The sequence below is a fragment of the Lycium barbarum genome, chromosome 2, assembly GCF_019175385.1.
Source record: "Lycium barbarum isolate Lr01 chromosome 2, ASM1917538v2, whole genome shotgun sequence".
Lineage (NCBI taxonomy): Eukaryota > Viridiplantae > Streptophyta > Magnoliopsida > Solanales > Solanaceae > Lycium > Lycium barbarum.
This window is the reverse complement of record NC_083338.1, coordinates 50,976,981-51,049,069: the sequence shown is the minus strand read 5'-3', so window position 1 is coordinate 51,049,069 and position 72,089 is coordinate 50,976,981. Positions and strand designations below refer to the sequence as shown.

At 39.6% G+C, this 72,089-nt stretch overlaps 2 protein-coding genes across 2 annotated transcripts; both read right to left on the bottom strand.

The window, feature by feature from the left end:
• Positions 1-25,357: 25,357 nt before the first annotated feature.
• Positions 25,358-48,735, bottom strand: LOC132628558 (uncharacterized mitochondrial protein AtMg00860-like). The gene is made up of 2 exons (XM_060344334.1): positions 48,143-48,735; positions 25,358-25,439 (listed from the first exon to the last, which is right to left on the bottom strand). Exons 1-2 carry the CDS (start codon positions 48,733-48,735, stop codon positions 25,358-25,360), a joined length of 675 nt encoding a protein of 224 aa, XP_060200317.1.
• A 982-nt stretch (positions 48,736-49,717) lies between these two features.
• LOC132628557 (uncharacterized) lies at positions 49,718-50,605 on the bottom strand. Its single transcript, XM_060344333.1, has one exon. It carries the CDS (start codon positions 50,603-50,605, stop codon positions 49,718-49,720), a length of 888 nt encoding a protein of 295 aa, XP_060200316.1.
• Between the last annotated feature and the right edge of the window lie 21,484 nt (positions 50,606-72,089).

Below are 72,089 nucleotides of genomic sequence, written 5' to 3'. Positions count from 1 at the left end.
ATTTGTTTTATCATGTGGCTCACCTAGATGTAAGACTATGTGTATGGTAAAGGGTGCCTAGGTGGGATAGCAACGGGTGCTCGTCGTGGCCCCTAGTCAGGTCGTGACACAGCGGATCAGTTTTGAGGGGCTAGAGATCTTACCCAGGGCCAGGGAGCTCATTTGCCACTATCAGTTAGAGTTCATGCGAGAGCCGCCTGGGGAGTATTGCCCGGTCTTGGTTCGCGAGATATATGACGCATATGGGGCTTTGATTAGAAAAGTTAGAAAGCAGCGCAAGAAACTGAGGGAGATACCGCAACTGAGTGAGGTTGAGATTAGAGGGGTGAGTGTTGATAGATCTGCCCAGGCTATCAATAGATTATATTTCGGTAATAACTACACCTTCCCAAGGCAGACGATTGAACTTGAAGACAAGTTGCGGAGGTGCAAGGAACGGTCCGTCAAGGACTGGGTATCTACAATGATTGGTCGCCCGACCAAGAGAGCCGAGTGTACTAATTTAAAGTATCCAATAAATAAAAAGTGGTTGACTCTAGAGGAAAAGTTTTGGTGGAGCGTGGTACTGTTGCGACTTCTCCCCACTCAGGCCGATAATGCTCTTACGGTTGACAGGCAGGTTGTTGTAGCCGCATTGATATCAAGATACCCGATTGATTTCGGGGCATTAGCTAGTACGGAGATACAGTTGAGGGCTTCCCAGCGCAACACTTCCCTTATATTTCCATGCCTGATTACAGAGCTTGTTCGGAGGTCACAGGTGCGGTTTATAGATGATATCAACCACCGGATTACAACTTTGTCAGTTTATTTCGTAGAAAAAAGAAAGAATGAGGCCGTTGATTAGAGCCAAGGGGAAGCGGATGGGTTCCCAGTGGCACTTGGAGGGGTACCCCTACCGCAGGAGCCTGTTCATCCTAGGGCCGCGGGTGACTCTACACTAGAGTTACCGCCACTACTGCCCTATTATTGAGACTGTCTAGGCTACAGATTCTGAGACTCCAGCTGCTGATGTTGGTGATGATTCCGTTAAGACTGATACTGCTATTCCTGACCCACAGACTTCGGCTCCACCGCCTCCGAGTTCAGTCCCACAGCAAGCGGGTCCAGCTGCACAGCCCCAAGGTACTGCTAGAGTTGATCCATATTCCTTCTCAATAGACAACTTTAGAAAATTTGCAAAGTAGGCGGCTACAGAGGACAACAGTCAAAGATCATAGTAAGCCAGCTGGATGATAATATGAGGATGAGAGTGGAGGAGGCATTAGATCCTGTGAGGACGACACTGTCCGCTCGGTTGGATGGATTTGGGCTGAGATTGACTGCATTGGAGATGGCTCGCCCGACCATTTCCACAAATACTTTGAGGGCAGAGTTAAAGCAGCTTAAGGCTGATGTTGCATTATTGAAGGCCTGTGATCCGAGCCTAGTAGCAGTGCCACCGTCTGTTGTGGAGGATATTGAGGAGGATCTTCCAGTGGTGCAATTAGTTGCGCCTGCAGCAGTCGGTGGTCAAGGGAAGAGAAAGAGAGTGGCCCGTGATGAGGAGGAGGTGCGAGAGAGCACTCGCACTAGGGGCCTGAGTATAGAGGAGTAGCAGGTGGCAGAGGCCATTAAGAGATCGCTCATGTAGAATATCCAGTTTGGGACTAAGGAAGCCACCTCGAGCAGTGCTCCCAGTGGTGAGACATTGTCACCACCCCTTCTTACACAAGTTCCAGTGCCTATGGGCACCACTACTGATGTTGCTACTGATGCTGCTATAGAGACTGTTGTTGGTGCAGTTGTACAACTTGATGCCTCGCAGACCGATGACTCGCGAGATGAGCAGATTCCTACTCCATCGTATTACTTTTTCTGCATTGGGGACATTGCAGAGTTTTTCAGTTGGGGGTGGGAGTATTTGATGTATCATATATGTGTTTAGGACCCTCTCGGTTTATTTTGCCATGGTTCTTTTCCCCAGGGGTTTATTTCTGGTTCAACCTGGAATGTTTAGGTCGTGTGTAGATAAAGTAGAGTATTGTTGACTTATGTGGTGGTGGTTTGATTAACTTAGGGCTGTCTTATTTTGATTTTGAGAAAAAGTACTCCCCTTCGAAATGTTTTGAAAAAATGGACTTGGTTTTTTAATTGACATACATGCTTATTTGTGTGACATTTAGATTATTGAGTTACTTTGTGTGCGGAATTATAACGGAGAGACTAGTGTGTTGACAATTTTGATGCCATGTGTTGTCATAATGTGAAATTTTGTTCCTACTATAGAAAATTAGGCATCCAAGATAAGTGAATAAAAAAAGGCCTTGCCTAATTCCTGTGATTTGTTTCAGCCTTGAAACCAAGCTACTCTGCACCTTTTCATGAACATAGAAGGCACTCTTATTCAAATTTACCAACTGGCCTGATACTTTCTCATATCTATTTAACACTCTCACCATCAGTTTTCTTGAATATTGGTCAGCAGAGACAAAGAGAATTGTGTCATCAGCATATGATAAATGATTAAGGTTTTGTCGATATATTCTCTAGTGGTGTATGTAATCTCGAACTTGCCTGGTTAGTCATGCCTGCATTCTGAAGATAAGTGAAGCTGTGAAATGATCTTAGGCTTTGTTTGTGTTAGGAACCCCTGTTTAGCCTAAATATAAGCCTACCCATAGATTAATATCCCTTGTCAGCCATTTTGAGCCTGAAAACTTGTTTGTTTGACTAGCCGTAACAAGCCAATACCCGTTCTAAATATCCATCTCTTTTTTCACCCGGTCCCTCCTTGGCATTAAAATAATAAGATTGAGGCTAAAATCCTAAGTTGGGGGTGATAGGTGGAATAAGGGGAATATGAGGCATAAGCCTAAAGTGGGGTGAAGTAAAGTGCCTAATTAAAAGACAGTGGTGTGGTAAGTGAAAAAAAAATGTGTAGAGAAGTAGAATCACAATAAAACCACACCGAGGCAATAAAAAGAAAGAAGGGAAGAAAACAAAAGGCAAAAAAAGATAGAACAGAAGAATAAGATGTAGTGTTCAAGGAGGGTGAGTCAGTGTTATCCAAATATCTATCCTACCCGTCCCCAATCATACATTACAACCTTGAAAAAGTCCTAGTGTGATCAAGGCGAACTATCCAAAGTCGAGGGCGCTGAAAATAAGGGCAAGCTTATGGTATTTGCATGTATAGCTAGAGAATTTCTTTGTGAGTGTGAGTGTTTCTCTTCTCTTTTGTCTTCTGTCCCATTCTGTGTGTACATATATGTTGGGACATTCTTTGGTCTTTGTGAGGGCATTAGAATTTGTTAATTGACTGGTTTCCCGCGAGTCATGATTCGTGTGCACGATGATTTCTGTGATAACTAGATGTCAGAAATTGAAGCCCCATGGTTAGTTACAACGAGTCCTTGATTGGTTTTGTCTTTATTGGGGGGAGAGTCATTGTGATACACTTGATATGCCGGAAGTTAATTGCCACAACCACTGTTGAAAGTTTTGCTTTGTGATATCGAGGCATTTGTAGATTGAGTCTGTTAGTTGACTTGCTTGAGGCCAAGCAAAGACTTTAAGTTGGGAGTGTTGATGTGCTGGGAATTTTGGCACATCTAATGCTTTTTAACTCTCAGTTTTACTTGTTTTCGAGCAAGTTTGTGTTAGTTTGATGTGTTTTGTGTGTTGTGCAGGTATTTTGAAGTTGGAATGCTCGGAAAGCGAAAAAATGAGGAAAAAAAACAATCTATTCTGATAATCATAAGAACGGACCGTACACATGCTCGACGGCCCGTCGAGTTGCCTCGTCGATAAGTTCCTGCGAAGTGAAAATTCATCAGATCATCATCAGATCTTCGACTTGCACCGTCGACATGATCGACGGTCTGTCGAAGTGCTTCGACGGTGGAGTTCCTGCAGAGTGATAGAAGTATACTCAGATCATCGAGTTGGTCATCGAGCATGTCGAGGACCGTCGAAGTGAAAAGACGACCAGTCAGAGTGCAAGCCGAGATAGAACAGGACTAGGATTGATTATTCCAAGTTTTGACTTGTATAAATACCTGTTTAGGTTTTATTTTTCAGACATCTGGAGTTTTAGACTTGTAGTAATTACTTTTGAGTTGTTATTGCTTTTGAAGATTTTCAGACAATTACATTCATTACTTTCAAGTTTTATTCGTAAGTTGAAGACAATAATTCAATTATGCAATCTTCAATCTTTTATTGTTTTCTTGTTTCCTGGAGTAGCTAAACACCGTTACTAAGGTTGTGAACCCAAGGATGGGTGTGTTGTGATTGGGGATCATGAAATATATACGCATAATGGATTGTTAGGGTTTATTTGTTCTTCATTTTCATAATATAGTTAGTAGTTGCAAACATTAGCTAACACCTTAAAACTTTAGTTTATTTGGGAAAATAGCTAGGGTTAGGTAAGAACAAATAACAAAAACTCAGGGCTTTAAACCTTGTTTAATAAATTCACTTAGAAATAAGAGGAATTTACTTGGCATAATTAACTGTTCTTCATGCATACTTCCTTATCTTTGGAAAAAGCATAGAAAGAAATAATCTTTTCTTATTGGGAAATAGTTCAGATTCACATAGAGGTTGAGTGCATCCATACAAACTGTCCATTAGAAGTATATCAAGATCGATACCCATGATCATACACTTTATCTGACGGGGACACAACCTTTGTCATTTTTACCCATATATTTACAATTTTAAATTTCTAGTCACTATAAATTAGTCCACAAACCAAATCAACTATAAAACTGTTATATCTCGTATTTTATACATTCAGATATTTCAAGGTGGTCGTGGTAGGTTAAGGGCAAGATTATGTTCCAACATTATTTTAATATACAAGTTGGTTATTAGTATGGAAATATTTAAAAAGGCTAAAGGGTAAAAAGGGAAATTCACAAAGTGGTTCATGGTAATATCATGGAAGGCTAGGGGCAAAATGGAAATTTCACAAAATATTCAAGAAAGTTCATGAAAGGCCAAGTTGGCTGTGTGGTTGGTGTGAGTGTGGGAGTATGTGTCCACATTTCTATTTAATGGGGGGCTAATTATAATTATAAAGAGATATGGACCAAAGCTTGCATAGGAAGACAAAGTATCATCTTTGTTTATTTTTAAGAAAGTTCAAGAAAATTGGAGAAGAGGGACATGTGTCCACTTATTATTTGAAGGAACTATGTATATATATGTGTTATCAAGAGAAAATCATCTAGAGGTTTCATTATCTTATAACATAAGAAGACTTGAAAAAAAAACAGGGAGAGAGAGAGGTTCGGCCATGGTGGCCGAACATGGGGCCATGGAAAGTTGATCCAAAAAAAAATTATTTCTTCTAGCCTTTCTAACTTGAAGGCCCTAAGTAACATGGAGTAGTTGTTGGAACAAGCAAACCATTCTTTGTGCAATTTTAACCCTTAGCCGAGAAAGAAGATGAGTGGAAAGGAAGGTATGTGTTCAATCCTCTTTCACATGTGTTAGGAGTGATTTGTGCATGTTATAGTATTGAGAAATGGATGAAATTCATGAAATATTTCCATGTTGGTTGTAGCCGTGTGGGTGGTTGTCTTGTGTAGAAGTGATGAATTAATTTTACTTGGTATTTTAGTTGTGATTGTTTGTGGATTCTATGATGCAAAATGAAGGTTTAATGGTTTAAGTTGGCATTGCAATTGTTTGTAGGTTGTGGCCGAATATAGGGCTATGTTGGTAAGGTGTGATGAATTGATTCTATTTAGTATTTTGATTGTTGTTATTGTGGATTTCATAATAAAAAAATGAAGGTTTGGTGGCTTGAAATGAAGTTGGAATCATTGTGGAATTGTTGGAGAAGCGAATGTGATACTAGCATGAATTCTTCTATTTGTAAGAATAAAGTTGCTAATGTGTAGGTTGTAAATATAATTCATGAATTTGAAAGTGAGACATGTGTTTGGAAGATTGGAAGTTGGGTTGTTGTAATTGAATATTGAAAGAAGAAAATGTGTTGTTATGGTTCTTGTTGAATTTGGAAGGTGTCGGGTGAAGTAGTGTGTTGATTGAGTCGTTTTGAAGGTTCTGTGAATTGAATTGAATATAAATGAAATGTCGCTAAATTGTATGACAAAGGTTGTTAATGTTAGACTGTGTCTCGAATTGATTGTTGATGTTGTTGGTATGATTGATGGTATTGTTGTTGATAGTTTGGCCGAGTTGAATTCTCGGATTGTTGATTGATGATTTGGGCTGAGTTAGATTCTCGGGGATGGTGTATTTACAGGGGAGATGCTGCCGAAATTTCGGCAGATCATAAGTGAATTTATTTGAAAGACTAAGACAAATGTGTATGGTAATGAATCTAATGATTGCGTCAATCTTCTTGAATGTAGACTAGCGATAACGAGCTTGGACAATTAAGCGTAGCTAATAGGACGTGGAACAGGTATGTTAAGGCTCATCCCTTTTCTTTCAAGGCATGATCCCGATGTTATGATCTTATAATTGTTTCCATATCTTCCTTGTTTTTAAAAGTTAAATGTTTATAATTCCAAGGCATGATTCTCTTCCCGATAACTCGTAAATGCTTTTCCAAAGTGTCCGTATTCTACCAAAACAGAGGTTTATGATTTTGTAAGCTCTTATGACAATAACGATGGATATGTTTCACAATGACAATAATGATATCAAGGATGAGAATATCTCTATGATGACTACGATAAGAATGATTTTCCAAAAATAGCTTCTGAAACGTTCGTAGAAGTTTATGTACTTGAAACGCTCATAACTTTCTTATACTAAGTCGGATTGACCCGAAACTTGTTCCTGAGCCTTCAGGTGTCGGTTTATGTACGCTGTTATTCATTGCTAGTCTCATCTTATAATAATTGTTCCTTCAAGGTGAGACAGAGTCGTGATGATTATTCCATAATGTAATCGGAGGTTACCGACCTTACGTCACTCCGATAGATACATGACTTTCTTTGGGCTCTCCTGCATGCTGCTATATGATTTCTGTATATGTATATGTATATGGGGAAGATGGGAAAAAGGGCCAGAGCGTTATATACGCGTATCCACCGGATCAGTTGGTATTATATGACATGATATCGTCCCGGACGCGGGATATGTGGTTAAATGGATCGGAGCCGACGCCTCGGCAATATGATATGTTCTATTTTCTATATATATGAAAAAGAAATGTTTTCAAAGAAATTAAAGTACGAAATATATATGGATCGGGCTGCACGTTCCGCAACAACATATATGGATCAAGTTGCACGTTCCGCAGCAATATGACATATATATATATATATATATATATATATGGATCGGGCTGCACGTTCCGCAGCACTTAGCATCCATTGTACCCGCCTAAAAGGCGCTCATATGTACAGGTTGCTCTGTTATCTCATGATATGCTCTATGTTTCCTTCTTGTCATTATTCTGCTATGTATCCCTCGTATGTTACTATTCATGCCTTACATACTCGGTACATTACTCGTACTGAACCCTCTTTCTTCGGGGGCTGCGTTTCATGCCACGCAGGTACACCCAGATGAGTAAAAGACATTGCTAGAAGATGCTTCAGCTGGGTTGGAAAATCCATTTGCTCCTGGAGTGTTGCCGAGTCAGAGTATGTGTGCTATGAAGTTTTGTTCGAAGTTAGAGACTTTGCAGACAGAGTCGTGGGTATTGGTTGTCAGTTCTATAAGCGGCTCCATCAGCCGATGTGTCATTTGTGTTATGCTATAAGTTTTATATGATTACAGATTTTGTTTATTTGAGAACAAGGAAAAAGAAAGTTTCTGAAAGCTTTATTATGTATTTCATTTTAATTTTATTTGAGAAGTTCTAAGCGGTTATGTGTGTAATAAGAGTCAGTGGGTTCGCTCGGCTTCGGATATGGGGTCGGGTGCCCATCACACCCTAGTAAGGTTAGGGTGTGAAAAAAACCCTTTTCTGGAATACACTAGGACCGCAAGATTAGTACAATACTTGTTTAGTAAACTTTTCACACCATATTCTCTGTGGGATTCGACCCCAACCTCGTTGGGTTACTATATTTGACCACGTCCGCGTTATACCATTAATAAGAGTAATTTGACCGTATCAGTGGACACTCATCCTTAAATTCTTCTGCGAATGGTTGATCTATGACGTGTGGTGGTTTTGTGTGAGATGTGTTATTCTGATTAGGGAAAGTGATCAAGTTCAGTCCCTAGTTATGGCATGAGGTTTTCGATTGTGTAGAGTCGCAATTGGATTCGGTTGCTATATGGAGTCACGATTGGACTCGTTTATTGTGAAAGTTTGCGATAAGTGGAAAGATAGTTCAGAGGGTTACAGGGTCTCCACGTTTCAGCGTTGGGTTGCTTGGAAGTGACAAAGTGCATTTATGGGTTAACGATAGTAGGTTGCTCAATGATATAATCGGTTGACTTTAGCTTTGTCAAGGATTTATGATGGTGCGCGTGACAATGGCGGGTTGATAATTTAGCAATAGTAAAGTATTAAACTTCGGTTTGTGAGCACAAGTGTAAGTTCGGTGATGACATCGAATGTGGACAATGTATTGTGATCGCGGGTAATAAAGAAAGAAAGTTGACCATAAGGACATGAAAGAAGACTTTGGTGGAAAGCGCGTAGCGAAGCAAGAATTCTTAGAATATCTTGGACATGAGTACTTTTCAAGAGATTGGGAAGAGAAAAATTGGTATCTGGCATGGTTGTCGAGATAAGGTTGCGACTAGTGCAAAAAGGTTATTCTTGATATAAGCTCGTTGATGTTAAAGGACAGCTCGGTTATTAAGTGAATGCTATGGGAACATCGTTTGATTGGTAAAATGTCTGTGTATGTGGTTTGTGAGCAGATGGCCTCGGGTATTAGTTGGGATTTCAGGATTGAGTTGGATTATTTGGGAAATCTGGTGCCGGTGCCCGCCATGGCGGCACTAGTGTCACACCACCATCACCGTATAGCGGTTGCCATGCCACTGGGGACGCCATGTGTTCTTGGTGATGACCGTCATGGCAGTCTGATTGACCGCCCTGAAGGGACCGCCGTCGTAACGGTATTGTGCCTGGTTATTTTATTAAGTGTGTATTAAAAGCCGTTAGTCTCTCATCTGAAGGAACATGGAGGAGTTCTACTCCATCCTGGACGCCTGAATATGTATTCATTTTGACTTTGAACCATAACACCTGGTGAGAGCTTGCAGGTGTTTGAGATGGTATCAAGGCAAGGCCAGAGGATCTGCAGTAGATTAGCTTCCATACAGTCTTTGGATGTGGTTTACATTTCAGTCCTTTTTTTTTTTTTTAGGATTGTTTTCATTTGGCTTTTCTTTTCTTTTTCTTTCTTTACACTATTGTACAGAAAACTTACTATTCTTTTAATAAAACACTGCCAAACTTGGTTTGGTGGTTTTCATGCAAAAATAAAAAATAAAAAATTCTATTTCGAAAATTGAGCTTTTGGGAGCAAATCTAGGCTATTCTTAGTGGTCAATCCTTCTAATCTCTTTGCTATTTTGTTAGCCCTAGTCTTATTAGAATCCCTTTACCTTGTTAGTTCATTAAGTGATGGAAAGTTAAAAGTGGGTATAATGAATATTCGTTCTAGGCTTCTAAATTATGATTTTTTGGTTGGGTTAACTGAGTTATGTTCGGTATACATTTCATAAATTGAGTAAGGCAATTCGGGTAAGGACTATTTAGTGGGATACCTAAGGATATTAGTGATACTGTTGTGAGATACGCTGAATTTAGAGAGCGTTCAGTTCAGAGTGGTAAGCGTTAAGGAAGCGCTAATGTGCAGAGTGTGTGGTACGATCCTATCTCAAAGATTAATTCGGCTAGTTTGCAAGATATATGATGTTGTGGTATTCGATGGAGTGGATTCGAGAATTGATTATGGTATTGATGATCGTGAAGCGAATAGAATATTAGGAATTGACGAGTCAAAAAAAGGTATAGATGATTGTGAATCAATAAGAAAAAGGTACATCTTGGGGATTTCTTCGGTCAGTATGGATTGTGTGTCGTCTTCTTGTCTTTTCCAGTTGAGATGTGTTTATTGCGAGAGCTTAAGAAGGAAATCTACAAGAATCGACTATGTGATATGACGGAGTTCCATGGGGTTCGTGATCCGCGACTACTGAGAAGCATATTTTAGTGAACCAACTTGTTAAGGTTTAGAAAAGTAGCTTGGTGGTACACGGTCAGATAAGTTTCGTGACATTCTACAGTGGACGAGTTAGCATGCCTTAAGAGAGAAGATTGTGGAATCCCTATCATGTGAGAACTATATTTATATTTTCGAGGTGAGACCCTACTCATGATGATATTTTATGTTGCAAGTAGTATTGACTATACAGTTTGGGTAAGCGCTTTTGGTTATTAAAGACTTGGGGGTGATTGCGTGAGATTTAGAGCGACAGTGTATGACTAGATATTTCGAAGAATTTTTTAGCATATCGAGGTGACACTATGAGAGGTTCGATGGTTATATAATTACTATATGAGCTTCAGGTTTGCGTTGAAAAGTTCGGGTTGTATCGGAATTGCGTATCGGTAAAGGTTGATAAACATGAAGATTGAAATCGTAAGGTATAGCTTTTCGGTACTAAGTTGATAACTCGGATAGGACTCAACCTGTGGAGTCGAAGGTGATAGACATGATTTGTTATGCATGAGTAAAAGATGAGAATTGACCGCCACAGAGGTTCGATAGGACTGTGATTGGTATAGGGAATTCGGAGTTAGTTCAAATGACTATTGGTGATATTCAAGAATTGTGCATTCATTCCAGGTCAGCATGGTTCGAATTAGCCTTTATATGGTAAGAGGCGTCGTTCTCACGTGGGATTGGATTGATTCATTTGAGGTTCTTCGTAGAGTTGGCGATGTTGGGTGTTCCTCCGATTTTCCAGTAGCTTATGCTGAGGAAGTACCATTCCGATGGGTCTTACATTATTCTTTAGGATTCAGCATTGCGTGATAAGAACTTATCTTGTGAGGAGGAGCCTATTTCCATCTTGGATAGAAAGGTTTGAAAATTGAGATCTAAAGAGATTGCGTCAGTGGAAGCATCGTCCTATTGAGGAGGCTACTTAGGAGACTGAGTCTCAGATACATGACAGATATCCCCAGTTATTTGCCGAGTTAGGTACTCTTACCTCATTTCATTCCCTTGTCGCTCCAGGACCAGTGCTTATTTAATTGGTATCTGATGTAACGACCCGTTTGGTCATTATTGCATTTTTACCTTTTTTCTCAATCATAGACTCGTCCCCCAGTCTTGTTAGTACTATTTTGACCCGCGGGACCAGTGGCACAGCTCTTTAGGCATCGTTTTGGGTTTTGGAATGACTTTTAGAAAATTTGGTCTTAAAGCAAAAACTATTTGACTCGAAGTTGACTTTTGGGTAAACATACCCCTAATCGAATTCCGACAGTTCCATTAGCTCCGGAGGGTGGTTTATGACTTAGTGGTGTCATTGGTTTGGTTTTCGAAGGGTTCGGGTATGATTTGGGTCGTTGGTTGAGAAACTAGTTATGTTAGAATTGGAGTTGACCACAGTCAACGTCGGATCAAGATGATCTCGTGTCGATGTTTTGAAAGTTCCAATAAGCTTGCATGATGATTTTGGACATGTCCACAAAGTTTGGTTAGATTTCGATGAGTTTTGGATAAGTTTGGGTTATTTGATGATTGTTTTTTGTTTTGACGTCGATTTGAGCATAAAGGGTACCATATTGAGAAAACGGCCTTTGATTCATGTTCTATAGAGCCATTATATCCGTATTGTAATTTTGGAACCATAGACACTGAAATCATCAAGTTTCGACATCGTATGAGGGATTTATGGTCAGTTTACTAAGAATTGAGTTGCCAATTTTTCTGATTAATTACGAAATTGCCACTAAATTCGTACTTAAAAATCTGCACTATTCCAAATATTGAAACCAACATATCTCCTTCATTATACGGTCAAATGGAGTGATTCAAAGGCCTAACTTGGCTGGAATTTCACAAGGAATCCATTCGACGCATCAAAAACGAGTTTCGGGATCGTTTACACAATAAATGAGGCAGAACAGATGGGCGTTTTTGGCTATTAATGTTGTTGGAGTTTTTCATCTTGAAAGTTTGGGTTTGGGAGAATTCAATGATGTTCTTCAAGTTCCTTCCATGAGATAAGGTCTAAACCATAATCTAAGTATTTCCCTTTGATTCATTCCCTTGGTTTAAGCTTTAATCCATGATTTCTAAAGTAGGAAATTGGGTTTTTTCATGAATAAAGTTTAATGGGTCTTTCTTGAGAAGTTCATAAAATTTGTTAGACTTCCTAAGTTGCTTTAAATGATGATATTTATTGGGTTTATGCTAGATTATGATGTATCTAAGGTTGTTAATCATATACCTTTCATTATTATTGATGAATTCTTGAATTTAAGAGTTAGGGTTTATACCCAAACTTGGGGATTTTTCTTGGATTTCAAAATTGGATGAATCCTTGAGTTAATTTTGCAATTAGTTGATGGGTTTTGATCACTGGTGTTTAATTGAATAATTTAACCCCGAATTTTTCGTTTTGCCCTTGTAGGCCCCGTTTTCCCAAATTCTGGGATTGGTTTTGACCTAATTCGAATGATAGTAATATAGGTATCGATCTCCATGGTTTCTAATCTAGAATTCGAATATGCCTAGACTTTCTTGATCTTGGTGAGACTTCATGTAGCCAAGCATATATTTAGATGATATTGTCGAAGACAGTATGTAAACCTTCAAGTATGAAGTTGGGTTGGATATTGTCTTAGGATGGGCCTGTTGTGTGATATGGTTAGCCACCCCATTGTGTTATGACTTGATTGTTCTATCGTTGTTGGATTGATGTCATGTGTTGATTGTAGATATTGGGGACTATTGTTTCGTCGTGTTTGTGATATTTTAGTACCTTGTTGATGTTGATACGAGGATATGGTTCTATATGACTGTGTAGTCTTCCATGATATTGTTGGCGTACCCATGTTTGGTACTTGTGATATTGATTGATTATTGATGTTGACACATATATTGCATGCATTCTCATCCTTCATGATATACTGTTGATGCATTGTTGATACTTGATGAAACACTGTGATAAGCTGGGCTCGATTTGGATGAGAGTGATGTGAGAGTCCGATATCCGATGTTTATCTCGAAATCGTAGATTGAGTGAGTGCATGGATTCTGCGTGTCCCGCAGGGTGATGCTGATGAAAATCCTCCATGGGCAAAGATCCGGAGTCTCGTCTGTCTGTTGGGCAAAGATCCGGGACGAGTAGGACTTAGACTTGGCGAGTCACCTTGGGTTGTGCGACCGAGACATGGAGGTATTCCGTCCAGAGTACATGTGTACACAGTATTGCATTTGCATTCATACATTATTACATTGCATTGCATCATGGCTATATTATGATGATCTGGTGATTTACTTATGATGTTGGTGTCGGATTGGACAAATTGAGATTTGGCACATTTAGGTTTAGAGGCTCTACCTAGGTGATGATGTGTACTTGGTTTTATTTGTGATTGACTTATAGTTGTTGATTTATCTACTTATCTTACTTTATTGTCTGAATTATGTTAGCTATACTTAATCAGCCGATGATACCTACCAGTATTGTGGTTTTGTACTGACCTACACTTGCTGCATTCTTTTATGAATGCAAAATTCCAGGTTGGATCTATTTCTATTTCTCGTGGCTGATAGTCGCCCCGAGAGTTGCTTAGAGTCTACGGGGTGAGCACGAGTCGCTCGCCGCCTTGAAGATTTTTCTTATTTATGTCTTAGTTCCTATTCTGAGACATATTCGGACTTGATGTATTATTGATATTCCTGTCTTGTAGATTTTAGTTAGATGCTCTTGTATGACCAGACCAGATACTGGGGCAGATTTAATTTACTGTGCATTTTCTTATTTATGTTATAACTGTGAGACTTCTGCTATTTTACTTCTTCCGCTATTTTTTATTATTTATGAATGTTGAGTTAAGGGTTCGCCTACCGAGATGGGAAAGGTGGGTGCCCGCATGACTTAGCCAAATTGGGTCATGACATAAGAAAAATCAAGGATCAAAAGAGAAGATTAAGTGTTTAAAGGTTCTAAAGTATCATGTAAGCTTGTTTCTCCTGTTGATAGTCATTTTGGAGGATACCTTAAGGTAAAGCACTCTTGGAATGGATGTATTCTTGAGTTTTAAGGTAATATTCTATCTTAACTCCATGTTTATGAGTTTATCTGATGATTATGTTAGGTTTGGAAGGAAAGGGGTTGGATGAAAGGTTCAAATATGAATTTGAGTTTATGATTGAGATGTAATATAACTTGAGTTATGTTGTGAATTTGTTTTTAAGCTAAAACCTTGTTGTAAGGATAGTAGTTTGTGTTGAGATTGTATAAAGGATATTATTCTTGGTCTAATTAGATGAAGAAAGTGTATAAGTGTTGTATGCAAAGCGTATATTGGGCTGTTTTGATGTAAATCTTGGGGTGAGTAGTGGTATGGAACTAAAGTGACTTATATGAGGTTGTTGTTATGTTGTTGACTGTCAAGTGTGAAATAGTTACTAAGGAGATTGGAATACTAGCCACTGTTTCATTGTGGGATTGTGTTGACGACTTGAGGTATATTAAGGCTAGCTTTCCTTCTTGTGGCATGATCCTTATGAACGGAACGTAAAAGTAACGCTACTCCATAATGATTCTATTCTTATTAACTATGGATGTTCCATGTTGATTCATGTTCTATGATGTTGTTTTCAGTAAGTCCTTTTTTAGATTCAGTATGATTCATAGAGTTGCTTGTTGAAGAAAATGCTATGTCATAACGATGTTCAGAGGTACAACGACCTAACGTCACTCCGATAGGTTCAGGAGGTACTCTTATCATATAAAGTCCACTAGGCTTTTGACCTAGAGCTGATTTTATAAATTTTCTCAAAGCAAAACAAACAAAGAGTCTTTACAATGTATCCAAAAATCTGATAAAACTTGCATAATTAAATTAAAGATCAACTTAAAAACTTCTAATCTACAAATCTAATAAAGAACTACAAATTGAAAAAATGACTTGATGATAAACTCTTGAATGCACTTTTGTATCTACCCATTCTTCATGTTAATCATATTGTGTCCCAATTTTAGTCCCTTGATGCACAAGTTGATTAACAATCCATGTATATCAGTGGTATATTTGTGTATATCAATCTCTGCATGCTTGTAAAAAATCATAAATGCTCATGTGAATCCAAATTGTACGACAATCACCCATTCTGTATTGCAAATTCCAGGTTGTTTCCATCCTTGAATCTCCCTCTCAAAACTAGTTTTACACCAGATATAGGCACAACGTTTTCCATTTACTGTCCCTCCCTCAAGGGATTGAGCACAAAGTGCTAATTCCACCCATTGAGAAAGATCCAATAAATGAATCATGTAAGTCCCTCCCCGTATAATCCTGCTCTCCAAGCCTGCCTCTATGTCTAAGTTAAAAGCTTGCATGTGTTTTGATGATCTTGAAAAGTGTTATTTCTCATATCATTTCCAATATATGGATCAATGAGATGGTACCAACAGTCAATAGTATATCCAGTTAGACTCATATCATGTTCTACATTACTAAGATCAATTATTCTAATATAGCTTGTATTTCCAAGAAACCATTTGCAGCAGAAATATTCAACTATATTCAACATTTGAACAACATCATTTCCTACAAAAGTAAGATTAATGGCACAAACATTAAACCAATAGTCAAATGTGCATCCCTAAATGATCTTCACTGATATCAACTCATATCTAGGTATAGGATCATTGATACCAGTTTTAGCTGTGTTCTTCCATGCTGCACTTTTGATGGACCAGCTTGTCTCTATGTTGTACCAGTAATACCAGTCTTTAAAAACCATGTCATCTCCTATGTGAATAGGATCTATAGTGCAATGTATTTGAATGACTTTGCAGTGCTTGTGGTTGAGCGAAACTTCTATCACCTCCTCTCCATTTATCATAGGATTAGTGTTAAAAGGCAGGCCAACAATTCATGAGTTCCTGGTTATTTGACCTGCAAAATAGAAACTATAGTTAGTTGGAAAATGTACCACCATGTTCTCCTCCAAGTGGAGTTGAACATGATGATATAGATAATCCCCAGCACCAACTACTTTTCTTCTTCTGCAGCCATGATCTCACACTAAATCAAACCATTCCCCTATATTCCATCTGAACCATCCTCCACCTGCTTGGTGTCACCAATAAGCAGATCATAACCATACCACCAGCATCTGAGTATGATGCCACATCTTGAAAACCAAAGATCCATCCCCAGCATTCATCATCAATACTTTCTAATAGTTTTTATACTTAAATATGGATAATGTAGTTTATCACTATTAAGAATTTTCTTCCCCTTTGAGTCAAGTTATAAAAATGAGTTCACCTCTATTTCTCCATAGTCAAGTGCATAATTAGCCAAATGATCAGTAATTGGTTACCTTCTCACATTATATGCAAAACCTAAACCTAAGCATTATCAATGGTAGCCCAAATCTCATCTACAGTATCTGCAATATTCCAAGGAGGCTTCCAAGTCCTATCAAAAATATTTTTCATCAGGAGTGAATCAGTTTCAAGGATAAATGAGTAAGCATGTTGTGCTAGGCAATATCTTGCAGCACCAAGCAAAGCGAAAGCCTCAAAGACAGTGTTAGTAGTGTCATCAATTTCCTTAGCCTTTGCATATACTAGATCTGCAGTAGAATTCCTTACACAGAATGCATAAGAACTCCTATCAGGATTGCCTCTAGTAGCACCATCAGTGTTACACTTCAACCAATCAACTGGAGGAAAATTCCACAAGACCTTAGTAACATGTAACTTTGGAGTAAAATCCTCCAAAATTTTCAGAATTTCAAACCATCTGTGAGGAACATTTTTGATGCCTAGTTTCCTTAACCTCACCAGCTGCTGAATAATTGTATAAGCTTGATATATTACCCTGCTTGTAGTGACTTTGTTCCTATGTCTATCTCCATTTCTCTTCTTCCATAATTCCCAAACTATGATAGATGGAACATCATAGTAAACATGTTTTATTCTTGGGATCACATCAGTTGTCCACCACTTCATAATGAACTGATGCAGGTGCAAACCATCAATGGCAATACCTGCAGCTGAACAAAAATATTTCCAAGTGCTTTGAGCAGTAGCACATTTGAGAAATATATGTGGAACAGTCTATTCTTTTGGCTGTGCATAACAAAAACACATAGAAAGCATATGATAGCCCCAGCTCCTGATCACAATATCCAATGGCATCTTGAAGTGCCACACCCTTCACATCAGGAAAGATACCTGAAAAGGTAGCCCTTTGACCCAAATCTTCCTGTATGCATCCTTTTTTCCCCTTTGCTTCTAACATACTCCCATTCCGATTTCACAGAATATTATCCATTAGTTTCTCACATCCACCAGGGCTTGTCAAGCTCATCTCCCCTACTAGGAGGCTGTACTTCATTGATAATAAGTCAGTAAGATCTTGTGGTGGAATGTTACACAAAGCCACCTCATGCCACCTTCCTGGTGTTACTACACCTGAAACATTATTGATCTCCTCATTACAATAGAAATCTGGAGGTGTGAGAAAATATAGAGGAACTACACTAGACCAGTTATCAAACCAAAAAAATGATGATCACATTTTCAGCTACCATTAAATTTGATGGTGATAATGTCCAAATCCACTCTATTAAATAGAATAAGCACAGTCGTATGCAAATATTATTTACCCAACTATGAGTCAGGGTCGATCCCACAGAGAATAATATATAGGCAATTAGGAAAACTAGGAATTATCACCAACAAAAGTTATGCCAAACACTTAAAGGTTATTTAGAGGGAAAATTATAACTAATTGTGAAAACATAAACTAACCTAGAAAGCAAGTAAAATTATTAATGGCCACAAGAATGGATACAAAGGAAACTATGCATAAGTAACGATCCAATGTATTTCATGATTTACAAATAATGGTGAGTTTGTATTACTTAGCCTCGGATAATGACTCTAAATTATCTTCTTCCGAAGACTAACTAGACTACCTAACTAAATATCCCTAAAGCAATTAGGAGCATTAAGAACACCCGAATATGGCTATAAGTGGTGTCACCTATCCCCAGGTCGATTTCCATTAGATGAGGGTTAACGCCCCAAATTCTTGTTAATTATTCTTTTCCAATTTCGAGTTTGCCTCTTCCAAGTTTAAACCGAAATAAATGGGCGAGTCCTAGGGTTAGCAATTCCCTTAAGAAACATTAAAGAACAAGAATAATTAAAACAACATTAACTCACTTCTATTAATTATAAAATCATTCAACACATAAGCAAAACAAGATATTCAATCCAACCTTAAACAATGTATACTTCCATAAATAAGGTTCAAGTATTGAAATGAAATAGTATACACATAAATATTCAATAAATAGCAAGAGAAGAAGAAATAGGTAAAGTATTTCTCATTGGGTAACTCCAAATCTTCTATTCCAAAGTGTGAGGATGAAACCCTAGCTCTCCAAAGCTCTCCAAGACTTGTGTTGAAATGCCAAAGATGGTGATTTTTTTCTTCAAGTGTTGCTTTTATAGCTTCCCAATATTTCCACATCAAAATATGACCAAAACAGCCCCATATTTTCAGATTTTAAAAACTATCCAGATTTGGCAAAACTGTCCAGTTTTTGCAGGTTTACCCATTTTTGTCGTTTTCTTCACTTTGGCCTCTTTTTGACTTGTTTTTCACTTGATTTCTCCATGATCACTTCTCAATCGTATAAACCTATAAAATTGAAGTAAACGACATTAAATGCACTATTTTCTCAATCACACATAACAACAAGCAAAGATTAACGAAGAAATAAGTTGGTAAAATACCAACATATCAAACCCCCAAACTTAAACTATTGTTTGTCCTCAAGCAAATCAAAACTTACAATTCCTTTCAAAGGACTCCATTCAAAAGTGCATCAATATCATACCAAGTCAAAAAGTATACTTTAAGCACAAACACATGACTTTGATTGGTACCACCAATTAATCCAAAACATATGAATCACCAACTTCTCAAAAACTCTTTTTGTTTTCCAAGTGTTTAAATACCGTAGAAATTAAGTCATGACACTAAGGCTTCAAAATTTGCCTCTTTATCACAAAACAACATTCTTTTTTTGATTCCTCTCAATTGAAACATGGAACAAATTCACAACTCAAGTTCTCATGTGCCCTCACAATTAAGAGAGAATCCCAACTCACAACATGCAATTTAAAACACAAATGAGATATCAAATGGAAAGAATTATCTCTCACTCTCACAAAGATGTTCAAATGCACACAAGTAGTACCATAAGCTTGTCCTTCATGTATTTCTCCTCTAATATAGACACACTTGGTTCAAAATCAATTAGGACTTAAAGGGTTGTAATGTAGTCTTTTGGTTAAGGTAGGGCACAATTTTGGTAAGAGTGACTCAAAACCTCCCTAAGCACTACAATTTGCAACAATTAAAGCACACTTCCTTCAACAACTTTTCCACCCTTCCTTCATTTTTCATTTCACCAACTAGTCTTCCTTTTATTCACAACTCCTTATTTTTCTTCCTTTTTCATCTTTCTTACTTTTATTTTTTGGTTCTTTTTCAAAAACCAAGGAAGGTTCCACTATTTCTTTTTTCTTTTCTATTTTTGGTTTTTACCCTTTCACCTTTAAGCAACTTCCACATCACAACTTTTCCAACCGTCACCCCCAAACTTAGCCTTTTAGCCTATGTTTACACTTTCAAAGCATTTAGGGAGGTGTGATGCCAAAAGATAGATCAATAAAAAATAAAAGGTTCATATGATTGTCAAAGAAAAGGTTAAAGGGTCTGAAGGGGTTGACTAAGGAAAATATGCAAGGGTATGAATTTTAAGGCAAAAATGCCTCTGTGGCTTGATCCTCTCCTCCTTGAAATGTTTTCGATCAAGTTCCAAATATGATGACACCATGATAGTGATTACTAACACAAGCTAGCTCCCAAATTAATTGAAGCAAACTTGATGGTTAGATATTCACCCAAATCGCTAGCAACTGATTCTTAGTAACAATGATGTAAACAATGTTAAGCCACCGAAGCATATGATGTACAAAACCTAATCAAGATTCCATAGTAAATTTTTTTTTTCACAACAAAACAAAGTGGTGAAAGAATCATGTCATTTTATTTATATCACCTCTCCGGAAACGGCGCCATTATTGATAACGTCCAAATCCACTCTATTAAATAGAATGAGCACTGTCGTATGCAAATATAATTTACCCAACTATGAGTCAAGTCGATCCCACGGAGAACAATATATAGGCGATTAGGAAAAATAGGAATTATCACCAACAATAGCTATGCCAAACACTTACAGGTTATTTAGAGAGAAAATTATAACTAATTGTGCAAACATAAACTAACCTAGAAAGCAAGTAAAATGATCAATGGCCACAAGAATGGATACAAAGGAAACTATGCATGAGTAACGATCCAATGTATTTCATGATCTACAAATAATGGTGAGTTTATATTACTTAGCCTCAGATACTGACTCTAAATTAGCTTCTTCCGAAGACTAACTAGACTACTTAATTAAATATCCCTAAAGCAATTAGGAGCATTAAGAACACCCGAATATGGCTACAAGTGGTGTCGCCTATTCCTAGGTCGATTTCCATTAGATGAGGGTTAACGCCCCAAATTCTTATTAATTATTCTTTCTCAATCTCGAGTTTGCCTTTTCCAAGTTTAAACCGAAATAAATGGGCGACTCCTAGGGTTAGAAATTCTCTTAAGAAACATTAAAGAACAAGAATAATTAAAACAACATTAACTCACTTCTATTAATTATAAAATCATTCAACACATAAGCAAAACAAGATATTCAATCCAACCTTAAACAATGTATACTTCCATAAACAAGTTTCAAGTATTGAAATGAAATACTACACACATAAATATTCAATAAATAGCACTTGATTTCTCCATGATCACTTCTCAATCATATAAACCTATAAAATTGAAGTAAGCGACATTAAATGCATATTTTCTCAATCAAAACCTAACAACAAGCCAAGATTAAAGAAGAAATAAGTTGGCAAAATACCAACTTATCAGATGGTCAACCAAGTCCCTAGCTTGTAGCATTTTCTTCCAAACATGAGATCCTCTCTTCCATGGCACTAAGATTGGATTGTTCTTCTTCAAATACTTGTCACTCATAAATGAGCTCCATAATGTTGGCTTAGTCCTAAAGTTCCACCACAACTTTGCAAACAGTGCCTTGGAGATGTCCTTAAGTGATCTAAAGCCAAGTCCACCCTAATCCAAAGGTAAACATACTTTCTGCCATTTTTCCCAGTGCCTATTACTTTCTCCAATTGTATTGCTCCAATAAAACTGTGCAAAAATTTTGTGCAGTTTTTCGATCATAAAAGATGGTGGATCTACAACTGACAATAAATGAATTGGCATTTCTTGTAGAACATGATTTAACAGAACTGACCTTCCACCAAATGAAAGCAGCTTCCCCTTCAAGCCTTCCAACCTGTTTCTCACTTTAGTAATCAACTCAGAATAAAATGCCATGCAAGCCCTACTATAGAATATAGGGCAACCTAAGTATATTAATGGAAACTCCTGTCTCCTCATACCAGTCACCCTTTCAAATCTTTGCACCTCCTCCAAATCCACATTATCATGGAGATACACTGCACTCTTGGTTCTATTGATTAGTTGCCCAGAAGCATTCTCATATTGAGTTAACACATCCATAATAAGTCTAAGAGATATCTCACAAGAAGATGAAAATGTGATGGTGTCATCAGCATATGCTAGATGATTTATTTTGGGACTCTACTTGGGCAGTCCAAAACCACAGAACCACAAATTGTTGTGCAATGAGTTCAAACCTCTACACAGTACCTCAACATCCAAGATAAACAAAGTAGGTGACAGGGGGTCACCTTGTTTGACACCTTTAGTAGAATGGAAGAAACCATGAGGTTGACCATTAACAAGCACTGAATACCAATTATTTCCCACTATCTCATAAATCAGGCTATGAACATTTCACAGAATCCCATTTTCCTCAAAACATTAGTTAGAAAGATCCATGACAACCTATCATAGGCTTTGTTCATGTCTAATTTCTTGACTACATCAGGAACATCCTGATGATTTTCTCTCTTAGTTCTAAGCTTAATATCAGCAATGATTTCTTGAGTTAATAAAATATTTTCTACTATGCTCCTCCCCCTTACAAAACCTGCTTGATTCTGAGATATCAAGTCAGATAGGAGTTGCACCATCCTCTCATGCACCACTCTAGAAAATACTTTATTAGCAAAGTTGCTTAGGCTTATTGGCCTCATGTCAGAAAATGTAGCAACTTCTTTCTTCTTTAGTAAAGGAACTAGTTTTGTGCGACTGATATATCTTGTAAGTTCAAAACCTCTAAAAAAGACCCACACCATATTGAATAGATCATCACCCATAATTTCCCAGCATAATTGAAAGAAGAGTCTTGTGAAGCCATGAGGGCCTCCTGCACTTGCATTATTGAGACAAAACACAGCTGCTTTTACCTCCTCTTTAGTTGGAACTACTACCAATTCTTCATTTTGCTCCTTGGTGATTGGCTGGTATATGTTTCAAAATATCAAACTGTGTTGGTGCCACAGTCTCATGGAGTTGGGCTTGAAAAAAACTCAAAGCTTCTTCAACAATTTCCTCATCATTATAGCCATTGGCCTTGTGAATTCTGAATGAATTCTGAATCCTCTTAAGTTGCAGCCTCTTTCTCCTTCCATTAACTTGTGCATAAAAGAACTTTGAGTTCTTATCACCATCTTGAACCAACTCATGCCTGCTTTCTATTTCCAGTACTCTTCTTCAAGATGCAGCACTCTAGTAAGGTCTGCCTGTGCCTTCTGGAATTTTGTTCTATTAGCATAAGATGGGTTTTCTTCAAACATTTCCTCATAACCTTTTATCGTTCCTCAAAATTTGTGATCTTTTGGAATATATCACCATATGTTTCTCTACTCCATTGTGACAACACCTTCTTCATTTTCTTCAATTTCACATTAAAAATCATAAATGAATTTGCCACCACATTTGTCTCTGAATTTGCCTTAACAACATCCAGGAAAGTCTCATGTTGAGCCTAAAATTTAAGAAACTTAAATGACTTCTTAACCTATTGAGTTTCTTGTTTACATTCTAATAGCAAGGGTGAGTGATCAGACCCAACTTTGATTAAATGTGCCACCTCAACACCTCAAATTAGCCAAACACCAGTCCAACATCTTAAATATGCAGTCATCTGAGGCCTTTCGATTCCACTATGTATAAATACTGCGTTTGTACCACAAATCATTGAGGTTACATATATAAATACAATGCCTAAAGTCTTCAACTTCTTGCAAGGAAAGTGGCTGCCCTCCGTATTTCTTTTCTTCATCGACAATCACATTGAAGTCTCCTCCAACAAGCCATGGCACTGTCATATCTGAGGAAAAAGAGTATAGAGATTCTCATAATTCTATCCTTTCTATTCTGTCACACTTAGCATAAACAAGTGTGACAATAAGTTCAACATCAAGATCCCAGTTGGACAACTTCATAGTAAGCTGTTGTGTACTGTTAATGAGCATATGCACCTCATACTCCTCATCGACAAAAGCCCATATTTTGCCAGACACATTGCATATAGCAGTTTTCAACTTCAATCTCCTTCTGTAACTTTCTAATTTATAGCCTTAATGGAAAGGTTCCATTAAACCTATCTAAAAGAACTTGTATTTGTTATGCATTGATAAAGCCTCTTGAAAGGTTTCTTTGTGTTCACTGATCTAATATTCCATATTAGCGCATTCATCACTACATATGGGATTTAGAGTTAGTCCTTAATGTTGTCACCCCTTGGAACTGAGGTGCATTTGTATCTTTTGCATTGTTTTTTCTATGCCTTTTATTATCTATCTAGGGGAAATGTCACCATCTCTTGCAGCATTCAAGAAGTTTTGTGATGTTGATTCTTCACCCATGAAAACTCTAGCTTCCTCACCCACAGGCACTGCAATTTGCAAAGCATCTTGTACCTTAGAATTTGGTGCTGTGATCTGGTTATTCTTCTTAGAACTATCAACTAGATGATGCTTCACAATTTGCTACTGTTTGACTAGTAAACCACTTTTGCTCCTTTGATTAGATGCATTCTCCTTTCTACCAAATTTCTAAACTCTTGGTGACTCCATCTCCTTGGCCTTCTAAGGAACACTAATGCTTGAAGATTTTCTTGCACTATTGTCCACCGCATGTGCTGCATCTGCTTTTTGTTGATTGTTACTTGTTGGTGTCATAGCCTGTTTCTTATTTTGCTTATCCACTTCTTGACTTGCATTGGTATTCTCCATTGTCACCTGCATGCTACCATCTACATTGTCCTGCTTTTGAATGTCACCCAACTCCTGAATATTTCTTGGTTTTTTTCTTTGACCAGACTCATCCACTTGATCATGCTCATCTACTGCATTTGTCCCAAACATCAGCCCAAGTGCATCTTGTGAAGACTCTGATGACCCAGCAGACTTCCCTAAACCATTTTTACCACCTACTACATCACCTTCTTTCATATCTTCCTCCATTTGGTCACTCCATAATATTCTCCCTATCCCACCATCCTCTGCATTACAAGTAGAGGGGACATCTGGGCACACCTGATTCAAAGTAACCAACTCCTCAACAAGTTTATGACAAGCTGATTGCAGACAATGTTCAGTTGACTTAGGTGACTGCTTCTTCTTTCCAGGAGTGAAAGTAGGAGCATTCACATTCAAAGGTTTTTCAACCAAAGCATTTTGTTGCTGCTCCTTATTTCCATCTATTGCATTACCATTCTCCACAGGTGATCCTAGTAGCAATTCTACTAACTGTTTATCTGCATTCTTATTGTTCTCCCCACAGTCTTCCATGATAGTATCAGCTACATTCTCCTCAAGAGCAGCAAACTTGTTAGTAGTTTGCAAATTCTGAGGATCTGCAATGACTAACTCCTTCCCCATATTACTAGTTTGTGGAAAAGGTTGTTGTTTAAGAACTTCCCCTTTATTTTGCACATGCTTCTTCCCTTTTTGATTTTTCCATTGATGTAAGTCGTGCATATTTCCAACAACCTTCCCACTTGGCAAGCTTTTTATAACATGTTCATTTGCATTGTTAATAGTATTACCTTGATTTCAATCTTGAAAAGTCTCACTTGTAATTTTTTCCAACAACATCATCCTTCCAATCTAACAGCTCTGGATGCAAGTTCCAGCAGCTTTCCTCATTGTGCCTTTGCATACAATATTATTTACAGTATTTAGGCACATAATCATATTTGATTAGAATCCACCTTGCCTTAGTAGCACCAATCACCATGTCAACTTCTACAAGTTGTACTCATTTGAGACTGTCACGACTCGACTAGGGGCCATGACGGGTACCCGGAGCTAACCACCAAGCACCACTCATTCTATTACTCATCATACTTACTATACGATTCTTCATTATTCTTGTGCTCATAATCATAGGAAAACTATTTTTCATTTGGAAACATAATTACTGGTATATACATAAGCCCTTCAGCTATCAAAATAATACATATATACAATGAGGACATCGTGAGACCATATTACCAAAACATGCGTATCTACGAGCCTCTACTAGAGTACTAGACATAGGGACGGGGTATGACCCTGCCGTGCCCAAATATGTACACAAAATAAATAACCAAATAGCACCTTCGGAATAATGGAGTGCTCTTGTAAATCTGCTGGTAGCTTCTATGGATCTGCACCGTCTCTCTGTCTACCTGTGGGTATGAACACGGCGTCCAAGAAGAAAGGGCGTCAATACGAACATTGTACTGAGTATGTAAGGCATCAACAGTAACAATATATCAATGAAATAAGGATGCATCAAGTAAGGAGCAACCTGTAACTGACTGTCAATTATAAAAGAAATAATGCATGCTGGCTTACTCCATAATCATCCTCATATTATGTATGCATATATGTATAAGCTACCCGACTATATAGGTACGGTGTGATAATCATTAGCCTGCGTCCAGGCCTCCCGCGTCCGGGGTACCATCTTATGCCGCCCACTAGTGGTGTCTGCCCATGCCATCTAGACATGGAGTATACGATGCCCGCCTTAGCGATGTCTGCCCGTCCATGTAGGCACGGTTTAATATTGTCATCACATACTTATCATGAATCATGCATAAGACTCAAGACAAACTGTACAACTATCGAGGTGACATAAGGTCGTGAACCCCCGATTCCGTTATGGAGCATGCATAAGTATTCTGCCTCACCTTGAAGGAATTAGCATATAAGGTGAGTGCATACAATGAACAACGTCAATGGATCATAATAAGAATCATTAGCTTTGTAGAAATATAATATCATAGGCCTTAGACTCTTTAGACTTAGACTCATCATCATCCTTATCATGCTCGTAACATATCTCTTCTCTTATCTCATATGAAGCTCTTTACTAAGATTGACTCATAATTTTCGGGATGTAGGAAAGTCATGAAGAGATAGGGAATATCATGTCATAAGAATCATGCCTTAGAAATAAAGGACTGGCCTTACACGCCTTTTCATTTAGCTACTCTATCTCTTGAACGTTCCTCTTCTAATATTCACGTTTCTACCTTCAAGAGAGTTCATACTCATACTAGATAATCGATAACATAAGCGTGTTTGAACTAAAGCTGGGGAAAATTGGGCAGTATCTCCTTTGTTTCTACTACTTCCTCCATATCATATATCAACTCCCCAACGTCAATAATAACATTCATAATATCATCATCAATAAATTTGTCAATTCATCATTATCCAATCCCCACAATTTCCTCTCAGGGTCATCCATAATCATGATCATAATACAACATTACATTCATTATCATCTAATGTTTCTCTCATGCTATTAACATCATTCATAACGTAATTACAATCACAACATATCATGAATCATGATTCATAATAATCTACTACTCACAATTGCCACTAATCTCATATTTTGTAACCCATTTTCCATCTTCTTCCATAATCCAAGTGTTTCAACTTTTCAATACCTTAAAAAACATGGAATAATCATAAAATCACCTTTGAATGTGTAGAAATGGGTTTTGGTTGAAAATACTTCACTTGAAGAAAACCCTAGCTTAAACTTCCAAGAGATTTCTTGACTCTAGAAACCCCAAAGAGCTTCCTTGCACTCGATTCACTTGAATTTATGGTATGAACCTTTGATTTTCCTTGTATTCTTGAAAATGAAATGTATGGAATGTTCTAGAGGCTTGGAGAGGAGTGGAGCAGTGACGAGAATGAATATAATGAGGTGGGAGCAGATTTAAATACTTGGAAATACTCAGCCCGTCGGGACTTATACGGACCACTTATACGGTCCGTATAACATTGTACGGTCCATATAAGTGTCCGTGGTTCACCACCGTGGAAGGAATTCTCCCTGTTGGGTTATACGGACCCTTATATGGTCCGTATAATGTTCCACGGTCCGTGTAACATAGTCGTGTTACTCACAGTTTTTCCAAAGTTGTCCTCGTCGTTTCGTTTGGTCTCCAATCGTTATACAACCTTCTTAACACTTGTTTAATACTTCATTAATAATCTAAACATCCCTATAACTCGTCCTCAAGGCCTTACCAAACAATCCTTAGCGCAATAATTTACAAAACCTTTCCTAAACCCCACTTATACTCCACTTGTCCTTATCAATCCTTATTTCATCAATTCATATAACTTCAAAATCTTAACGTGTGCATTCTAAGAGCACTAAATATCTGTCTTACAGTATTAAGAACTTCCTATTATCCTTAAGCTCGCATTGGTTCATTCACTACACGACGACATGAAATTTCCAAGGTGTAAGACTCTTCCCCCCTTTTTGGAACATTCGCCCTCGAATGTCAAGCACTCGGGCATTCTACAAAAATTTCGCTAGAGTTTTCCCTGTAATATGGTATTAACATCCCGTCACAACAGCCCACAATAATATTGCCTCACAGGGCCACAACACAATAGCAATATAAATTGGCCACACGCGACCCATATGCATAAAAAGAAAACATACATACCTCATAATCTTGGTGTTGCATCTTGGCTCTCTTCCGGGGGCTAAAATAAGTGCGGGTATTTGGATTTCATACTCTCTTCTGCTTCCCAAGACATTTCTTCTCGGTTTTTATTTCGCCATAAGACTTTAACTCAGGCTACTTCCTTATTTTGAAGTCTCCGTACTTGCCTATCTAATATGGCAATGGGCACTTCTTAGTAGACAAGCTTTTCTGTCACTTGAACATTATCTATTAGGACAATCCTCGTAGGATCTCCAATACACTTGCAGAGCATTGTGACATGGAAAACTGGATGGACCGATTCAAGTTCTGGAGGAAAGTCCAATTCATAAGCTACTTGACCCACCTTTCGGATAATCTTATAGGGTCCAATGTATCGAGGACTTAACTTTCCTTTCTTGCAAAACCTCATCACACCTTTCATTGGTAACACCTTTAAGAATACCCAATCATCACCTTGAAATTCTAAGTCTCGCTGGTGGTTGTCCGCATAAGATTTTTGGCGACTTTAGGCTGTCAATAATCGGTCTCGGATCACCTTTACGTTTTCTACCGCTTACTGAATCAACTCAGGGCCTATTAGCTGTACTTCTTCTATTTCAAACCATCCAATTGGGGATCTACACTTCCTTCCATATAAAGCTTCATACGGAGCCATTTGGATACTGGAATGGTAGCTATTGTTGTACGAAAACTCGATAAGAGGTACGTGGTTATCCTAACTACCACCGAAATCTAGTACACATGCTCGTAGCATATCTTCCAAGGTCTGAATAGTACATTCGGCTTGCCCATCAGCTTGCGGATGGAATGCCGTGCTGAGCTTTACTTGAGTACCTAGACTTTCTTGGAAAGATTTCCAGAACTTGGCTGTAAATTGTGCTCCTCTATCTGTGATAATGGATATCGGAATACCCTGGAGTCGCACAATTTCTTTGAGATACAACCTTGCATAATCTTTTGCCGAGTATGTGGTTCTGACTGGAAGAAAATGAGCTTATTTCGTGAGTCTGTCCACGATCACCCATTTGGAATCATACTTGCCTCGGGAACGAGGTAACCCCACAATAAAATCCATGTTGATCACTTCCCATTTCCAAGTAGGGATTTCCATTGCTTGCAATAATCCTCCTGGCTTTTGATGTTCGATTTTCACTTGCTGGCAATTTGGACATTGAGCTACAAATTCTGCTATGTCTCTCTTCATGCCATCCCACCAATATATCAACTTTAGATCATGATACATCTTTGTTGCCCCTAGGTGAAAAGAATACCGAGAATAAAGAGCTTCTTCTAGAATTCGACGCGCAATTCTGCAACATTCGAAACACATAGCCTGCCTCGGTATCTAAGAATTCCATCCATCGAAGTTCCAAATGGAGACTTCTCTTTTTCATGAAGTGTGTCTCTATATTACCTCAACTGAGGGTCTTCATATTGACGCTCTTTTACTTCCATATTCAGGGATGAAACTGTGGGATCATTAATAGCAATCCCTGCACTACCTGAATCAATTATACGAACTCCAATATTAGCTAGTTGGTGGAGTTCATGAATTAGTTCTTTCTTTTTCTGGAGGAACTTCACATAGGCTACCCATTGATCGGCGGCTAAGTGCATCAGCTATTACATTTGCATTTCCGGGGTGGTATAAAATGCTCACATCATAATCTTTCAATAATTCTAACCACCGCCTCTGCCGCAGATTCAACTCCTTCTGTTTGAAAATGTATTGAAGACTCTTGTGATCTGTATAGATGTCAACATGCACACCATACAAGTAATGACTCCACATCTTTAATGCATGAATAACTGCAGCATATTCGAGATCGTGACTTGGGTAGTTCTTTTCATGTTTCCGTAGCTGCCTCGAAGCATAAGCAATGACTTTACCATGCTGCATTAACACACATCCCAACCCAACACCGGAAGCCGCACAACATAGCCATCTTTCCCTTTTAGGAGTGTCAAAAACTGGGGATGAGGTTAATCTGTCCTTCAACTCTTGGAAGCTACATTCATAAGCATCATTCAACTGACTTTTGGGTTAGCTTCGTCAATGGGGCTGAAATAGAGGATGTTATGTTCCGTGTTTTCGTATAATTGGAAATCGAGAAATAATTAAGATTGTGCCTTATGAGGAAATATATTGATTTTAGTAAATATGACTATGTTGGTTATGGAATCATTAATGTTAAGACATCGGCGAAGGCCGAGGGTAAATTTGGAATTTCGGAAATTAGTTCCGGGAATTACAAAACGGGACGTTTTATGAATTGGGCCAAGAAAATATAACACAAAGTGAGGCCCAAAATTTGATGGGGTGGCCGGCCATATCCATGGCCCAAGCCCCTTTCTTAATGATCATGTGCCATGCACATGACCAATAACATGGATATATACTAATGTGATACTTAGAATTATCTAGAACAAAACAAAAATTCAAGAACACCTCAAAGTGAGGCTCTCGGCCGAGAATGAGAAAGAGAGAAAGAAAAATTTTCCTAGCTTGTGTTGTGATCCAAAAATCTTAGTTTCTTCATAGTTGTGAAGTACTCACGACCCTCTTCAACGGGGTACAATTTGTTTGGCACAAGAGCGACGTTTGCGACAAGTCGAGTTTTTAAGAAAAGGTAAGAATTTTGCTATTCTAATGTTATAGAATTGATATGAATGTGTTAAGGATTGAGAATAGACGAGAATCCCGTAACTTTGATGGGCGTAGAAAACCGTTGGTGTGTGTGTGTTTGGTGTGGGAGCCGTGGCACATATGAAGTGCAAAGAGTGTGAATTTGATCTTGTTTAGTTTGTTTAATGCGTCGTTGTGACCTTTATGTTATAAATGAATGATTAATGAATTGAATTGGCGTTGGAAAATGATTTCGGAACATTATCGGAAAGTATATACCCTTGGTATATTTGTGTATATCACTGTATATTTATGATACTAAAGACTTTAAATGTGACATATGGTTGATGTTAATGAATTCGGAATGAAACGATGCAAGTTAGAACGTTCGTTGTAAGTTTTGATGTTTTGAAAGAAATATGGAAAGTAATGAATTTTGGGAAATTTTGTATATGGTTTGGAATATATTTGGGATGTGATTGCATAATCTTGAATGATTGAATGAATACAATAATGTGGACATAAGTTTGGAATTGTGAAGTTTGAATGAAAGTTGCCAACTTTTATAGTAAAGAAGAATATTGAAGTTAGAATGATTTAGTTGTGGTTTATGTTGTTTGTGACGTTTGGGTTGTTGTTGTCGATGTTTATTGAGCCGAGCTAAGTCTCGGGGGTGTTAGATATATAGGGGAAGTGCTGCCGAAATTTCGGTAGGCAGAAATGAAGTTAATGGAATTTTTAAGCTTAAGAATCTCTAATAGGTAACTTTGACCATTTGCAGATTCTGGACGAAACGGGATTTGATTTTAAGGAGAGCATAAGACGCCTATAAGGTATGTAAAGCTTCCCACTCCTTCGTTTGGCATGTCTTAGTATGTTAGGTGAATATTGGAACCTCCGGAGCATTTCTGCTCCTCGAAACCCGATCTACAAAACGACTACTATTCATTCAATTCAATTGAAGCCTAAAGGCTCTATCTTGGCTAGAATGCAACCAAATGTTCGAAACCTATCAAAATGTGATCGGGTCACTTTGAAATCATTATGTACGATCTTTTGGCCTTTAAATGTTCGTAAATTATGTTCGCCACCTCAATTTGACTCGAGGTGGGCCCGCTAACCCCGAGACGCCCTATTCGTCCTATTGGGCTCCCTTTTTGGATGAACTTCGATATGAGATCTTCGACCTTGAAACTTCCCTCTATGAAATATGTTTTGACTATTGTGATGTGTTAAGTTTCGTTTGAGCCATACGTACCACTTTGGAAACAATTTGTGAGATAAACTTTCGTATGAACTAATCATTCGACTATTTTGGTTTACGAAATGATTTATGAGATTATTAAATTTTGAAAGGCTATTTTGAAATATAAATTGCATTTGTTTGCTCAAGACTCCGATCGTGCCTTATTATGACTTCGTTCACCGGTTCCCGGGCCGGTTATGATTCGTGCGCCTTATAATAATTCGGCTGTATGCTGTGTTCCGGTTCCCGAGGCCTCGCCATAGGGTCGGGTCCCGTTTGGAGTTATGCTGTGATATGGCTAGTGATGCGATACGCTCACTTATGTTTGTGTTCGGGGATGTACGGAGATTCGAAACCTTCTGGTGTTATGCTGTGTGTGGCGCCAACGTCGGAGTGGCGACCACGTTCTTAAGCGTTGGCATGATTTCGTTTGCATTATGTATACGTATATGATTTTGATACGGATTTTGACATACTGATTTGTACTCCACTTTGTCATCTGATTTGCTTTCGGTTTTGGCCCATATTTCTGTACTCTGTGCTTTACATACTTAGTACATATTTCGTACTGACCCCCTTTCTTCGGGGGGCTGCGTTTCATGCCCGCAGGTACAGACATTGGTGATCCTCCGCTGTAGGCTTCACTCTCTGCTATTTTGGAGTACTCCTTCTTGACTCGGAGTCCACTTTTGGTACAGACTCCCTTTTGCTATGTATATTCTGTACATTTGACTATTTGGGTACGGCGGGGCCCTGTCTCGCCATATGTCTTTGTTTTGAATTCGTAGAGGCCTGTAGTCATATATGTGGGGCGAGGGTCCTATATATGTTTGTTTGATTTTGGTTTTCTGGTCTTAAAGCGGTCCGTTTGTTATGATGGCCCTAAATGGCCCTTATGCTTATATTTGCACTTATGACCGGCGATGTCTATTCCGCCGCTCCGTTTGGATTCGATATGACATTTTGATTTGTGCGACCGCTTAAGACATATTTTGATATAACCTATGTCGATATGACTTTTATGAAATTCTGAAATACGTTCGGATTTGGTAAATGAATATGTGATTTGGTTTGGGTACCCAGGTAGGGTGCCAGTCGCAGCCCACGGGGCTGGATCGTGACAAAAGTGGTATCATAGCAGTCTGTCCTCGGAATGTCTACAGGCCGTGTCTCGTAGAGTCTTGTTTATCGATGTGTTGTGCACCACATCTATAAACAGGGAACTACAGGGCATTTAGGATGTTACTTTCTTTGGAATCTTAGATCGTGCGATAGAGTTGTGCTGTTAGGGTGATTTTGATCTGACTCGCTATTGTGTTTGCAATGATGCCTCCGAAGAAGGCAACGGCGGCCCAGAAGGGCAAAGCGAGGATGGGAGAGACTAGTTAGGCACAACGCGCTACACAGGCTCGTGTTTATGATTTGCATGAGGTTGTGCCTCATTCTAAGGGGTCTGCTACACGCCCACTAGTACAGCCTGGAGCAGGACCTTCAACAGCTCCAGAGGTCCGGGTACCCGCTCCTGAGACTCCAGCTCCTCAGCCAGGGGCCGAGGATAGGACCCTGAGGGAGGCTGTACAGTTGCTGACTACACTGGTGGCAGGACAGGCTCGCCGACGCAGGCGGAGGGACGATGATGATGATGACAGGCGGGACAGCCTGAGAGTTCGGGAGTTTCTATTATGTGGCCCTCCAGAGTTTTTCGGGTCTAAGCCCGATGAGGACCCCCATGACTTTATTCGGGGGATGCAGCGCTCACTGGACTTGGTCAGGGCTTCAGAGACCGAGTCGGTCGAGCTGGCTTCGCACAGACTTCGAGATGTTGCCACCCACTGGTACGAGACTTGGGAGTTATCCAGGGGTGAGGGTGCTCCTCCAGCAACGTGGGATCAGTTTGTGACTGCTTTCACCCGCCACTTTTTGCCCCCGGAGTTACGGCGGGCGCGGGTTGATCGATTCTTACATCTGTAGCAGAGGGGTCGGAGTGTTCGTGAGTATAACCTTGAGTTTGACTCTCTTGCCCGATATGCGCCTGCCGTGGCAGCAGATATGTCCGATCGGATGCACAGATACGTTATGGGATTGGATCGGTATTTGATTGACGGTTGTATGGCAGTGTCATTGCAGACAGATATGGACATTGCCCGACTTCAGGCCTATGCGATGGGTATGGAGGACCGTCACAGGTCTGATCATCCTGGTAGAGATCGGGACGGGAGGCCGCCCAAGAGGGCTAGGTCCGCAGGTTATTCCGGGGATTCTCGAGGCGGACAGCCTCAGCAGCAGCAGCAGTCAGGCAGACAGCTACCTCCGTCCGGCCGGAGTACTCAGTCAGGCAGCCGGAGATTTGACAGTGCAGGACCGTCTGGGGCCGGTCAGAGCTCCAGAGCGGCAGGTTCACAGATGAATAGAGGTCCCAGCCAGGCCAGACCACCCAGGCCCCGTTGTCCTCATTGTGGGAAGTCCCATCCCGGGGAGTGCTATCGAGCGACTGGAGCTTGTTTTTCTTGCGGTGGTCAGGGCCATTTTATGAGAGATTGTCCGTTGGCCAGCGGTTCTGGTAGTGTGGCTCAGCCTACAGGGTCAGCCGCCGGTTCATCATCTGCTCCATCTGTTGCACGCCCTGCAGGGTGAGGTGCGCCAACACCGGCGGGACGCGGTCGAGGCCGCGGTGGCGTTTCAGGTTCTAGCGGTCCCTCGAACCGCATATATGCTTTGGCCAGCCGCCAGGATCAGGAGGCTTCGCCAAACGTCGTCACAGGTACATTACTGGTTTTCTCCATATCTGTATATGCATTGATTGACCCTGGTTCTACTTTATCATATATTTCCCCGCTCGTTGCTAGTAAAATTGGGATAGTGTTTGAGCCTATAGAGCCATTTGAGGTAGCTACACCAGTTGGGGATTTTGTTATAGAGAGACAGATCTATAGGGATTGTTCTGTGACTATTTATGATCGTTGCACTAGGGCTGATCTGATAGAGTTAGACATGCTTGAGTTTGACGTCATTATGGGTATGGACTTGTTGTCTTCTTGTTATGCTAATGTTGACTGCCAGAAAAAGGTAGTCCGTTTTCAGTTTCCAGGGGAACCAGTTATAGAGTGGTTTGGATCCACAGCATCGCCGAGGGGTAAGTTTATTTCATACCTCAAGGCTAAGAAGATGAACCAGAAGGGTTATATTTATCATTTGGTTCGTGTGCACGATACTGCAGCGGAGATACCTACCCTTCAGTCCGTTCCGGTCGTCAGTAAATTTCCAGATGTATTTCCTGACGAGCTTCCTGGCCTTCCGCCTGAGCGGGAGATTGATTTTACTATAGAGTTGATGCCGGATACGCAGCCTATATCTATTCCCCCGTACAGGATGGCACCGGCTGAGTTGAAAGAGTTGAAGGAGCAGCTGAAAGATTTGTTGGATAAGGGCTTTATCAGACCCAACACATCACCCTGGGGAGCGCCGGTATTGTTTGTTAGAAAGAAAGATGGGTCACTGCGGATGTGTATCGACTACCGGCAACTGAATAAGGTGACTATTAAGAATAAATATCCCCTCCCCCGGATTGATGGGAATCATCAAGGATCATCCAAGTCAAGAAATCCAAATGGAGAAAAACTAGGGTTTTGCTCAAAGAAGAGTATTATCAACCAAAGCTTGTTCCTACAACTTCTAAGGTAAGATTCATGATTTTTAAAAGATGTTTAAGCTATTGGAGAATTAAAATATATGGATTGTAGAAAATGTGGTCAACTAGGTCATGAATGATGAATAGTGACATTTTGAGAAATAGTTTGAATTGAGTTATGAATGTTGTTGTGTTGTGATATGAATGTGTTATAAATGGTATTAAGATCATGAACTAAACACTTTAGACGAATGGACGAAGTTGGGTGTTATGACCATGAATGTGGGTGAATTAGAGGTAAATTGAGGAATCTAAATAATATGGATAATGTGAATGACTAATGGCCATTGTTATGATATTGATGAAGGTTTAAACGCTAGCATTGGAAGGGAACGTGCAAGTGTAGAATAGTTTGACGGAAAGGTATGTAAGGCTAAACCTTCTTTCATAAGGCATGGTTCTTGGCCAAATTCCTATATTCCTCTATATGAGTATGTTGTCTTCACATGGTTGGCATTCCGAGCTCATAAGCACACAACCCTTGATATGTACTATGATTATACTATGTTCCTCACATGACGAGTAAGTCCAAAATGTAGATGTAACGATAATGATGCGGATAGTAATGATGATGAGAGTAAAATGAGATTAGAGATGCTTACGAGCTATGAGATATGTATATGTATGCCTATGAAGGGCTATGATAAGACCCCAAGCTTATGATGCCGGGCAAGACTATATGTATATGACAATGTATAATGTATGTATACGATTACGAAACGCGCGCACACCTCTGCAGATGGTACGGATAACCCTGATGCCTTGGTAGGGCCAGGTATGTATGACCTTGAGCCTTGGTTGGCCAAGCATGTGTAAGACACCGATCCTATGAGGTCGGGTATGCTATGTATATAATATGAATATGAATGTGATAAGACTATGTATAAGAATACGAATAAGGACATGTATACAAATATGAGCACAAGTATGGTACGAGTATTATTATGGGATATGAACGACGATGTATGCAAGTAAGCGACATGATGATGATGATATTACTGTCTCCAATCCTATGCTATTTCATATGATATCTATTATGCTCCCATATTGATGTTGATCACGCTTTACATACTCAGTACATTCTTCGTACTGACGTCCTTTTGTTTGTGGACGCTGCGTCATGCCCGCAGCTGCACAGGGAGACAGACTTGATCCATAGCTGCTTATTCAGAGATTGCTTAGCAGAGCTCTATTTCTTTCAGAGCCGTAGCTTTTGGGTACTTATTCTTTTGTGTATATAATTATGGGCATAGCGGGGTCCTGTCCCGCTCATACGATATGTCAAACTCTTAGAGGCTCGTAGTCATGTGTATGTGGGTAGAGATGTTCGGCCATGTCGGCCCATGTTTTTTATATCTTTTGTTGGCCACGTCGGCCTTGTACTTATGATGTGGCACAGATGCCTATGATATGTTAAATGATGATGGTCGTCTAATGGGATCAATATGATTAACGATAAGAAAAGCACAAATTGACTTATGGTTCACCTAGATATTATGTTATGTATGATAAGGGGGTACTCGGGTGGGGTAGCACCGGGTGCTCGTCGCGGCCCCCTAGCCGGGTCGTGATAAAAGTGGTTCAGAGCAGTTCAGTCCTAGGATGTGTCTACGAGCCGTGTCTAGTAGAGTCTTGGTTATGGGTGTGTTGCGCGCCACACCTATAAACGAGAAGGTGCGGACATTTTAGGAATATATGACCTTCTTTTCTTCATAAGAATCGTGCGATAGAGCTATGATATAAGAAATTCTTGTTCCTAAATCGTGTGTTGTGTATTTCAGAGATGCCTAAAAAGAAAAAGGCTACAGCAGCCCAAAAGGGCAAGACGGTGGCAGAGAAGCGGGCTGAAAGAGCACCGCCACCGGTAGTAGAGGAAGATGAGTCCCAGAGTGCGGCTCAATCTCAGTCCTCCCAGACAGTGCCTATTACTGAGGAGCACGTGGGAGCCTCAGCCCCAGCTCCAGCTTCTCCACCGAATGCTTCGGGCCAAGACGTGAGAGAGGCCATTAATTTGTTGACTCAGTTGGTTGCGGCCCAGACTCAGAGGCCAAACACAGGGCAAGGTGACAGGGTTGTTAGTGCAAGGGCCCGTGACTTCATTGCTTTGAAACCCCCGGAATTCTTTGGGTCGAAACCAGAGGAGGATCCCAAAGACTTTATTGATGGTATGCTAAGGACGCTCCGATTGATACATACTTCAGACACTGAGTCGGTAGAGCTAGCATCCTATAGATTGAGAGATATCTCGATCCAGTGGTATACAGTATGGATGGCTTCGCGGGGAGCCAATGCACCTCCGCCGGTATGGCAAGAGTTTGTCGATGCTTTTCTCCGTCACTACATGCCTCCAGAAGTTCGGCGAGCTAGGGCCGATAAATTCTTGAATCTGAGGAAAGGTAGCATGAGTGCTACAGAGTATAGTCTCCGCTTCAATTCCTTGGCTAGGTATGCTTCGGCCATGGTAGCGGATATGGGCGATCGGGTGCACCGGTTTGTGAAAGGCCTAGGGCCACACTTGATGGATAAATGCTTAACTGCGTCCCTTCAGGATGGCATGGATATTGCACGCATTCAGGCACATGCTCTGGAATTAGAGGAACACCTACAGCAGCGGAGAAATGAACGTGAGCAAGATAGGGGACATAGCAAGAGAGCTAGACCTTCAGGTTCGAGCAGCGAGTCCAGGGGTGGACATAGACAGCAGTTTCCCAGCCATTCAGGCTATTCTATGACCAGCCCACCTCCACGGTTTTCAGGCCAGGGCCTCGATAGATCTGCTCGTTCAGGGCCGAGTCCGAGTTATACAGGACCTCAGTTCAGAGGTGATTTGGGCCAGTCAAGGCCACCCGTACCATCGTGTTCCCAGTGTGGGAAGATGCATTGGGGTCGATGCCGATTTGGTTCAGATGATTGCTATTCATGTGGTCGGCCAGGCCATATTATGCGTGATTTCCCCTCATTACATGGTAGAGGTAGGACCCAGCCATCAGGGTCGGTAGCCGGATCTTCGGCATCTGTACGCCCTACGAGGCCAGGTTTACATGCGCCAGCTGGCCATGGTAGAGTCAGAGGGAGAGCTCCCAATACTAGCGGTTCTCAGCACCGTATTTATGCTTTGGCTGGACGCCAAGATCTTGAGTCTTCTCCTTACGTGGTCACAGGTATATTATCGGTATTCTCTCATGATGTATATGCTTTGATTGATCTGGGATCCACATTATCATATGTTACTCCATATATTGCGGGTCGATTTATAATTGAGCCGGAGTCTATCAAGCCTTTTGAGGTGTCTACACCCGTGGGTGAATCGGTAATAGCTAGCCGAGTATATAGGAATTGTGAGATTGTGATTTGTGATCGTCGTACCGTGATTGATTTGCATGAGCTAGAGATGGTAGATTTTGATGTCATTATGGGCATGGATTGGTTGGCTTCTTGTTATGCCAATGTTGATTGTAGAATGAAGATGGTTCGTTTCCAATTTCCGGGAGAACTAGTCTTAGAATGGAAACGAAATTCGGCATCACCAAAAGGTAGGTTTATCTCCTATCTAAAGGCAAGAAAGATGATCACGAAAGGGTGTATTTATCACCTAGTGCGAGTTCAAGATGTAGAAGCTGAGTCGCCGACTCTTCAGTCAGTTCCGGTAGTGAATGAATTTCCGGATGTGTTCCCGGAAGAGCTTCCAGGCCTTCCTCCCGAACTAGAGATTGATTTTGCGATTGATGTGTTGCCAGACACTAAACCCATATCTATTCCTCCCTATAAGATGGCACCCGCAGAGTTGAAAGAGTTGAAGGAACAATTAAAAGACTTGCTTGAAAAAGGATTCATTAGGCCTAATTCATCCCCCTGGGGAGCACCCGTATTGTTCGTCCGGAAGAAGGATGGCTCCTTGAGAATGTGCATTGATTATCGGCCATTGAATAAAGTGACAATTAAGAACAAGTATCCCCTCCCAAGGATTGATGATTTATTTGATCAAATGCAAGGTGCCAAATGGTTTTCAAAGATTGATTTGAGGTCCGGGTATCACCAAGTAAGAGTTAGGGAGAAAGATATCCCTAAGACAGCTTTCAGAACAAGATATGGCCATTTCGAGTTCCGAGTAATGTCGTTTGGGATAACTAATGCACCGACAGTGTTTATGGAATTAATGAACAATGTATTCAGGCCTTTTCTGGATCTATTCGTGATCGTATTCATCGATGATATCCTAGTGTATTCTGGATCCAAGGCAAAACATGTGGATCACTTGCGTATTGTCCTTGGAGTTCTTCGAACCCGAGAGTTATTCGTGAAGTTTTCCAAATGCGAGTTTTGGTTGAACTCAGTGGCATTTCTGGGCCACATTGTTGCAGCTGACGGTATTCGAGTGGATAGCCAAAAGATTGAGGCAGTGAAGACTTGGCCAAGGCCCACGACCCCTATAGATGTTCGTATCTTTTTGGGCTTAGCAGGTTATTACCGAAGATTTGTTGAGGATTTCTCTTCTATTTCTGCACCGCTCACCAAGTTGACTCAGAAGTCAGCTAAGTTTCAATGGACAGATTCTTGCGAGCGTACTTTCCAAGAGTTGAAATACCGACTGACTTCAGCCCCAGTCTTGACACTTCCAGAGGGATTGGAAGGATATGTTATTTATTGTGATGCTTCAGGCGTCGGGCTAGGCTGTGTATTTATGAAAAATGGTAAGGTGATTGCGTATGCTTCTAGACAATTATGGAAACATGAGCAGAATTATCCTACCCATGACTTAGAATTGGCCGCGGTGGTCCATGCTTTAAAGATATGGAGACATTACTTGTATGGGGTCCACGTGGATATTTATACAGATCATAAGAGTCTCCAGTACATCTTCAAGCAGAAAGAGTTAAATTTGCGGCAACGACGATGGCTAGAGTTGCTAAAAGACTATGATGTTGAAATCCTGTACCACCCCGGAAAGGCAAATGTTGTGGCTGATGCTCTTAGCCGTAGGTCGATGGGAAGCCTAAGTGATGTACGACCAGAAAAGAAAGAGATGGCTCGTGATCTTCAGCAGTTAGCTAGCCTAGGAGTCCGAGTGGTGGACTCAGGTAGCAGCGGAGCTACTATTCAGAATTCAGCAGTTTCATCGTTAGTAGCGGAAGTAAAAGAGCGACAATATGAGGATCCCATGCTAATGCAGTACAGAGATACACTCCCTCAGAAGGAGGAGTCATCATTTGACATTTCGGAAGACAGAGTTCTCCGATGTCGAGACAGGTTATGTGTTCCCGATGTGGCAGGTCTACGCCATCAGATTTTGAGAGAAGCTCATTGTTCCCGTTACTCCGTTCACCCCGGAGCGACGAAAATGTATCATGATCTTAAGACTATATATTGGTGGAATGGGATGAAGAAAGACGTAGCGGAATTCGTAGCTCAGTGTCCTAATTGCCAACAAGTGAAGATATAACACCAAAAGTCGGGTGGCTTATTGCAAGCTATAGAAATCCCAGCTTGGAAGTGGGAAGTGATTAATATAGATTTCATTACAGGGTTACCCCGTTCTCGACGTAAATATGATTCTATATGGGTGACCGTGGATAGACTCAAAAAGACAGCGCATTTCTTACCGGTCAGAACGACCTATATGGCAGAAGATTATGCAAAGCTTTATCTCGGAGAGATAGTGAGACTCCATGGCGTTCCGGTATCTATTATCTCTGATAGAGGAACTCAGTTTACAGCCAAGTTTTGGGGGTCTTTCCATGAAGGTTTAGGGACCCAAGTGCGCCTAAGCACGACATTTCACCCACAGACCGATGGGCAAGCTGAGCGTACTATTCAGACTCTTTAAGATATGTTACGGGCATGTATGCTAGATTTTGGAGGAAATTGGGATGACCATTTGCCACTCATTGAGTTTGCTTACAATAACAGTTACCATTCTAGTATTCAAATGGCACCGTATGAGGCTCTATATGGGCGAAAGTGTAGATCCCCAATTGGGTGGTTTGAAACCGAAGAAGCTAAGTTGATAGGGCCAGACTTGGTGCAGCAAGCAATAGAGAAAGTTAAGCTCATACAAGATCGGTTGCTAGCGGCTCAAAGTCGTCAGAAGTCCTATGCGGATAATCGTCGAAGAGACTTAGAGTTCGAAGTGAAAGATTGGGTATTCTTGAAAGTGTCGCCGATGAAGGGCGTGATGAGATTTGGCAAAAAGGGGAAGCTCAGTCCCCGGTATATTGGGCCATACGAAATTGTGTGCAAAATAGGCAAAGTGGCCTATGAGCTAGATCTACCTCCAGATTTGGAGTCAGTCCATCCAGTATTTCATGTCTCGATGCTTCGGAAGTGTATTGGAGATCCTACGAGGATCGTCCCAGTGAATGATATTCAAGTGATAGAAAAGTTAACTTATGATGAAATACCCATTGCCATATTAGATAGGCAAGTACGGAGGCTTAGAAACAAAGAAGTGGCCTCAATTAAAGTTCTGTGGAGAAATAACAATCGAGAGGAAATGGCATGGGAAGCAGAAGAGAATATGCGATCCAAATACCCACATTTATTTCAGCCCTTGGAAGAAGTCCAAGATGAGACGTCAAAATCATAAGGTATGCATGTTTTCCCATTTATACATTCAGGTCGTGTGTGGCCAAATTTCTAGTACTGTTGTATTATTGCCCTGTGAGGCATTGTTATTGTGGGTTGTTGTGACAGGGTGGTAGTACCTCATTACAGAGGAAACTCTGGCGAAATTTTTATAGAATTCCCCAAGCCTTTAACATTCGAGGACGAATGTTCCTAAGGGGGGTAGAATGTTACACCTCGGAAAATTTCCCGTTGGTACGCAAGTAAATGAACTAATGATGTGTGCAATGAGTGCGAGTGTATAATGTTTCATGGGAAATGTATAAAAAGGGATGTGGATGATTAGAATGAAAATTCGAGAAATGAGAAAAATTGAAAGTTAGCAAAACTGTCCAGTGGTCGTATATTGCAAAATATGGACCGTAAAGTGCAATACAGTTCGTAAACTGGCAGACGTAAACTGCCATGCAAGGCTTCAGCTTTCTGCCAGTGGTCGTAAAGTGCAAATACGGACCGTAAACTGGTATACGGTCCGTAAACTGCCAGGTCGTAAACTGGCATGCCAAACTTCAACTTTCTGCCAGCTGAGGAAAAGCTATAATACGACATGGTGGACGGACCGTAAAGTGATATACGGCCCGTAAACCATGGTCGTAAATCACCATGCATGCAGGCCAAAGTCTCTGGTCCTGCTTAAGCTTAAAGACTACCACGAGGGACGGTCCGTAAAGTGGAATACGGACCGTAAACCTCCATGGACGACCACTGTTCACCCAGCACAGATTTTCCAATTCATTAAATATGAGGATCAAGACTTGTCTTATTTCATTTCCACATTACACCACTTCTCTCTAAAACTTCTCTCTACATTTATTATATGAGTTTTCAAGGATTATAAGCCATCAATAACATTAAGACAAGTGAATCAAGGATAAGGGAATCATCAAGGATCATCCAAGTCAAGAAATCCAAATGGAGAAAAACTAGGGTTTTGCTCAAAGAAGAGTATTATAAACCAAAGCTTGTTCCTACAACTTCTAAGGTAAGATTCATGATTTTTAAAAGATGTTTAAGGTATTGGAGAATTAAAATACATGGATTGTAGAAAATGTGGTCAACTAGGTCATGAATGATGAATAGTGACATTTTGAGAAATAGTTTGAATTGAGTTATGAATGTTGTTGTGTTGTGATATGAATGTGTTATAAATGTTATTAAGATCATGAACTAAACACTTTAGACGAATGGACGAAGTTGGGTGTTATGACCATGAATGTGGATGAATTAGAGGCAAATTGAGGAATCTAAATAATACGGATAATGTGAATGACTAATGGCCATTGTTATGATATTGATGAAGGTATAAACGCTAGCATTGGAAGGGAACGTGCAAGTGTAGAATAGTTCGACGGAAAGGTATGTAAGGCTAAACCTTCTTTCATAAGGCATGGTTCTTGGCCAAATTTCTAAATTCCTCTATATGAGTATGTTGTCTTCACATGGTTGGCATTCCGAGCTTATAAGCTCACGACCCTTGATATGTACTATGATTATACTATGTTCCTCGCATGACGAGTAATTCCAAAATGTAGATGTAACGATAATGATGAGGATAGTAATGATGATGAGAGTAAAATGAGATTAGAGATGCTTACGAGCTATGAGATATGTATATGTATGCCTATGAAGGGCTATGATAAGACCCCGAGCTTATGATGCCGGGCAAGACTATATGTATATGACTATGTATAATGTATGTATACGATTACGAAACGAGCGCACACCTCTGCAGATTGTACGGATAACCCTGATGCCTTGGTAGGGCCAGGTATGTATGACCTTGAGCCTTGGTTGGCCAAGCATGTGTAAGACACCGATCCTATGAGGTCGGGTATGCTATGTATATGAAATGACTATGTATATAACATGAATATGAATGTGATAAGACTATGTATAAGAATACGAATAAGGCCATGTATACGAATATGAGCACAAGTATGGTACGAGTATTATTATGGGATATGAACGACGATGTATGCAAGTAAGCGACATGATGATGATGATATTACTGTCTCCCCTCCTATGCTATTTCATATGATATCTATTATGCTCCCATATTGATGTTGATCAGGCTTTACATACTCAGTACATTCTTCGTACTGACGTCCTTTTGTTTGTGGACGCTGAGTCATGCCCGCAGGTGCGCAGGGAGACAGACTTGATCCATATCTTCTTATTCAGAGATTGCTTAGTAGAGCTCCATTTCTTTCGGAGCCGTAGCTTTTGGGTACTTATTCTTTTATGTATATAATTATGGGCATAGCGGGGTCCTGTCCCGCTCATACGATATGTCATACTCTTAGAGGCTCGTAGTCATGTGTATGTGGGTAGAGATGTTCGGCCATGTCTGCCCATGTTTTGTATATTTTTTGTTGGCCACGTCGGCCTTGTACTTATGATGTGGCACAGATGCCTATGATATGTTAAATGATGATAGTCGTCTAATGGGATCAATATGATTAACGATAAGAAAAGCACGAATTGACTTATGGTTCACCTAGATGTTATGTTATGTACGATAACGGGGTGCTCGGGTGGGGTAGCACCGGGTGCTCGTCGCAGCCCCCTAGCCGGGTCGTGACATACACAAGTAAGCAGCGGTGCGAAAGATGCATGTTGGATAAGGTAAGAATATTGAAGTATGATTGACATGTAAAGTTGAAGAATGAAAGGGGAGGTAATAGGAAGGTATAACAGGACAGATCGTTAGAGGATCAGGTACGTCCCGAGGTGCGATGTGTGAGATAAGTTCCGACACCTTTATACTTTTTACTTGAAATTGGGAGCCCTGTGTGGCTATGATATGATATATACGTATATATGTTGGCCCTGTAAGGCATTGTTGGTATTTCCTGCGTGCAGGTTTTGGGATAGTAAGAAATACAGGGGAAACTCTGCCAAAATTTTCCTAGAAATGAAAAGAGGATGAGATATAAGTTCGTTATATGTCTTGAAAGGTCATGTCAACAGTGATGATAAGATTTGACTAAGTTGCAAGTACGTCTGACTTCGAGAAATAAAGTTAACGGTTGAATTGACAGTAATAGTAATTATGAGGTCGATATCAATATGGTAAATTTATTATGTTGGATTAAAGCTTTAAGAGATACCCTCCATGTCATCCGTAAGAGGCACCATTCTTACTTGGGAATTTTTTTTTCGAAGAAGCATATATGAGCAGCAAAGTTTGGAATTCATTTGAACGGACCAGAATACTTTCCAGCCACATGTTTACCTTAGAAAAGCTCATATTGAAGGACAAAAACGTCCAGCAATTAAGTTTCACTACATTGGAAGAATACAAAGCATACAACAAGTAGTTTATGAACTAAATGATTCGTTCACTACTCAAGAATAAATCTGGAGGTAAACCATGTGAATCAAGCACTAGAAGTCCTGTGGTGCTTGTCGAATTCTAGTTTTCTTTTGGTGGTGGTTGGAGAATGCTTCATGGTGACATTTTATTAGTTCTTAATCAACTAATTGGAGATGGAATTTGTGGAAGGAAAACTCAAACTTGAGGGCTGTCCAGGATCATGTGTTTCATATGTTGTTGATGAAACGCTAGAATAATTCGAAAGGGATTGTGATACTAAGGGATGATTTAGAAAAAGGTGGCAAATCTTAACAAAACATTTTATTGAGGTATCGAGTGAACCGATAAGTAGGGATAAATTACGACGAGTTAACAGTTAAAAGGAGTAATAGTATGATTGAGATAAAGTACAAAGGAGGAAGAATTATGACAAATTATGAAGGTATTGATAAGACAACGTGTGAGATATTAAGGATAAGATTGATCAGAAAGGGTGAACGGTTAAATACGCCTCCACAGAGTGCAATTGAAACATAGTAAGAATCGTGAATAAGCTAAGGAAGTGTTACGTTATAGGATGGATTACGAACGAGACGTAATGTGAATACAATAAGGATTGTTATAGAAATGAGTAAAGCCTAACGAGGAAGTAACTAAAGGATATGATGTGATCAGTGTGAAATGGAAAAGCAAATATAAAACTTACAAAGTCCTATAGGGAAAGTTCAGAATAGAGATCAAGTGGTAACGAAAGTGAAAGCGAGCACAAGAAGAGAATGAGTTAATTGAAAGAAGAAGATAAGAAGAAAGCGAGTGGGATTACAGTGTTGCGATGTGTTATGATGTGTATAGCAAATAAAACGAGTAATATAAGCGACAGAATTGTGAAAGACCAAACTAAAGGAAGATAAGAAATGAGATAGAATGAGTGCCAGAAATGACTGGTATGATAAGAACAAATAGGGATGAACAGAATATACCTTGAAAGTGAGAAAGGGGTTATGTAGAAGTAGTGCTTTCCGAAGGATACAGGAGTAGCATAAGATTCCTCGTGCACAAAATAAAAGATGGACATAGACTGGAGAAATGAAAGGAATACTAAACGAAGCACTCAAGACAGACGTAATTAATTGAGTATGAGTATAGGATAAAAGGGAAGTATATAGCTACAAACTTAAGGTGTAGTACGACGAGAAGGTGATAAGACAAGACTACTATTAAAACGAATTTGATATGATTTTGAGTAAGTTAGAAGTTAGCGTTCGGTATACAACAAGGGTGAAAGAGCATGAGGCATAAAGGAGTACTGCGTGTATGTGGCTTCACCTCGGAAATAGTGAAATCCTTATATATATATATGTTTATCCAGGGGTACGATGGGGCCCTGTCCCGTCATATTTTACTATTGATACGCTTAGAGGTCTGTAGACATATGTGTGGGTTGTGTATAAGTTCTGTTCAGCTGTGTCTCTACGATGTGCTATGATATGATGTTCGTCTGTAGTGGCAGCCTTTTCGGCTTGCATATGACATTGATATGTAGTGGCAGCCTCGTCGACTTGCGTATCATTTTACGATTTGATTAGTGTATTCCTCAGGTGACGGTTTATCTGGATATATATATGATGTTATGAACCTTTGGAGTTCTTTTGCAAGTTTCCATATTGTTCATAGATTCAGTTTGACTATATCTAGTAGGTAGGTATATGAGTGTCCAGCTCGGGCACTAGTCATGGCCCATGGGGTTGGGTCGTGATAGTTTCGATAAGGGTTGCAACCAACCAGATGGGACTTGATGCTCGACCTTTATTTGTTGACAAACTAAGCATTTAGAAATAAATTCCGCAATGTCCTTCTTCATACCATTCCACCAGTAGTGTTCTTTGATGGTTGGTACATTTTAGTACCTCCAGGATGCATTGAATATGGTGAAGTATGTGCTTTATTCAAAATTTATTTCCTCAAGTTGTCATCTTTAGGAACACATAACCTATTTCGATAAAATAGAACACCATCCTCCCTTTATTTGAGGCTATTTCGTAAGATAAGCATTCATGGCTCTTAACTTGAGAAACGAAGGCAAAGGACTTAAATATAACCTAGTAAAGGCTTTGCGACTTAGAGCATCTGCAACCACATTGGCTATACCTGGATGATAGTCAATGATACAGTCATAATCTTTAATAAGTTCAGGCCATCTACGTTTCTCAAATTCAACTCTTTCTGAGTAACAAAGTACTTCAAACTCTTATGATCCGTAAATATGTGACCCGTTTCTCTATATAAGTAATGCCTCCAAATTTTCAAAGCAAACACTATGGCAGCGAGCTCAAGGTCATGAGTAGGATAATTAAACTCATGTGGTTTCAATTTTCGGGAGGCATACGCAAGCACTTTCCCTTTCTGCATCAGGACACAACCCAAACCCTGATGAGAAGCATTGCTATACATCACATACTCTTTCCCTTCAGTTCGTAGAGTAAGTATAGGAGCTTGTGTCAATAAGGATTTGAGATTTTCAAAGCTCTTTTGGCATTTGTCATCCCATACGAACTTGACATCCTTCCTCAAGAGTTTAGTCAAAGGACAGGCTATAATGGAGAGGCCTTTGACAAACCTTCTATAGTATCCCGCTAAGCCCAAGAAACTTCTTACTTCAGTTGGACTTTTAGGCAGTTTCCATTCAACAATAGCTTGAATCTTATAAGGATCCACCTTCACACCTTCAGCTGACACAACATGTCCCATAAAAGCCACTTCACCAAGCCAAAATTCACATTTAGAAAGCTTAGCATAAAGCTTTTTCTCTTCCACAATTTGCAAAACAATCCAATGATGCTTTTCATAATCTTCACTATTCTTGGAATATATTAAAATATCATCTATGAAGACCACCACAAATTGGTCAAGATAAGGCTTGAACTCGCGATTCATCAGATCCATGAATGCCGCAGGAGCATTCGTCAACCCAAATGGCATCACTAAAAATTCATAATGACCATATCGAGTCCTAAAGGCAGTTTTTGGAACATCTTATTCACTTACCAACAGTTGGTAATACCTAGACCTCAAGTCAATTTTTGAGAACAACCTAGCACCCTTTATCTGGTCAAATAAATCATCAATCCTAGGCAGTGGATGTCTATTCTTAATTGTTACCTTGTTCAATTGCCGGTAATCAATGCAAAGATTAAGGGTGCCATCTTTCTTTTTCACAAATAAAACAGGAGCTGCCCAGGGAGAAACACTTAGGCGAACCTTTCTAAGAGGTTCTTGCGATTGAATTTTCAACTCCTTCAATTATGCTAGAGCTATTAAATAAGGAGTTATAGAAATAGGAGTAGTTCCAGGAATAACCTCTATAGGAAATTCAACTTCCTTTGCTGGGGTAACCCAAGAAGATTTTCAAGGAAAACATCAGGAAATTCACATACAACTGGTATATCCTTAAAGCTTGGACTTTCCAGGTGTGTATCAAATATATGAGCAAGATAAGCTTCAACCCCCTGACTAACCAACTTTCTTGCCACAACTGCCGAGATAATATTAGATGTTGATGATCTTTCACCTTGAACAATGATGTGTGGAAATGAAGGAGCTCTAAAGGTCACACGCTTTGACCTACAATCCATTGCTGCATGGTATCTATGAAGCTAATCCATACCGATGATGACATCATAGTCTTGGAAAGGCATTTTAATCAAATCAGCATGGAAGACTAGATTTTGAATCACCAAGGGACATCCTCGATAGATTTTATTACAAACAACCTGTTGACCCAAAGGACTTTGGACAAGCACACCACAATCAAGTCTCGCAAATTTCACATTTTTAAGAAAAACCAAAGATGAGCTAACATAGGAATGAGTAGAACCAAGATCAAATAATGTAACAACACATAAACAAAGTAAGTGAAATTTACCAACAACCACATCCGCCCCATCTTGGTCATCCCTCTGTCTCATAGCATAAGCTCATGTTGTAGCTTTTGACCCACTAGCTTGATTAGCTCCACCTGCACTTGTTGCTTGCATGTTTCTAGATCTTGCACCTCTATTCCCTTGAGAAAGAATGTAATAGGTTTCTGAACTGAGCCTTCCGTACGCGGATAGGAAATAGGGTTAGGATTAGGACAATCCTTCACTTTATGATCGAAGCTCCCATGATTAAAACAAGCACCAGAAGCTCTCTTACAAGTACCAGAGTGATTCTTTCCACATTGTGCACAAGTGGGTATACGAGTCTTGCCTTGGCCATAGCTTGGAGTGCTAGTAGTAGAGAAATTTGATCTATTTTGCTTATGCCGAGCTGACTTGTGAACACTACCAGCTTTGGAATTGTCAAACCTTCCCCTTCTAGATGGACCTCCTAAATCTGCATTAGCTTTTCTAAACTTGTTTTCATTTCCACTAGTTTGTTCCTTGTCGAACCTTTCCCAAGTAACAGCAGCAGAAACTAATTTACAAAAGTTCTCACGTTGTAAGACCACCACAGATTTTCTGATGGAATTTTTCAAACCGTCTTTGAATCGCTTGCACTTATCTTTTTTGTTATTAATAATACCACCAGCATAACGAGAAAGCCTGAGAAACATCTGTTGAAATTCAGCAATAGACATACTCCCTTGCTCTACATTGAAGAACTCATTTGTCTTTGCATCATGATAAGCAGCTGGGACATACTTCATATGAAAGTTTTTCACAAAATCATTCCAAGTAAGAAGAAGAAGTTTTGCCTTGGCATTTGGTACACTAACCCACCAGGCATTAGCATCTTTTTGTAAAAGTGAGACAACATACTTAAATTTGGCAGCGTCTGAACACTCTAATTGCTCAAATACCCTTTCCATGCGCTCGAACCACTACTCGACATCCGTAGGATCGACAGTGCCTTCAAACTCAACTCCACCCATTTTTCTCATTTTCTGAAAGTTTATTTCATTAGGGTCGGGCATTCTTCTAGCCATGTGACGAAATAAATCAGCCATTTATTGCAAAGAAATCTCAACAGTAAGAGTACTATGACTCATTTGAGGATGTGGCCCAACTCTTGCACCCTGATTATTTCCCAATTCAGATCAACTAGTACGAGGAAGATTAGAATCAGAAAAATATTCTCCAACCCCTTCTTGTAAGTGAGGTTGGGCATTAGAGTTATTTAAATCCTCACGAGCGGCTTCCATAAGTCTATTAGAGGAAGAAGAGGCCATAACTTAATTCCTACATAAGGGAAGATCACATTTCATTAGGGACATGTACATGATGCATATGTGGAATACACTCAACAAAGCATGTTAAAAAAAGAACAAGTATACCAACAAGTCACAACAAAAGTCCTAGAATCACAAACCTAGGCTCTGATACCAAAACTTGTTGCATCCCCTTTGGGAGGATACCACTTATTAAACAAAAGCTAATTTATACCAAAAGATATTCACAAAAATATTTAATAACAGAAATAGGCCCATGCGAAAAAGGGTTGAAAGAGCGACATTTTTTTTTCCATTATACCCACCGAAAAATTTCTTAGATGGAATACAATATCAGAGTATCAATTTAAAATGGTAACGCCCTCCTCAAATAGTCAACATATTTAAGAAACTTCGTTTTGAAATTATATTTTGAAATCTACACCACTGCAGGTCCATAAGATACACGAAACTAAAACTTGCGATTATCATAGAAAACTAGTATCTTCCTTTGTACATAATTACAATGCAAAATGTAAACCCAGTGCGTGACATGACTTGGGTTGAAGGAACACCCTAAAATAGCAAAACAAGTCACCAAGTTCAACTTACAAGCACATGGTCTTGTGTCCAACAAGCCTCAAAAATTTCATACATAAGTGTTACATATGGATCATGTACAAGTCCCCAAAATGTTACAAGACCTAGATGCATATGCAAATGTGATCTTCACTAAGGCTCCCAAAAAGTCTACTCCAAATTTCCATCTTCAAACGTCTTCCTGCACATCACCTACGATAGAAAACAACTATCGCTAAGCATAAAGCTTAGTGTTGTATAAACTTTGGGCTTGGAGCCATTAGATTCTCCAATTCCCTTGTACATCGTCGGTAGCTCAATGAGATAAAAATAAATCAAGTAACCATGTATATCGAAAGTATCAAATAACAAACCTTGAAGAGTTTCAAAATATCGATATCAATATTTGTAGGCTCAAGTGTCAAGAAAGCTTATAATTCAATTCAAGAGAGTTTGTCAAATAATCAATTTCGCCCAATATGTACGTCATGCCATTACACCAAGCACAATCAATATCAAGATGGATCGAAGCGCCAAATCAAGAAGGGTTGTCACCAAATAATCAATAGAATCAAGAGCCATGTTGAAAGTGGCTTTCTACTCGTACTCGAAAATGGACGAAAATCCATCATCAAGACGAAATGTAAATCCAAAGTCAGGATGGGCAAGATCCGAATAAAGAGGCATGCCGATATCGATGACAAAGTCACCACAAAAAGTAGGACAAAGACATAATAAGAAATTGCAAAATGATCAAGCAATTCGTACAAGTGGGCGATTTAGAGAATACTTTGCAATACTTGAGATAATAACCATAAAATGATATAAGATGAAGAGTAAGGAAACAACCCATCAAGATACTTCAAAACTTCCAGAAAATAAAGATATTCCAAGTTCAGGTTTATACGCAAACCTTGGTGTTTTTACGACACAACAAGTTCTACCGCACCTCGAGGAGTTCAAATCATCTACGCCATAGACCAACCAAAGTCCACTTCATCAAACAATTCCTCTTAGCTTGTACAAGAGCATATATACCTTAAATACACAATCAAAAATAGACTTTATGGCCTTAAAGCAAGTTGTAGATAATGTGTCTTAGGGTTTCAGAGAAATTTAAATCACTCCTATAGAAGTTTTGTACTACAAGATATGTTCAAAATACTAACAGTAGTACATGTAGGGTTTGCAAAACAGAAATCTTGGCAGCACCTACCTTGTACTTCATCACTCTTTTTCGAGTAAATACAAGCAAAATTGGGTTTTGCAGTCTGAACAAAAGTTTTAGGGCTATGAAATAGCATTCTATAACATCATGAATAACTTAAAACAAAACTTATACAAGGAATTATGTTGGAAACACTAACAGCAGTCCAGTCGAATAATGGGTTTGTAACTTACCTCAATCGTGTGGAGTTGTTTGGGGCTCAACCAAAGCAAGTCTTGATGATTGATTTAGGGGATGAATATTATGACAAGAGAGAGTTTTTGGTGTTTTATTTCCTTGGATAAAAACGAAATTGGGGGGTGGTGGAGAGGATAAGAGCCAAAAGGGTATATATCTTACTTGGGATAAGGATGCAAAAAAGGGGGTTGCCCACTTTTATATATATCTAATACATTTAATAAATTACTAAGATAATCATATTAGGAGTAGTTTATATAACTACATCATAACACTTCAAACAAGTTTCAAATATTGTCAAGTTCATATTCAGGAAGTGCGAAGAAAAATATACCCTCACTATCAAGATATGGTCAATCAAAAATTCAAGAGTTAGTTTAAAAAAAATTGGAGTGTTACCACTCTCTCCCCCTTAAGAAATTTCGTCCCGAAATTTACCTTGTACTAGCCTCTAAATAACTACTGATATTGAATTCACATATCCTCTTCTCGCTCCCAGGTAGCTTCTCTGGCAGATTGATTTCTCCAAAGGACTTTTACTCAATGAATTTTCTTGTTTCTATGCTATTTTATCTCACGCGCCAAGATTTGAATCGGTTCCTCTTCATATGTCAAGTCAGGACTGACCTGAATGGATTCAATAGAATGAATATGAGATGGATCTGAGCGATATCTTCTAAGCATAGAAACATGGAAGACTTTGGGAATCTTATCTAACTCCGGTGGAAAATCTAGTTTATATGCAGCAGGACCAACTCTCTCAAGTACTTCATATGGTCCAATAAATCGAGGACTAAGTTTTCCTTTTTGGCCAAATCTCATAATCTTCTTTCATGGAGAAACCTTTAAAAATACCTTATCTCCCACTTGATGTTCAATTTCACGCCTCTTAAGATCTGCATAAGACTTTTGTTTATCTGAGGCGATTTTTAGACGATCCTTCATGATTTTTACCTTATCTTTAGTTTGTTTCACAATCTTAGGACCAACCAATTTCTTTCACCAACTTCACTCCAACAAAGAAGTGTTCTACACTTTCTCCCATATAATGCTTTATAGAGAGGCATGCCAATACTTGATTGGTAGCTATTATTGTAAGCGAATTCTAGTCTAGGTGTATGTCCCAACTACCCTCAAATTCCATAATGCAATCTCGAAGCATATCTTCCAAGGTTTGAATCACCCTCTCGGACTGGCCGTCTGTCTGCGGATGGAAAGAAGTACTAAAGTTCAACATAGTGCCCAAAGCTTCTTGCAAGCTAGTTGAGAATCTGGATGTAAACCTTGGGTCCCCATGCAGCCTCACAATTTCATTAATGTACAATTCTGCTAACGTTTAAGTGGGTAGTCTATTCTGATGGCCTGGAAATAAGCACTCTTGGTTAGCCTATTAACTATAACCCAAATTGCATCATGATTTCTTTGAGTGCGTGGAAGTCCAGAAACAAATTCCATAGTTATTCTTTCCTATTTCTACTCAGGTTTCGATAAGGGGTGTAAAAAACCAGTTGGGACTTGATGCTCGACCTTTATTTGTTGATAAACTAAGCATTTAGAAATAAATTCTGCAATATCTTTCTTCATACCATTCCACTAGTAGTGTTCTTTGATGGTCTGGTACATTTTAGTACCTCCAGGATGCATTGCATATGGTGAAGTATATTCTTAGTTCAAAATTTCTTTCCTCAAGACGTCATCTTTAGGAACACTTAACCTATTTCGATAAAATAGAACACCATCCTCCCTTAATTTAAAATCAAGCTTTCCTCCAGTTTGAGCTTCTTTGATCAATTTCACAAGTTTCTCATCCAACTTCTGTGCTTCTTTCACCTGTTCAAGTAGAACTGGCATGACTTGCAAACTAGCAACAATAGAGCCATCATAATTAAATGCAAGACAAGCATTCATGGCTCTTAATTTGAGAAACAAAGGCAAAGGACATAGCGATAAACTAGTAAAGGCTTTGCGACTTAGAGCATCTGCAACCACATTGGCTTTACCCGGATAATAGTCAATGATACAGTCATAATCTTTAATGAGTTCAAGCCATCTACGTTATCTCAAATTCAACCCTTTCTGAGCACCAAAGTACTTCAAACTCTTGTGATCACTAAATATGTGACCCTTTTCTACATATAAGTAATGCCTTCAAATTTTCAAAGCAAACACTATGGCAGCGAGCTCAAGGTCATGAGTAGGATAATTCAACTCATGTGGTTTCGATTTTTGGGCGGCATACACAACCACTTTCCCTTCCTGCATCAGGACAATACCCAAACCATGATGAGAAGCATCACTATATATCACATACTCTTTCCCTTCAGTTGGTGGAGTAAGTATAGGAGCTTGTGTCAATAAGGATTTGAGCTTTTCAAAGCTCTCTTGGCATTTGTCATCCCATACGAACTTGAAATCCTTCCTCAAGAGTTTAGTCAAAGGAGGGGCTATAATGGAGAAGCCTTTGACAAACCTTTTATAGTATCCCGCTAAGCCCAAGAAACTTCTTACTGCAGCTGGACTATTAGGCGGTTTCCATTCAACAATAGCTTGAATCTTACTAGGATCCACCTTCACACCTTCAGCTAACACAACGTGTCCCAGAAAAGCCACTTTACCAAGCCAAAATTCATATTTGGAAAGCTTAGCATAAAGCTTTTTCTCTTCCAAAATTTGCAAAACAATCCGGAGATGCTTTTCAAGATCTTCACTATTCTTGGAATATATCGAAATATCATCTATAAAGACCACCAAAAATTAGTCAAGAAAAGGCTTGAACACGCGATTCATCAGATCTGTTATACCCCGTATATTTAAACGTCGAAATATTCGCAAGTAAGTCGACTCAAATTAAAGACAGGATCATTTTCGGACACGAAATAGAAATCCTTAATTTTCAATTTTAATTAGAACATAAATTGTTTATAAATTTTACTTAGTGTAAAAATATTATTAGAGATTAGGGATTAATTAATTGTGATTATATTATTAAGTAAGAATTAGTGATTAATTAAATTAATTAAGATTAATTACTTGGTGGGCCCCACCCGATTTTTAATTTTAAAAAAACAGAAATAAAAAATCAAACAAGTGACACATTAGGGGGCACGTGTAGGAACCAAGGAGAAAGTATATATGTCAACAAGATGATTCATAAATCATCAATGTGACATTTCATTTTGAATTAGCAAAAAAAAAAGAGAAACAAAAAGGAAAGCAAGCAAACTCTCCGCCATAGCCATGGCCGGCCGAGAATGATTGTGAGTGAGAGGGAGTGTGGAAGCTTGGATTCTAAAGGAATTGTAGGTGTTCAAGGAGTTGCAACGTGAATTGGATCGTTGGAGGAGACAACGTTAAGACATCAAGATCGTTAAGGTAAAAATTAAATCTTGTTCTATATGTTGTGATAGATGTGTGTTGAAAATAAAGAGTTGTAAGTGATGATGTTAGGTTGTTGTGTTGGCCGTGAGTATGGACTGTTTTAGCTTAAAAATGGTGATTAATTCTGACGTTGTTATCGCTATGGTTGTTATGAATCGTGTGACGAAAATAAAGGAGGTTGATAATTAAAGTAAAAGTTATGGTGTTGTGAACATATTGCCATCCTTGTTAAGTTGAGAAGATTGAAGATATAACTATGTCTATATGTTGTTGTTGGTATTTCTGTGTTAACAGGAGGGTAATTGGAAATTCGGGTTAGGCGAATATATAGGGGAAGTGCTGCCCAATTTTCGTTAAGTCCTTAACTAATAGAAAACCCAAACTGAGGTTGTGTAAGCTAAAGGATAAAATCCTATAAACAATGGGCTATAGATTTGTGATCTAGAACGTATAGCTACTAACGATAACGTTACTCTTATATTAAATAGGCTAAAAGAGCGACGAGGCGAACGAATTTACGAATAGTCGCTAACAGGTATGTAAAGCTAACCCTTCTTTCATATTTTGGCATGATCCCTTTTATATGACTCCTAAAGAACGTAAAACATAAATATTCTATTCTTAGTTGGATTTGGAGTCGATATCCAATGTCTTGTTTCGTTCATGCTATATTCTTGTTGATAATTCGAAGGAAGCTTCTGCGATACATTGCTCACATGTTCACTACAAAGCAAATGGTAAATGAAGAAAACTCTAAAACTTGTTCTCAAAATCTCTCCAAAGGGAGTTGTAATAGAAACCACTTGGAAAGGGGTGCAACGTTTTGTAACTTCATTACATATTCATACTGTATATCATATGTATTGTTATTGTTCCACCTGATCAGCTGGATTATGATATTCTTAAGACGGAAGCGGCTGCCCGAAGGGGCCACCCCAGCTAAGCCGGAAGCAGCTGCCCGAAGGGGCCACCCTAGATAAGCCGGAAGCGGCTGCCCGAATGGGCCATCATGACTACGCCGGAAGCGACCGTCCGAAGGGACTATTGTGTTATTGGCCGGAAGCGGCTACAAGTAGGATATTCTATATTTATATTGTGTAAGCTAGAATTTGTGTAAGGGACCATATGGCATGGTTCAAAATGCGGTTCCAGGTTACTCCCGGGTTGCTTTCTAAACTTGCTTATTGTTACGCTTTTCCTTGTTTTATGATTCAGTATAGCCTTTCATATTCAGTACATATTCCGTACTGACCCCCTTTCTTCAGGGGCTGCGTTTCATGCCCCAGGTTCAGGGATGCCGTCAGATAAACCAGCCACCTAGGAGGAGTCACCATTGAGAGTCAGACAGCTCCACTTGCTTCGGAGACTGTTTCTGTTTTGATATAATTTTGTGCGTATACATTATGGCCACGACGGGGCCCTGTCCCGTCACTTATGCATGGTCATACTCTTCTAGTAGTCTTCGGACAACGTGGGTGTCATGGATACTGTTTGGCCTTGCCAGCCATTGTTTTGATGTACAGAAGTATCGGCAGCCTCGTTGTCTTGCATTTTAATACGTTACGTATATATACAAATATGTTTTGGGATGTTTTGAGTTACAGGTCGACTTTGGTATTCTATTTACAGCTTTCAAACTTAGTTAAATAAACCCTATTGAACGCCATGTTTGAGTACAGGTAACATAAGTTGGGTTATCGGGCAGGTTAAGCTCGGTCACTCGTCATGACCCTAGGTTGGGTTGTGACAAAAGTGGTATCAGAGCAGTTCAGTCCTCGGCATGTTCACAGACGATGTCTAGTAGAGTCTTGTTTATCGGTGTGTTGTGCAAAAACATTGTTAATCGAGTCTTCAAAATTCAAGAAAATTGTGACATTGTGGCTTAAGGTAAAATTCTATCCTTTCTACACATTTTGGAGGTAGTTTAGACTTGTATAATTGATAGATGTGTGTTGAATATGAAGGGTTATATATATTGATGTTGAGCCGTGTAGTAATGTCATGTTGAGTAAGGATAGTGAATTGATTTTAAGTTGCATTGTGGTTGTTGTGATCATAGAGGTTGTAGTAAAAGAATGAAAGAATTAGATAGTTAAGGTTAAAGTTGGGTTGTTATGGACATGTTGTTATCCTTGTCAAGTTGAAAGGATTGGAGACGTGATTATGTCTATATGTTGTTGTTGGTATTTCTGTGTAAACAGAAGGGTAATTGGAAATTCAGGTTAGACGAATATATAGGGGAAGTGCTGCCCGATTTTCGTTAAGTCCTTAACTAATAGAAAACCCTAACCGAGGTTGAGTAAGCTAAAGGATAAAATCCTATTAACAATAGGCTATAGATTTGTGAACTAGAAAGTATAGCTACTAACGATAACGTTACTCTTATATTAAATAGGCTAAAAGAGCGACGAGGCGAACGGATTTACGAATAGTCGCTAACAGGTATGTAAAGCTAACCCTTCTTTCATATTTTGGCATGACCCCTTTTATATGACTCCTAAAGAATGTAAAACATAAATACTCTATTCTTAGTTGGATTTGGAGTCGATATCTAATGTCTTGTTTCGTTCATGCTATATTCTTGTTGATAATTCGAAGGAAGCTTCTGCGATACATTATGCTCACTTGTTCACTACAAAGGAAACGGTAAATGAAGGAAACTCTAACACTTGTTCTCAAAATCTCTCCAAAGGGAGTTGTAATAGAAACCACTCTGAAAGAGGTGCAACGTTTTGTAACTTCATTACATATTCATACTGTATATCATATGTATTGTTATTGTTCCACCTGATCAGCTGGATTATGATATTCTTAAGCCGGAAGCGGCTGCCCGAAGCGGCCACCCTAGCTAAGCCGGAAGCGGCTGCCCGAAGGGGCCACCATAGCTAAGCCGGAAATGGCTTCCCGAAGGGGCTATCATGACTACGCCGGATGCGGCCGTCCGAAGGGACTATTGTGTTATTGGCCGGAAGCGGCTACGAGTAGGATATTCCATATTTATATTGGGTATGCTAGAATTTGTGTAAGGGACCATATGACATGGTTCAAAATGTTGTTCCCGGTTACTCCCGGGTTACTTTCTAAACTTGCTTATTGTTACGTTTTTCCTTGTTTTATGATTCAGTACTGCCTTACATATTCTGTACATATTCCGTACTGACCCCCTTTCTTCGGGGGGCTGCGTTTCATGCCCGCAGGTACAGATAATCGGTTTGGTGACCCTCCAGCATAGGACTTCTACTCAGCTGTATTGGAGAGCTTCGTTGTTCCGGAGTTTAGACTTTTGGTACAGATCTTATAATATATATATATATATATATATATATGTATGTTTATCCAGGGGTACGACGGGGCCCTGTCCCGTCATATTTCACTATTAGTACTCTTAGAGGTCTGTAGACATATGTGTGGGTTGTGTATAAGTTATGTTCAGCTGTGTCTATCCGATGTGTTATGATATGATGTCCGTCTGTAGTGGCAGCCTTGTCGGCTTGCATATGACATGATGTTGATGTGTAGTGGCATCCTTGTCGTCTTGGGTATCACTTTATGATTTGATCAGTTGTGACTCCTCGGGAGACAGTTTATCTGAATATACATATATGACGACGTTATAAACCGTTGGAGTTCTTTTGCAAGTTTCCATACCACTCATAGATTCAATTTTATTATATGTAACAGGTTCGTATACGGGTGCCCAGTTCGGGCACTAGTCATGGACCACGGGGTTGGGTCGTGACAATCAACCCAATCTCTTGGGCCATGACTAGTGCTCGAGCTGGACACTCGTATACGTACCGGTTAGATATAGTCAACTAAATCTAAGAACAATACGGAAACTTGCGAAAGAACTCCAAAGGTTCATAACGTCATCATATATATATATATCCAGATAACCTGTCTCCTGAGGAGTCACATCTAATCAAAACATAATACGGTACGCAAGCCGACAAGGCTGCCACTACATGTCAATATGATACGGAAGTCGACAAGGCTGCCACTACATAGCAGTATCATCTGCAAGCCGACAAGGATGCCACAACAGACGAACATATCCATAGCACATCGTATAGACACAGCTGAACAAAACTTATACACAACCCACACATATGTCTACAGACCTCTAAGAGTATCGATAGTGAAATATGACGGGACAGGGCTGTACCCCTGGATAAACATATACATATACATCATAAGATCTGTACCAAAATTCTAGGCTCCGGAACAATGGAGCTCTCCAAGACAGCTGAGTAGGAGTCCTATGCTGAAGGGTCACCAAACCGACTATCTGTACCTGCGGGCATGAAACGCAGCCCCCCGAAGAAAGGGGGTCAGTACGAGATATTTACTGAGTATATAAAGCATGAAATACAGTAAAGAGGATCCTGACTGAAATAGAGATCACAGGAGACAAGTATGACATTCAAAATACCAATACACTTGCCTTATGAAATGTAAATCGTGCATATTAATATCATACCCGGCCCATTATGGGACTCGGTGACATAATCATATCATCATCATACATATATATATATATATATATATATATATATATATATACCGTACCCGGCCCTCTAGTGAGGGACTCGGTGAATAAAGTCATCACATGCCATCCTTGGCGCCATAATTACATCATCATATCGTCATATCATCATGTCATCATATATATATATATGCACTTGCTCCTTGGTTCCTACACGTGCCCCCTAATGTGTTACTTGTTTGATTTTCTATTTTTGTTTTTTTAATTAAAAAAATCAGGTGGGGCCCCCCAAGTAATTAATTTAATTAATCACTAATTCTTACTTAATAATCTAATCACAATAAATTAATTCCTAATCTCTAATAATATTTTTACACTAAGTAAAATTTATAAACAATTTATGTTCTAATTAAAATTGAAAATTAAGGATTTCTATTTCCTGTCCGAAAATGATCCTGTCTTTAATTTGAGTCGACTTGCTTGCGAATATTTCGACGTATAAATATACGGGGTATAACATCCTCCCCCTCTTTAGAACATTCGTCCTCGAATGTTGGAAATTTGTAACTTATAGAAGTTTTATGGATAGTTAAACAATAGAGTAAAACATGACGGTACTATTTAAGGTCAAATTAATTGTATCTGATACCGCAGTATCATGTTATAATAACTAGAAGATTACATATCAAAGGTTGTCTTCTATTCGTTTACCCTAGTTCGGATTTATAGCTATGGTCTTGCTATGCTATGGGCACTTCTCCCCTTAAAGTTTCAACAATGTGTTTCACTAAGTCTTTTGTCTTGATTTACCCCGTTAACCGCTATGCTCGTATTCTAACTTATGTTGTAATACATCATGTCATAGTGATAAGGGACAGTTCATATATAGCTTATATCCATCAATAAATTATCTGAAGAAGGGTATACCTGGTGGTGCATCCTGCGGTGTCTCTAGACCCGGTCTCCCACCTAGAGCGTAGATACGATGCGGCCCAGTACTGGAGCTAGATGCTCTACTTCTGCCCCTACCTCGTCCGGAAGAAGTCTGGAGTCCTATCTCTGGTGCTCTCACTGAGGATGACGACGCTGCTACCGAATTCTCAGGAACAATAATACCCACTCTTTGTGGGCAATCTCTAGCATAGTGTCCCGCATCACCACAAGTATAGCATATGTCACGACCCAACCCCGTAGGCCGTGACTAGTGTCCGAATTGGACAGTCATATCACCTGTTAACTATAATCTTTTATAACCAGCATATTATGAACTTATTTGTATAAAAAAAACAGGACGTTATTCTAAAGCTGTCACAATTCTGTATGTCGTAGGCACCTATCTCCTGAGGAGTTACGATCTTCAACCACAACATATATATATATTTACGCCAGCCGACAAGGCTGCCACTACACGCAACATCCCAAACATATATATATATGCAAGCCGACAAGGCTGCCATTTCGAATGGGTACGCCCCAAACATAAGTCATATTCATACAACGCAACAACAACGATATACAGACCCACACATGTGTCCACAGAACTCTAAGAGTAATGACAGAATCATATGACGGGACAGGGCCCCGCCGTACCCCGACTAAACACATATATATACAACAAAAGGGAGTTATACCACAAGCTAGGTTCCGGAACAAAGGAGGACTCCAAAGTAGCTGAATAGATATCCTAGGCTGGCGGATCTCCGAAACGAGCGTCTGTACCTGCGGGCATGAACGCAGCCCCCCGAAGAAAAGGGGGTCAGTACGGAATATGTACTGAGCATGTAAAGCATGAAATATAGTAATAGACTCATACTGAGACAAGGTGTGTAGGACCCAATGCAACAAACAGGATTTCATAAAACTTGCCTTTGATCATATTTCATCGATATCGTTCTCATATCAATATCAATATAGAGTTTTGTAACCAAGGCTGAATAATCATTCTGTATATAACATATATAACGTGTCCCGACCCTTTAGTGAGGGACTCGGTAATTATAATCATAGCATCATAACATAAACATATACGTGTCTCGGCCCTCTAGTGAGGGACTCGGTAATAAGGAATATATGCCCTCCTGGCCGTCATCTCCATAGCACCATGTCATCATATCATCATATCATCATCATATCATCATATCATCATATATATATATATATATATAACGTGTCCCGGCCCTCTAATGAGGGGCTCGATGAGTAATATAGTAAATATGCGCACGAAAACGTGTCCTGGCCCGGGACTCAGTGAAGGATATAGCGGTAAGCACGAGCAGAATAATAAGCAACCACATATATGCAATTCATCTTTTGAGACTCAATGGATAAGTAACTAACCAGCTCTAAAGTGTCAGGATAATAATCATATTCAGTTCTTTTTAAATCTCATTACAAGTTATAGCACGGAACGTTTCAGATTTCATGTACATGTATCAATTTGACAAGGTGTAACTTTTGATAGTCAAGTATGCCTTTAATTATGCAATTCTTTTAAAGTAGGAACTTCTATACTTCATTCATTAGTCAATCATACAGTAGGCTCGTGACCATAACATTACGGAATGAATAGAATCATAAGTCATGCTTGGAACTACAGAGTAGAATTTACCCCAAGGTTCATATCATTTCTTACTTACGTCTAGGACATGCCAAAAGAAAGAAGGAATAGGCTTTACATACCTTTAGCGTTTAGTCGTATTATAACTTGTACTTGCTGCCCAATAGTACTTATCCTATATCAAGATATCAAAAGCTACAATTAGTCTACGAGGGAATTCAATATGTATTTTAACGTTAACAATCCCCTTCCAACATTTAGACGACGTTTCGTTCGCATTCAAACCAACTAGTACTACAAGCTAATATTGTTAGTCATTCTTTCATGTATTAATCCAAAATTGTTTAAACATGACTTAAGGGAACTTTGGACAGCTTGTACATCATTCAAAACTGTCCCATACTCACGGTCAAACAGCACACACCACACTACCATTTCTATTTCGCAATTTTCCAACTTCAACTACAACGACAACAACACGTTTACAACATTACTTATACGATTATTGGAACTGTTTTAGCATCATATTACTCTTACAACAGCCCACAAACCATTTCAGTTTCAACTTGAATCATTAAGCTTCACTTTCACTATACGTTCATAACAATAATCAACATTCCAAATGCACAACTCTACTCCTATCATCAAAACAGTCCACGGTTTGGACTGTTTTCCCCCTTCAACATGATTCATTTCTTTAACACCTCAATTCACATATTCACTATGCATACAATACACCACAATGTCCATAACAACAACAATCAAAACATGACACAAAACAATCCATAAATTCCTCTAAAGCAGTCCCCTACACGGCTTCAACACAACTACAACAACTTCATGATTTTCATCCAATTATCCATACTACAACACATTCAATTCATTCCCAATACATGTACAAGGAGGTTAAGCATCATTTCACCTAAGTCTACATCACACGACCCACTTCAACTTCAAGACAAACAGTCCAATACCAACATGCAACATCATAAACATTCAATTCACCACAAACATATGAAAAGGGATCAACTTCTTACCTTATCACCCAATGCTTCAATCGGCTAAGCCTTCAAATCCATTTCTTGAAATTTAACACTTGTTCTTGTTATACCAATGAATGCTACACGTTATTATACCTCTATAAGGGAGTTAAATTGCTTGAAAAACTGATTTTTGGATCAACTTTGGGGCACCTCTCTGTCGGCCAGCTCTAGCCGAGAGACCCTCTCTCTCTATCTCTATATTTCTTGCTTTGTGAATGTTGAAATGACCTGCTTAGTGATGTATGAATCAGAATTTTTCCTTATATATTCCTTCCATGAATTGGACGTGTGTCCAACTCAAATTTTTGGGTCAAAAACCATTGACCACATCACTAACCTACACGGCCAACTATGGCTTATGATAATGGACTAATTTTTGTTTCCCAATCCCACTTAATAATCCAATCATGGTTAATTAAATCCCAATTTTCCATTAATGCTTCTATACCAAACGAAATTTGTAGGTAACTTGTGACTTGAAACGAAACCGGAAGTTAAAGTCTCTACTTAGTATCTTAAAATAGTCTTGTCTTTAACTTGTCGCGTTTATTTTAAAACGTCCCAGTGTATGAAAATATGGGGTATAACAGCATACACCCTGACGACACCGTCCTACATGACGTTTCCCGCAAGTCGCACATCGAAAAGGGGGAATCACCTCCTGCCCTGACCCCACCTGCTGCTGAGAACCCGATGCATAAGAAGAACTCTTTCTCTGCCTAAGGGTAGTCACCCTACCCCGCTGAGATCCTTGAAACTGCAGAGGTACACTATACTGGGGTCTGCTTTCGCTAGTGGAACCTCTATACTTACCCTCTGAAATAGCCCTCTTGGGCTGACTACTACTCTGCTCCGAGATAGCCTCTGGCTGGCGCCTACGATCCTCTGACCCTTGAGCATAAGCCTGAATACGAGCTATATCCATACCTGGCTGCATCGTTACTGCCATACAAGCCTCCTGCAACCCTGGATCTAATCCCATCACGTATCGGTGAACTCTATCTTCCATTTCCTGCACAATACTAGGGGCATATCTGTCTAAAGAATCAAACTCCACACTATACTCTCTAACAGACATGCTATCCTGCTGCAGGTTAAGAAACCTATCAACCCTTGCCCGCCTCAACTCGTGTGGCATATAATGGCGCAAGAAGGCATCTGAGAATTTCTGCCAAGTCGGCAGAAGAGCATCCCTACCCCTAAATAATCTCCATGACTGAAACCAATTAATTGTTATACCCTGCAACCTATAAGCAGCTAACCCAACAGATTCTGTAGCTGACGCCTTCATCACATTTAAGGTACGCTGCATACTATCTATGAACTCCTGAGGATCAGCATTAGAGTCCGTGCCCTTAAACTCTGGGGGATCTAATATAAGAAAATCTCGGGCCTTGGCACTAGCAGCTCTATCTGGATACTCATGACCCCTATCCTGTCGTCCAGCCTGGGTAGCAAGTATCTGAGTCAACAAACGTATAGCATCTCTCATCTCTCTCATCTCCTGACCCTGAGCATCCGGCTGAGGGACTGGAGGTACTGGTACTGGTGCTGGAGCTGGGGCTGGATCAGATGCCCCTCTGAGCTCCTCCGGAGGTGGGGAAGTAGGAGAACTCTGGGACTGAATGTGTATCCCAGTATAAGTCTGATCTGTGGTAGACCTGGGGGCTTGGCTAACTGCCTCACCCTCAACTGATTTTCCCTTCCGGGCTGCTGTCGCTTTACTCTTCCTAGTCATCGCTGAAATAATACAAAATTATTAGATTAAGGACTTCACTTATGACACATCTCTATTCGCACAATCTCCAACATGAAAGAAGGAATGACACCCTGTTAATGTCTCGTAGCCTCCTGTTTATAGATGTAGTGCACAACACGCCGATAAACAAGACTCTACTGGACACCGTCTGCGAACATGCCGAGGACTGACCTGCTCTGATACCACTTTTGTCATGACCCAACCTAGGGTCATGACGAGTGACCGAGCTTAACCTGCCCGATAATCCAACTTATGTTACTTGTACTCAAACATGGCGTTCAATAGGGTTTATTTAACTAAGTTTGAAAGCTGTAAATAGAATACCAAAGTCGACCTGTAACTCAAAACATCCCAAAACATATTTGTACATATACGTAACGTATCACAATGCAAGCCAACGAGACTGGCGATACTTCTGTACAACAAAACAATGGCCGGCAAGGCCAAATAGTGTCCATGACACCCACGCTGTCCGCAGACTACTATAAGAGTATGACCATGCATAAGTGACGAGACAGGGCCCCGTCGTGCCAATAATGTATACGCTCAAAATTATATCAAAACAGGAACAGTCTCCGAAGCAAGTGGAGCTGTCTGACTCTCAATGCTGACTCCTCCTAGGTGGCTGGATTCTCTGACCGCATCCCTGAACCTGCGGGCATGAAACGCAGCCCCCGAAGAAAGAGGGTCAGTACGGAATATGTAATGATTATGTAAGGCAGTACCGAATCATAAATCAAGGAAAAGCGTAACAATAACCAAGTTTAGAAAGCAACCCGGGAGTAACCTGGAACTGCATTTTGAACCATGCCATATGGTCCCTTACACAAATTCTAGCATACACAATATAAATATAGAATATCCTACTCGTAGCCGCTTCCGGCTAATAACACAATAGTCCCTTCGGATGGCCGGTTCCGGCGTAGTCATGATGGCCCTTTCAGGCAGCCACTTCCGGCTTAGCTAGGGCGGCCCCTTCGGGCAGCCGCTTCCGGCATAAGAATATCATAATCCAGCTGATCAGGTGGAACAATAACAATACATATGATATACAGTATGAATATGTAATGAAGTAACAAAACGTTGCACCCCTTTCAGAGTGGTTTCTATTACAGCTCCCTTTAGAGAGATTTTGAGAACAAGTTTTAGAGTTTCCTTCATTTACCGTTTTCTTTGCAGTGAACATGTGAGCATAATGTATCGCAGAAGCTTCCTTCGAATTATCAACAAGAATATAGCATGAACGAAACAAGACATTGGATATCGACTCCAAATCCAACTAAGAATAGAATATTTATGTTTTACGTTCATTAGGAATCATATAAAAGGGATCATGCCAAAATATGAAAGAAGGGTTAGCTTTACATACCTGTTTAACGACTACTCGCAAATCCGTTCGCTTTGTCGCTCTTTTAGCCTATTTAATATAAGAGTAACGTTATCGTTAGTAACTATTCTTTTTAGTTCACAATTCCGTAGCCCATTTCTTATAGAACTTATCATTTAGCTTATACATTCTCGTTTAGGGTTTTCCATTAGTTAAAGATTTAACGAAAATTAGGCAGCATTTCCCCTATATATTCGCCTAACCCGAATTTCCAATTACCCTCCTGTTAACACAGAAATGCCAACAACAACATATAGACGTAGTTATATCTTCAATCTTCTCAACTTAACAAGGATGACAATATGTTCACAACACCACAACTTTTACTTTAATTATCAACCTCCTTTATTTTCGTCACACGATTCATAACAACCATAGCGATAACAACATCAGAATTAATCACCATTTTTAAGCTAAAACAGTCCATACTCATGGCCAACACAAAAACCTAACATCATCACATACAACTTTTTATTTTCAACACACATCTATCACAACATATAGAACAAGATTGAATTTTTACCTTAACGATCTTGATGTCTTAACGTTGTCTCCTCCAACGATCCAATTCACGTTGCAACTCCTTGAACACCTACAATTCCTTTAGAATCCAAGCTTCCACATTCCCTCTCACTCACAATCATTCTCGGCCAGCCATAGCTATGCCTGAGAGTTCGCTTGCTTTCCTTTTTGTTTCTCTGTTTTTTTTTTTTTTTGCTAATTCAAAATGAAATGTCACATTGATGATTTATGAATCATATTGTTGACATATATACTTGCTCCTTGGTTCCTACACGTGCCCCCTAATGTGTCACTTGTTTGATTTTCTATTTTTGTTTTTTTTTTTAATTAAAAAAATCGAGTGGGGCCCACCAAGTAATTAATCTTAATTAATTTAATTAATCACTAATTCTTACTTAATAATATATTCACAATTAATTCATCCCTAATCTCTAATAATATTTTTACACTAAGTAAAATTTATAAACAATTTATGTTCTAATTAAAATTGAAAATTAAGGATTTCTATTTCGTGTCTGAAACTGATCCTGTCTTTTATTTGAGTCGACTTGCTTGCGAATATTTCGATCTCAGATGACTTCTTGCGCCATAATATGCCACCCGAGTTGAGTCGGGCAAGGGTTGATAGGTTCCTTAACCTGCAGCAGGGTAGCATGTCTGTTAGAGAGTATAGTGTGGAGTTTGATTCTTTAGCCAGATATGCCCCTTCTATTTTGCAGGAAATGGAAGATAGAGTTCATCGATACGTGATTGGCTTAGAGCCAGGGTTGCAGGAAGCTTGTATGGCAGTAGTGATGCAGCCAGGTATGGATATAGCTCGTATTCAGGCTTATGCTCAAGGGTCAGAGGATCGTAGGCGCCAGCGAGAGGCTATCTCGGAGCAAAGTAGTAGTCAGCCCAAGAAGGCTAGGTCAGAGGGTCAGTATAGAGGTTCCACTAGCGAGAGCAGACCCCAGTATAGTGCACCTCTGCAGTTTCAAGGATCTCAGCGGGGTAGGGAGACTTCCCTTAGGCAGAGACAAAGTTCTTCTTATGCATCGGGTTCTCAGCAGCAGGTGGGGTCAGGGCAGGAGGTGATGCCCCCTCCTCGATATGCGACTTGCGGGAAACGTCATGTAGGACGGTGTCGTCAGGGTGTATGCTATACTTGTGGTGATCCGGGACACTATGCTAGAGATTGCCCACAAAGAGTGGGTAGTATTGTTCCTGAGAATTCGGTAGCAGCGTCGTCATCCTCAGTGAGAGCCCCAGAGATAGGACTCCAGACTTCTTCCGGCCGAGGTAGGGGCGGAGGTAGAGCATCTAGCTCCAGTACTGGGCCGCATCGTATCTACGCTCTAGGTGGGAGACCGGGTCTAGAGACACCGCAGGATGCACCATCAGGTATACCCTTCTTCAGATAAATTATTGATGGATATAAGCTATATATGAACTGTCCCTTATCACTATGACATGATGTATTACAACATAAGTTAGAATACGAGCATAGCGGTTAACGGGGTAAATCAAGACAAAAGACTTAGTGAAACACTTAGTTGAAACCTTAAGGGGAGAAGTGCCCATAGCATAGCAAGACCATAGCTATAAATCCGAACTAGGGTAAACGAATAGAAGACTACCTTTGATTTGTAATATTTTAGTTATTATAACATGATACTGGCGGTATCAGATGCGATTAATTTGACCTTAAATAGTATCGTCATGTTTTACTCTATTGTTTAACTATCCATAAAACTTCTATAAGTTACAAATTTCCAACATTCGAGGACGAATGTTCTAAAGAGGGGGAGGATGTTATACCCCGTATATTTATACATCGAAATATTCGCAAGCAAGTCGACTCAAATTAAAGACAGGATCATTTTCGGACACGAAATAGAAATCCTTAATTTCCAATTTTAATTAGAACATAAATTGTTTATAAATTTTACTTAGTGTAAAAATATTATTAGAGGTTAGGGATTAATTAATTGTAATTAGATTATTAAGTAAGAATTAGTGATTAATTAAATTAATTACTTGGTGGGCCCCACCCGATTTTTTAATTTAAAACAAAAAACAAAAATAGAAAATCAAACAAGTGACACATTAGAGGGTACGTGTAGGAACCAAGGAGCAAGTATATATGTCAACAAGATGATTCATAAATCATCAATGTGAGCAAGCAAACTCTCGGCCATAGCCATGGCTGGCCGAGACTGATTGTGAGTGAGAGGGAGTGTGGAAGCTTGGATTCTAAAGGAATTATAGGTGTTAAAGGAGTTGCAACGTGAATTGGATTGTTGGAGGAGACAACGTTAAGACATCAATATCGTTAAGGTAAAAATTCAATCTTGTTCTATATGTTGTGATAGATGTGTGTTGAAAATAAAGAGTTGTATGTGATGATGTTAGGTTGTTGTGTTGGCCGTGAGTATGGACTGTTTTAGCTTAAAAATGGTGGTTAATTCTGACGTTGTTATCGCTAAGGTTGTTATGAATCGTGTGACGAAAATAAAGGAGGTTGATAATTAAAGTAAAAGTTGTGGTGTTGTAAACATATTGTCATCCTTGTTAAGTTGAGAAGATTGAAGATATAACTATGTCTATATGTTGTTGTTGGTATTTATGTGTTAACAGGAGGGTAATTGGATATTCGGGTTAGGCGAATATATAGGGGAAATGCTGCCCGATTTTCGTTAAATCTTTAACTAATGGAAAACCCTAAACGAGAATGTATAAGATAAAGGATAAGTTCTATAAGAAATGGGCTACGGAATTGTGAACTAGAAAGTATAGTTACTAACGATAACGTTACTCTTATATTTAATAGGCTAAAAGAGCGACAAAGTGAATGGATCTGCGAGTAGTCGTAAAATAGGTATGTAAAGCTAACCCTTCTTTCATATTTTGGCATGATCCCTTTTATATGACTCCTAAAGAACGTAAAACATAAATATTCTATTCTTAGTCGGATTTGGAGTCAATATCCAATGTCTTGTTTCGTTCATGCTATATTCTTGTTGATAATTCGAAGGAAGCTTCTGCGATACATTATGCTTACATGTTCACTACAAAGCAAACGGTAAACGAAGGAAACTCTAAAACTTGTTCTCAAAATTTCTCCAAAGGGAGTTGTAATAGAAACCACTCTGAAAGAGGTGCAACGTTTTGTAACTTCATTACATATTCATACTGTATATCATATGTATTGTTATTGTTCCACCTGATCAGCTGGATTATGATATTCTTAAGCCAAAAGTGGCTGCTCGAAGGGGCCACCCTAGCTAAGCCGGAAGCGGCTGCCCGAAGGGGCCACCCTTGATAAGCCGGAAGCGGCTGCCCGAAGGGGCCATCAGGACTACGCCGGAAGCGGCCGTCCGAAGGGACTATTGTGTTATTAGCCGGAAGCGGCTATGAGTAGGATATTCTATATTTATATTGTGTATGCTAGAATTTGTGTAAGGGACAATATGGCATGGTTCAAAATGCGGTTCCAGGTTACTCCCGGGTTGCTTTTTAAACTTGCTTATTGCTACGCTTTTCCTTGTTTTATGATTCAGTACTGCCTTACATATTCAGTACATATTCCGTACTGACGCCCTTTCTTTGGGGGCTGTGTTTCATGCCCGCAGGTTCAGGGATGCAGTCAGACAATCCAGCCACCTAGGAGGAGTCAGCATTGAGAGTCAGACAGCTCCACTTGCTTCGGAGACTGTTCCTGTTTTGATATAATTTTGTGCGTTTACATTATGGGCACGACAGGGCCCTGTCCCGTCAGTTATGCATGGTCATACTCTTCTAGTAGTCTACGGACAGCGTGGGTGTCATGGATAATGTTTGGCCTTGCCGGCCATTGTTTTGTTGTACAGAAGTATCGGCAGCCTCGTTGGCTTGCATTGTGATACGTTACGTATATATATAAATATGTTTTGGGATGTTTTGAGTTACAGGTCGACTTTGGTATTCTATTTACAGCTTTCAAACTTAGTTAAATAAACCCTATTGAACGCCATGTTTGAGTACATGTAACATAAGTTGGGTTATCAG

Bases quoted from the DNA above. Each gene is read 5' to 3' on its own strand.
- LOC132628557 (XM_060344333.1), bottom strand. From the start codon at position 50,605: ATGGAAAGGGTATTTGAGCAATTAGAGTGTTCAGACGCTGCCAAATTT.
- LOC132628558 (XM_060344334.1), bottom strand. From the start codon at position 48,735: ATGCCATTTGGGTTGACGAATGCTCCTGCGGCATTCATGGATCTGATG. The intron at 25,440-48,142 runs GTATGCCTCCCG...TTGTATGCAAAG, and splicing joins CAGAAAGGGAAAGTGCTTGC to GCACAATGAGGAAAGCTGCT.